Source organism: Littorina saxatilis, linkage group LG4 (assembly GCF_037325665.1).
Source record: "Littorina saxatilis isolate snail1 linkage group LG4, US_GU_Lsax_2.0, whole genome shotgun sequence".
Lineage (NCBI taxonomy): Eukaryota > Metazoa > Mollusca > Gastropoda > Littorinimorpha > Littorinidae > Littorina > Littorina saxatilis.
In genome coordinates, this window is record NC_090248.1 from 45,427,903 (window position 1) to 45,499,991 (window position 72,089).

At 43.7% G+C, this 72,089-nt stretch overlaps 2 protein-coding genes and 1 long non-coding RNA gene across 3 annotated transcripts; 1 reads left to right on the forward strand and 2 right to left on the reverse strand.

Moving 5' to 3' along the window:
- Positions 1–6,362: 6,362 nt before the first annotated feature.
- Positions 6,363–26,420, reverse strand: LOC138964871 (uncharacterized). Its single transcript, XM_070336936.1, has 5 exons — positions 26,262–26,420; positions 9,239–13,593; positions 8,773–8,953; positions 8,180–8,399; positions 6,363–7,667 (listed from the first exon to the last, which is right to left on the reverse strand). Exons 2-5 carry the CDS (start codon positions 13,179–13,181, stop codon positions 7,092–7,094), a joined length of 4,920 nt encoding a protein of 1,639 aa, XP_070193037.1. The 5' UTR covers positions 13,182–13,593; positions 26,262–26,420; the 3' UTR covers positions 6,363–7,091.
- A 7,772-nt stretch (positions 26,421–34,192) lies between these two features.
- On the reverse strand, positions 34,193–45,646 carry LOC138964872 (uncharacterized). The gene is made up of 4 exons (XM_070336937.1): positions 41,273–45,646; positions 40,807–40,987; positions 40,215–40,434; positions 34,193–39,693 (listed from the first exon to the last, which is right to left on the reverse strand). Exons 1-4 carry the CDS (start codon positions 45,477–45,479, stop codon positions 39,118–39,120), a joined length of 5,184 nt encoding a protein of 1,727 aa, XP_070193038.1. The 5' UTR covers positions 45,480–45,646; the 3' UTR covers positions 34,193–39,117.
- Positions 45,647–58,884: 13,238 nt separating this feature from the next.
- On the forward strand, positions 58,885–69,486 carry LOC138964873 (uncharacterized). The gene is made up of 3 exons (XR_011455233.1): positions 58,885–59,153; positions 67,290–67,383; positions 67,932–69,486. It is a non-coding gene; the product is annotated as an uncharacterized lncRNA (long non-coding RNA).
- Positions 69,487–72,089: the final 2,603 nt, after the last annotated feature.

The following is a 72,089-nucleotide window of genomic DNA, read 5'->3' on the forward strand; positions in this document are numbered from 1 at the left end:
CATGTGTGTGAGTGAGGGTGTGGGAGTTGAATGTGCATGAGTGGAGAGAGAGAGAGAGAGAGAGAGAGAGAGAGAGAGAGAGAGAGAGAGAGAGAGAGAGAGAGAGAGAGAGAGAGAGAGAGAGAGAGAGAGAGAGAGAGAGAGAGAGAGAGAGAGAGAGAGAAACCCAATGAAAACAACATTCTTGTTTCTGATTACTAATCATGATATGTATTTCTATGTGTGTATGAAAGAGAATTAAAAAAATAATAAAAAAGTGCAACAGTTCTCACTTTGTTGAATAAACAATAGATCCAGAGGAGCGAATTACTGTGTGGTTGGGTTTACTTTGACACGTGCTTTCTGTACATGCAACTTTTACCGTGACCGTTATTTTGCCACTGGTGTTCGTGATCGTGAAAACAAAAATCAAGGTAACTGTGATCGTGAAAGCTAAAATTTCCCTTCCCGTGATCGTGATGATACCCCCCCTTTGGGGCCCTCTGTCATCACATCCACCACATAATTGTCAGCTCAAAATTAATGTATGTTGCTTTGGTGTTATTTTTGCCGGCCTAACAGATCAACATATCTATGATCAGCAAAAGGACAGCCGTAATCGTGAGTGCTCGTAAAAAAAAAATTAATAACAGTTTGCTCTGAAACCTTAAACATTATTTTGCTTGATGATACCAGATTGCTACAAGCATTTTAAACACATAAACAAACAATAATAAATATGAATCCCAGTACAAATGTCAAAGTATGTAATGAAAACCCCAGCAAAAAGTAAAAGACTGCAAGACGGTTTCGTTTCAAAACGTAGGCTACATCATAAGACAAGTAGAGGTTACATGCCGAGTCTCAGTGATTATTAAAAATAATGGTCGAAGTTAGCGGATCATGAAAAATGCGAGCTTCAGCGAGCTTTTTCATGACCGCGAACTGAGACCATTATTTTTAATAATCACTGAGACGAGGTGTGTAACCTCTTTATTCCTCCTTTCTTCAGTTATTCAAAGAAAACAGGAGTTTTTGTGCGAAAGTTTGATCGAATCCGAATCACTCAACCAGTCAACCTGCGCAGGCGATCGACTAATGCGCGGTTGTATAGTTCCGTGCAAATCATTCCATTCTGTTTACACTTCTTGTCAGTTTCCCTGTTTTGGACTAAAATCAAGTACACAGATATGCTGTTATTCTGCTGTGGCGGTAAAGGCAGATGTTGTGTGTTCTTTTTATGTTTTAGTATCGCTTAAGATTACCCGCTATTACGAGCTAGTCGTGTGACAGAGAGTTTTCTTGCACACGAGACTGTAGATGTTTCACGACGGCTTTAGCCGGAGTGAAACAGCAGCAGTCGAGTGTGCAAGAAAACTCTCTGTCACACGACTAGCTCGTAATGGCGATTATGTCTCACAGCTTCAACAGAGGAGAGAACAAACACGTTTTGCGTACTCACGCTTGATAAACCTAAACACAGGAGCAGCCATTGTGGAGAGATCTACTTTTTGACGAAAGTGACCGAACAACTATAAATGACGTCTCGGAATATGTGAATGACGTCACAGTCATCGTCACAGTCTGTATCTTTTGAAGCATCGCAATCTTCATGACGTCTTTCTGTGTCTGCATCCGCGAAATGTTTGTTCTTTCCGGGATCTTTGTCATCTATGTTCACAACTCTGTCCTTATAGTGTCAGACTAACAGGCCTCCTGAGCGAGCCACTTTCCAAGGGCAGCTAAATTCGCGTATGGAAACAGTACTGTCGTCTGGGATGCCGTTTTCAGTATTCTGAGCGTTGAAGAATTTGTAAAGAGAAGAAACGATAACAGCAGGAGAAATAAAAGTCGTGTGTGCATTTTGGGGTTTTTGGGGGGACGATTTCGAGTTTGAATCCGTTCTTGCACATGCTCCAAAGCGCGTAACATACAATCTTGCACACGTTTGCTTTAGTAGTGGCAAAGAAGGAAAGCGTGTGACATAATGTTCTTTCGTCAAATGGGACTAGCAGACGAACATTTGCACCCGTGTTCCAACGTTAATTACTGTATGAAGTTAAGTTTTCTGGGGAAAATAGTGTATGAAACCGCTTTATGTTGTTTAAATTGATGAGATGTGTGCATTTGGTTGCGTGTGATCTGTTTATAAAATGAAATATTGTTAAAAACTGACCGTCGGATTGCAGTCAGTGTTGTCGAAGAAACTGCGTTAAAAGAAGGGGAACTACTCTTGTCGCTAGAGTATGAGTTACTTGCCTTGGGAATTTGCTTGTGATGAACGGTTTGTACACGGCAGATCTAGATTCAGAAAACAACCGAACTCATGGATTTTATATGGAGATTCATGTGTTCAGGCCTGTAGTTGTTAATTTAAATGCGGTATGTTTGTATCGTTTGCTCCAGAAATGTATACTTCGTACATTAGAGCGTTCGGAACTTTTCAGTCCCAAAAGTAGTACCGAAACAGAACAGCTTCTCAACCCATTGCACTATCGAGGATTCAGGCTGTTGCTGGCTCGTTATTTGTTTGGTTGCTGGGTCATTATCGAAAAATAACTAGCTCTACAAGTTTACAGAGGTAAAGAAGCAGAGGGGGGAATAAGTAGAGGTTACATGCCGAGTCTCAGTGATTATTAAAAATAATGGTCGAAGTTAGCGGATCATGAAAAATGCGAGCTTCAGCGAGCTTTTTCATGACCGCGAACTGAGACCATTATTTTTAATAATCACTGAGACGAGGTGTGTAACCTCTTTATTCCTCCTTTCTTCAGTTATTCAAAGAAAACAGGAGTTTTTGTGCGAAAGTTTGATCGAATCCGAATCACTCAACCAGTCAACCTGCGCAGGCGATCGATTAATGCGCGGTTGTATAGTTCCGTGCAAATCATTCCATTCTGTTAACACTTCTTGTCAGTTTCCCTGTTTTAGACTAAAATCAAGTACACAGATATGCTGTTATTCTGCTGTGGCGGTAAAGGCAGATATTGTGTGTTCTGTTTATGTTTTAGTATCGCTTAGGATAATGTTTTTTCGTCAAATGGGACTAGCAGACGAACTTTTGCACCCGTGTTCCAACGTTAATTACTGTATGAAGTTCAGTTTTCTGGGGAAAATAGTGTATGAAACCGCTTTATGTTGTTTAAATTGATGAGATGTGTGCATTTGGTTGCGTGTGATCTGTTTATAAAATGAAATATTGTTGAAAACTGACCGTCGGATTGCAGTCAGTGTTGTCGAAGAAACTGCGTTAAAAGAAGGGGAACTACTCTTGTCGGCTAGAGTATGAGTTACTTGCCTTGGGAATTTGCTTGTGATGAACGGTTTGTGCACAGCAGATCTAGATTCAGAAAACAACAACACTCATGGATTTTATATGGAGATTCATGTGTTCAGGCTTGTAGTTGTTAATTTAAATGCGGTATGTTTGTATTGTTTGCTCCAGAGATGTATACTTCGTACGTATAGAGCGTTCGGAACTTTTCAGTCGCAAAAGTAGTACCAAAACAGAACAGCTTCTCAACCCATTGCACTATCGAGGATTCAGGCTGTTGCTGGCTCGTTATTTGTTTGGTTGCTGGGTCATTATCGAAAAATAACTAGCTCTACAAGTTTACAGAGGTAAAGAAGCAGAGGGGGGAATAAGTAGAGGTTACATGCCGAGTCTCAGTGATTATTAAAAATAATGGTCGAAGTTAGCGGATCATGAAAAATGCGAGCTTCAGCGAGCTTTTTCATGACCGCGAACTGAGACCATTATTTTTAATAATCACTGAGACGAGGTGTGTAACCTCTTTATTCCCCCTTTCTTCAGTTATTCAAAGAAAACAGGAGTTTTTGTGCGAAAGTTTGATCGAATCCGAATCACTCAACCAGTCAACCTGCGCAGGCGATCGATTAATGCGCGGTTGTATAGTTCCGTGCAAATCATTCCATTCTGTTAACACTTCTTGTCAGTTTCCCTGTTTTAGACTAAAATCAAGTACACAGATAAGCTGTTATTCTGCTGTGGCGGTAAAGGCAGATATTGTGTGTTCTGTTTATGTTTTAGTATCGCTAAAGATAATGTTCTTTCGTCAAATGGGACTAGCAGACGAACTTTTGCACCCGTGTTCCAACGTTAATTACTGTATGAAGTTCAGTTTTTTGGGGAAAATAGTGTATGAAACCGCTTTATGTTGTTTAAATTGATGAGATGTGTGCATTTGGTTGCGTGTGATCTGTTTATAAAATGAAATATTGTTGAAAACTGACCGTCGGATTGCAATCAGTGTTGTCGAAGAAACTGCGTTAAAAGAAGGGGAACTACTCTTGTCGGCAAGAGTATGAGTTACTTGCCTTGGGAATTTGCTTGTGATGAACGGTGTGTGCACAGCAGATCTATATTCAGAAAACAACCGAACTCATGGATTTTATATGGAGATTCATGTGTTCAGGCCTGTAGTTGTTAATTTAAATGCGGTATGTTTGTATTGCTTGCTCCAGAGATGTATATTTCGTACGTATAGAGCGTTTTGAACTTTTCAGTCGCAAAAGTAGTACCAAAACAGAACAGCTTCTCAACCCATTGCACTATCGAGGATTCAGGCTGTTGCTGGCTCGTTATTTGTTTGGTTGCTGGGTCATTATCGAAAAATAACTAGCTCTACAAGTTTACAGAGGTAAAGAAGCAGAGGGGGGAATAAAAGAGAATAAATGTATGTACAGACCACAAAGCGTTTATCTCAAAAAGTCACACACAAAAATCGAACAATAACAAAACATTGGAAGTATAAAAAACGCTCGCGCTGGACCCGAGTACTCTTCAGACATTCACACACACACACACACACACACACACACACTCTCTCTCCCTCACTCCTTCTCTCTCTCCCTCTCTCTCTCTCTCACACACACATACCCACCCACCCACCCACATCTCCATTCTAAAACACGTCACGTTCCAAATCAAAAGACGACATTCTATTTTCTTACGTCACTATTCTTGGTTTACGGTAACATTCGGCGGCTTTGCTACGAGTATGGCATAGTCTTAGTTTGCCGAGACCTTGCACCGTTTTATCAGACTGCCTGGCTGGCTGTTGCACCGCGAATTCCTCCCACCGCCAAGTCGGTTTTTTGTGGTTTATTTCGCATTTAGGTCCCAGGTAACATTATGAAGTTTTAATACGATCAATCGGACCTATTATCAAGTTAGTGTATCAACTTTTGAACGAACTGCGCCCAGTAGTTTCCCAGCAATAAGCTGTTAAGTCGAGACACACACACAGACAGACAGACAGACAGACAATTAAAGTCTGCTGGACCCTTGTACTCGGGGATAATTATTAAGTATACACGTGGCCAATCAAATTTGACCTATGATCCATCCATAATTTTCAATGCACTTTTCTTCGGACAAAGGTATTAAAAAACATAAATCGTTTGTTGTAAGAAAAGTATCTTCGGTAAAAGGAGGCACAGATAACAGCTTTTCCTCTAACAGGGAAATTTGAATTATCATGCAAACATTCTCCAATGACTTTTTTTGTCTGTGACCACTGCACCTTTTTCTGCTTCTTTGTCTTGGTCTTGTTTAGCTCTTAAGTTTGGTGGACTTGGGATAGAACTTAAATCCAATTCTCAGATCTTTGAACACAAGTAATAGGCCTATATAATGAAGAATCCACATTTGCAATGTAAGATAATACGACGTGAAATGAGCGATCAAAACTTAAAAAACAAACACATGCGTAGAAAATGTCTGCATAAAAATCAAAAACAAAACAGCAAGCGTTTCAAATTCACTAAGTGCAAAATTCATTAAAGTTTATGGAAAGCTAAACACACACACACACACACACACACACACACACACACACACACACACACACACACACACACACACACACACACACACATTCCCTAGAAATTTGGTATATCGGTCTTTGAAGTGGACACAAAAGATACTTATTCCCCCCTCTGCTTCTTTACCTCTGTAAACTTGTAGGGGTAGTTATTTTTCGATAATGACCCAGCAACCAAACAAATAACGACCCAGCAACAGCCTGAATCCTCGATAGTGCAATGGGTTGAGAAGTTGTTCTGTTTCGGTACTACTTTTTGCGACTGAAAAGTTCCGAACGCTCTAATGTACGAAGTATACATCTCTGGAGCAAACAATACAAACATACCGCATTTAAATTAACAACTACAGGCCTGAACACATGAATCTCCATGTAAAATCCATGAGTTCGGTTGTTTTCTGAATCTAGATCTGCCGTGCTCAAACGTTCATCACAAGCAATTTCCCGCAAGGCAAGTAACTCATACTTTGTCTAGCGACAAGAGTAGTTCCCCTTCTTTTCACTCAGTTTCTTCGACAACAGACTGCAATCCGACGGTCAGTTTTCAACAATATTTCATTTAATAAACAGATCACACGCAACCAAATGCACACATCTCATCAATTTAAACAACATAAAGCGGTTTCATACACTATTTTCCCCAGAAAACTGAACTTCATACAGTTTTTAACGTTGGAACACGGGTGCAAAAGTTCGTCTGCTAGTCCCATTTGACGAAAGAACATTATCCTAAGCGATACCAAAACATATACAGAACACACAATATCTGCCTTTGCCGCCACAGCAGAATAACAGCATATCTGTGTACTTGATTTTAGTCCAAAATAGGAAAACTGACAAGAAGTGTTAACAGAATGGAATGATTTGCACGGAACTATACAACCGCGCATTAATCGATCGCCTGCGCAGGTTGACTGGTTGAGTGAATAGGATTCGATCAAACTTTCGCAAAAAAACCTCCTCTTTTCTTTGAATAACTGAAGAAAGGAGGAATAAAGAGGTTACACACCTCGTCTCAGTGATTATAAAAAATAATGGTCTCAGTTCGCGGTCATGAAAAAGCTCGCTAAAGCTCGCATTTTTCATGATCCGCTAACTTCGACCATTATTTTTAATAATCACTGAGACTCGGCATGTAACCTCTACATATATGTAGCAGACAGGTAATACCAGAGGATAATTTGCCTATTAATTTTGGAACGTTCGCAGCATATATCTGGTTCGATTTTCTCACAGTAAGACACGTTTTATGACTGTCCAAGTTGATCATTGATATTGCAACACGAACTCCTGACCAAAAATACCATTGTGATCTCTGGCCAGATGATCGTAACATTGTTTCTCCGTCGGAAACTTTTTAGTGCACACCCAACAAAAAACTGCACCGCACGCTGTGCAGTGCATCTTGTTACAGCCCGATATCTTTTCAATGGGGCTCTTACAGCCTGGGCAGCCTCTTCGGTTTTTCGGGTCCTTCTTCACCCAGTCTTCGATCCCTTCGCCGGGTTCTTTGCAACTGCGCAGCATACTGCACGACATTCCATCGTGAGCTTGCTGGTGACATGCTGTGCACGTTCGCGATTTGCATTCTGGGCACAGGAAGACATCTGCGCTGCTCTCGCTTGTAACGCGGTACACCATTGGACAGTCGGGCGTGGTGCAGAATCGAGCCTTGTCGCGATTGGCCAGAACAAAATGGGAGAGGGCGGAAGTGGCGAGGGCGGGGATTTTGATGTGACCGAGACGCGACAGAGTGTAGAAGTCCCGCCAGGCAAGGGGAAGGTCACAACCATCCTGGCAGCAAGTGACAGGGAAGATGTGGTCCTTGATGGCAATGCTCACCTGAAAATTGAAAACCACGAATGTTGTTACTGTTGTAGAACTTGTTCGTGTGTTTCTGGAGAAGATTAGTAAGCTAAACCATGCAGGGACCTATATTTAGATCTATGGCTAACCCGTCGCGATATAATCTTCGTGGTTGAAAACAACGTTAAACACCAAATAAAGAAAGAAAGAAAGAAAGATCTATGGCTAAACACATTCAAAAGTGAATAAAAACGGTTATACGCATAAAACCCACTCGTGCGAAAACGCGAGTGTTCATGGGAGTTTGAGCCCAAGAACGCAGAAGAAGAAGAACGACAACAAAAAGAAGGAGAAGAAGAAAAAGAAGGAGAAGAAGAAGAAAAAGTAATGCACAGTAAAGGGCAAGAATAAATATAAGTAAAAGTTGGAGTATGGTGTCCTTATCAACAACAAAGGAGTATGCCAACAATCCTACTTTTTGCTTTACTTTCTGAACCTTTACATCTGCAGTAACCAGATGCGGACCGACAAAATAGTATCTTGCTGACCTGACGCACAATACAGCCTTTGCAGAGAGCATGAGCGCAGACTTCAAGGCGATACAAATCTCCTTTGTCGATGGGACAGAAGCAGGCGGCACAGTCAATGCTGTCGTCTTCTTGATCAGCACTTCGGGTACTGGATGCCTTCAGAGCCTGGTCCGACTCTTCCACCACTTGCTTGGCTTTTTCGATACTCCCTGGTGGGCCCCTCAGCTTCAGTTTGTGTCTGAAACAGGGTGGAGTTATCAAATGACGTTTGGATCTATACGCAACGTACGTGCACCCGTTGGTATGCTGCGGACGAGGGTTGAATCGCAAGGAAACACTCGATCCACGAAGTCTGTGCTCTTGCAAAAGACCCTCCCAATATGAACAGAAATGTCATGGTCAGGACAACAACAACAAGACGGATTTAAGGGATTTTTTGTTAAAGAATCCCAGCTAGTGGCAACAAAACGTTGACGAGGATGAAGTTACAAAATAAATGTAAATGTACTTACACATACATGTAATCTTAATTTTGCAAATGCAGATCGGCTCGGCAACGTTTCGTAAGTGAGTATAGAAGATGATACTAAACTAATAAACTAGTGTCTCACCTACGATAGTCGACGTCAATACTGAGAAGGCCTGTCGCCTGACGCAGCCCATCGAGATCTTCCCCGTGTTTCACGTGCAGCGTCTTCAGCAGTCCTGGAGATCTCCCGTCTCCTCGGAGCATGATCTCCTCCCCCGTTCCTAAAATCGTGTCGTTCAGGTAGCTGTTGATCTTCAGTCTCACTAGAAAACATGCAATGCCATCACTTGTAATGGATGTGAAGTAGAGTTGATCTTCGTTCTCACGGCAGAAAATGCCATTTATTGCGACTTGTGTGGAAAGGTGTTTGAAGACTTAGAAAACGAAACAAAAATGCGTGTCACTGTCAGCAGCAATAAGGATACGATAAGAAATACACAATTTAAGAACGACAGGAAATAGAATACAAGAAGCAAGCACAAGAGTTTGTCCTGAGGTTTCTGTCATTCTCTTTTAAAACGCAACAAACACAAGCTGACTGTACCCACCTTTTGTGCAAGCTTGCGGGGAGCCGTGAATGGAGACGGTCCTCAGACGATTGTCAACGCTGACATAAGCTGACGTCTCCTTCTCGGCCTCTTTCAGCATCTGACGTCCGGCTGACGTCAGCAGATTACCCAAAGCCGGAATGTCTTTGCACTCCAGGACGTCGCCTCTAATGACATCGCTGAGAAAGGATCTGGCCTGGACCAGATCAGAAATATCATCGGCTTTGAGACAGATGAGTCGGTTGTTGCCTGCCAGTTCCTTCACGGTTACCTCTACGTCCATGTCAGCCAGTTGTCGAGCAATGAGATCATCAAGCTCAGTTTTGCAGACGTCATACACAGGCTGAGGAACTCGCAGGGTGGCGGAGATGATGGGCTCTACCTCAACCTTTGCGCCTCCCAGTGTGAAATCAACTCGAAGAGCTCTGCAAGCTTCCAGGCCTTCAATGGGGTCGCTGAAGCGAGCCTCGCCCAGAAACATAGCCGTCTTCTCCGTCTTTGGCGAGAAGACCGTGACGGTCACTCTCGAAGCAGTCAAATGTCGTTCGATCTTGGCCTTGATTTGATCTTCAAACCGTTTGAGTTCCTGCTTGTCAGTCCCGCCGCAGGGATCTCTAGAGACTGAAACACTCTCCACGATGTCGGGCGCATCCTCGCTCTCGCCGATCGTGTGCAGGACGGTGCGTTTGATGAGGTCCTCGGTCACCTCAGCAGGCAGTTGAGTCAGGTACAAACTGTTTTCGTCCTTCTTATTGATCTTGACACGAACGAGGTTCCCTCCGATGTACACGTTGCTTATGGCGAGACACTTGGAGATGTAGGCTGGAGAGACAGCAACAAACCCAAAGCCCTTAGCTCGGCGGCGGTTCCAAGACAGACGAGCCTTGAACTCAGCGTTGTACTTGGTCAGACGGCGGTGTTCTAGTTCAGCCACGTCGTGATCGTCATCTTTGGAACCTTTTACCGCAGCGGCAGCCTCAGCCGTTGTCCTGAACACCACGCAGCCCCAGTTCTTCCCGCCCTGAAACTTGCGGCAGTAACTGATCTCTCCATACGCCTGAAACTTCTGCTTGATGGCTTCTTCTGTGAGATCATTGGAGGGACTTGAGATGAAGACCTTCCTGGTCTCATGCGGCATGAGGATGTCTGTGATCTGTGCTCCCTGGCCCAGTAGAACACGGACGCCTGACTGTTCAGATCCTACAGATGCCTCTTGGACCTCTCGCTGCAGATCCTTCACAGCGGTGTCAATCGTCTGCCTCAGCTTGTTCTCAAGGGTTTTCACGCTGTCAGTCATATCAGTGCTGAATACTTTCACCTCGCCTGTTTCCCGACTGGCCTCCAGGACAATGACTGAAGATGATTCTGCGGAAGCAATGGTTTCTTGAAGCTCCTTGATGTTCGTGAAGCGGGGACCGACTACAGCAAAGAAGGCATGCGAACCAGCAGCTTGCGTGAAGACGTTTTGCAGTGTCTTCTTCCGGACTTCCTCTGCGTCAAACCCAAAGTGCTCTTTCTTAAGCTGCCTGACCAGGGAGTCATCTACAGGCGTGATGCCAGTGATGAAGTCACGTGAGGTCTGCAGTAGCTGGTCGAAGACCACCCATTCCGGGTAGCTACCCAGGGAGCAGAGCGCTGAGGACGGGTGGAAGAAAACCCGTTTGGAAGCCTGGGCAGCAAAGTAGCCAGCTTTTTCTCGCCCAAGGAAATGACAGAGGTTTTGTGCATTGCAAATGAACAGCATCTTTTTCAACGCATCCAGTGTGCCTGTGTCCTCGGAGAGTTTGTGGGTCACCTGCAACTCCAGGTCGTTCTTCAGCAGCTTGCATACGTCATTGACCGTGTCCCTGACACCTCGGATGACCTTGACGTTGATCGAGTTTTCAACGCACCACTTGTTTTTCTGCTTCTCCTCTACCCCCTGCCATGCCTTGAAGACCTCCAGTGACGTCAGACTGTCGCCACCATTGTGGCTGAACGTCAGCTTGGCTTTATCTAGATTGGCGTGCTCTGCCTCCGTCACGCCTCTGTAAAACAGACCGCTACCGGCACTTACAAGGGCGGCAAGAACAATAGCATCAAAGAGCAGACCACAGTCGCGACCGTGCAATGTCATTAGTCCAAGCTTTGGATCGAAGGGCAGCCTAGCAATCCATCTTCCTTTGTCAGTGATGACGTTCTCCTGCATGGCCCCCAGCTGATGCAGGGTCTTCAAAGCAGCATCTATGGCTTCCTGGCTCGGCGACTGCACAAAATCGTACATGTCAGGCGTGACACCGAGCTCCGCAAGCTTCAGCAGAGCATGTCCGAGGTGAGTCTTGAGGATTTCAGGCAGGCTGATGACATCCATGGCCTGGAAGCTGTGCTGGGAGTACAGCCTGTAGCACTTTCCCGGAGCGGTTCTTCCCGCCCTGCCCTTCCTCTGTTCCGCAGAGCTCTGACTTATCACGGTGACGTTGAGAGATCGCAGGTTCCTCTTGGGGTCGTAACGCATCTCCTTGGCAACGCCGGTGTCCACTACGTACTTGATGCCGTCGATGGTGATGGAGGTCTCCGCGCAGTTGGTGGCGAACACGATCTTTCTCTTGTTCCTCTCCAAGGGTTCAAAAACCTTCTGTTGCTCGTCAGCCTGTAGCTGCCCGTGCAGTTGAAGGCACTTGAAGTCTGTACGGTCTGCCATCCTCTGCTGAAATGTGTCGCAGCATCTCTGGATCTCCACGGCTGATGTGAGGAAGACCAGGATATCTCCTGGTGGCTCTTTCTCGTGTATTTCTACAGCTTTGTTGACGGCAGCCTCCGTGTAATTCCCAAAGTCGTTCTCTTCCTCGCTGACAGAGTCTTGCCACACCACATCCACCGGAAAGGCCCTGCCACTCACGCGCAGGACAGGACAGTTGTTACCAAAGAAACGAACGAAGACTTGTGGATCAATAGTGGCAGAGGTGATGATGACTCTGAGGTCGGGCCTTCTCGCCATGCATCTCTTGACCATGGTCAGCAGGATGTCGGTAAAGAGACTCCGCTCATGAGCCTCGTCCACCACGACACACGAAAACGCCTTGAGGTCTGGGTCCGTCAGGCACTCGTTCAGCAGTGCGTGGTCCGTCATGTACATCACTTTGGTGGAGGGGGAGGTCTTCGCTCTGCTGCCTACCTTGTAGCCCACGTCCTTCCCCACGTTGGTGGCAAGCTCCTGTGCCACGTGTGTCGCCAGGGAAGAGGCGGCCACTTTACGGGGCTGGGTGCACACGATGGCGCCTCGGTCAGCAAGGCCAGCTTCGAGCAAATACTGCACCACTTGAGTGGACTTGCCGGACCCTGTCTCTGCCAGCAGGACGGACACAGGATTTTGCCGCACCAGTTCTACGACTTCCTGACGACGAGCGTACATGGGCAGGGCCTTTTCCAGCCTGCAGCACTCCACCCCGAGCTGCTTTCGTAATGCCTGGCCTTCCTTCTCGTAGTTGTCTCCTTGCAGAAGAGTGCCGAGTTTTTGTCGAAAACCGTCCAAGGCTGCGTTGAACTCTCTCTTCTGTCTCTGGAGTTCTTCCAGTTTGTGTTCCAGGGCAGCGATCTCTTCGAGCGTGTTCTTTGCTGTGTACAAGTCAGACAACTTCTCTTTGGCTTTGTCGATCTTCTCCTGCGTTTCGATTAGCTTCTGATTGTGGGCGCGCACTACCTGTTCTGACCTGGCGTCGAACTCGCGCTCTATTACTCTCCTCAGTTCTCTCTTCGCCTTCTCTGTGTTCTGGCGATGTAGCTCAGCAGGTAGGAAGTCGTCGAAGCTGCAATCTATGAGGGGCGTGAAGCGCGTTCTGTCCTTGAGGATGAGGTTCCTGAGTTTCTTGGCCATGATCTTGCTATTGCAGGTGAGTGTGCAGAAAGTGAACACGTCGCTGTGTCTGATGCACGTCTCTGTCGGGGTCAGCTCCACGCCTGGCATGTTCACTTTTGCAGTCAGCACGTCACTCAGGACCCGTATGTCACGGATGACGTCATGAATTCTGACGTAAACGTTCGTTTGCTGAGGGGCAAGCTTCTTGCGTGCGGGAACAGTGTGTGGAGGTTTTCTTGTCCTTTGTCTTGCCTGTGTTTCAGGATCATTTTTATTTTTCCTGTGTGGCTGGTTTGGGTTTTCTTGCAGGTCTTGTCGTAATTCGTCTCCGTCCGACAAAGTTCTTGCTGTGTTACGGCGATGAAAAGACATTTCTATTATCTTTCCGTTCCTTTCTTTTCTTTCTTTCTTCCGTTATCTTTTTCTTTCTTTCTCAATTTTCTTTTCTATTCCCTTATCTCTTCTCCTTTGTTGAATGTGGTCGAATGTACTGAACTGTCATCAAACTTCAAGTACAGTGCTGAAACAGGAAATGATCGAAACAGCTAGGTCCAAAATGCGGCATGAGCGTAAACTAGTATAGCCTACTACAAACTATAATTTCACTCACCAAATCAGTGGCAAATAAGCAAAAACAACACGCAAGGTAGCTTAAAATATGCTTCATGTTCAGCGTTATTGCCCGTTTGCCTTACGCCTGAGACCAGGTTTTTCGAAAATATCTCGCGATCTACACATATTTTGCAATATGGATAAGAACATAATAAGTACGTCAAAAGTATACCTAATTTTATTTACATTTACTTCAATCATTACTTTCCTCTGGTTAATTATTTCTTCATAAAGACTACTTAAAATGACTCAAATGTTTCCCCCTTACCAGGCCTCTACAAACATGCAGGTCATTTTTGTTTTTCCCTGTGCCGTATTAGCATACTCGTGTATCTCGTGCTGACATGATACATGTCACACTAACACCAAAGCTTTCTAAGGGGTTCAGAGCACTGGCCGTTGACAAGAAAAGTACTGAATTGCCGTCGAACAGGGAGCATCGAGGGGCCAGTAAAAGATCCATGCGGGTTGACGTTGTGTGTGTGTTGTGTGTGTGTGTGTGTGAGTGTTCTCCATCTGTCAGTTTTGATAACGGTCAGCCAGTATATGTATTTGACTTTCTGTGTCTATTTGCATGTACTTGTCAGTGAACGCATTTATGTAGATGTATGCACACACACACACACACACACACACACACACACACACATACAAACACACATACAAACACACATGCACGCACGCACACACACGCACACACACACATACACCACTAGTGCTAGTGTGTGATAGGGTTCGTGTCCGTCTGAAGATGTTAGTTTCTTTGTTAGTCCTATGCTGACAACTCTTTGACAAGCGCTTAGAACTGTACCCACGGAATACGCGCTATATAGCTTCATTTTGATTGATTGATTGACCACCACCACCACAAGAACCACACACATACACAAACAATCTCTCTCTCTCTCTCTCTCTCTCTCTCTCTCTCTCTCTCTCTCTCTCTCAGTCTCTTCAGCTCTTTCTCGCACACGCTGGAGCAACATAGATAGAACACTATATCTATGAGGCAGGAAAGCTTTCAGCATTTGAGACAACCCCAAGTGTTCGATGCGAGCAAAACCCGACACAGTCCTACCTGGATGACTCAAACATTACGCCATGAAATGCACGAGTTTGACCTCTATTTTGCAAAACTGGTCCAGGGGCCCTGGCAAGGGCCCACATTTTATCATCTGGTACAGGATATTATGAAGACCTAATTATACCAATGTGCCTATAGTCTACACACGTAAACTCCTGTTAGGTATACTTTATGGGAACATATTTTCTTCTGTTTGTAGCTGGCGAGATATTTGTGAAAAACCTGGTCTCAGGCGTTGTCACGATCGGGTGACAGAGACCAAGAAAGTGTCACTCAGTGGAGTGCCTGTTCTTGGTCGATTATGATAGAAAGCGCCTGTACGTGATATTGGGCTACAGCAGAGGTTGCTGACAGTGCTCAATGAACACGGATGGTTTGCTGCGCACGAGTTTTACAGTGGAGGTTTCTGCTGTCATAGGGCTGACGGTTTTTCGCTGACAGCGCGCACGGGATTTTCACGGATTGAGTTTCTCGTGTCTTTTTTCTGCTTGGGAGGCAGAATTGTGTATAGCTGGACTGGTTTTGTGACAAGGTCAGTCACGTGTTATTGGCTAGGTTGTCTGAGAGAGACACAAGGGCGGCGCACTTGACACCCAGCGGCAGAAGGGGAAGGATCTAATACACAGTTTCTAGAGTATGATGGTTTTTCACCGAATATTGTATTCGGCACTCTAGGGGAGCTTCCACTAGTTTTTCCTGTCTCACTGCCAGTACTTTGCTGAGGACAAGTCAACATTCCTTCGTCGGCGATGGCTTTCGCATAAGGATTCGACAAGGGGTTCTGGAGGTTTTTGGTCACTGTTGACGAACAGAGGCTGTTCCAGGGAGGAGGCGGACTTTGCTTCCATTGAGAGTACAATCATAGGCTTTTGAGCCTTCGTTCGTTTCTTTCGGTTTCCTGTAACCGCTGCACGGCTGCCTTTGACGGGACACTGCTAGCTGCAGACGTTGGAGCTGGGACCTGAGGAAACTACGCTAACCGGCTAACCAGCAGACCGGCTAACCAGCAGACCGGCTAACCAGCAAACCGGCTAACCAGCAACACGGCTAACCAGCAACCCGGCTAACCAGCATACCGGCTAACCAGCATACAGAAAGAAAGCTAAGTGCACCGTGTCTTACGCACCCCGTTGACCACCGTTGTCTTTTCCTTATCTGTGATTTCATTGGAGTAGTGACAACGTGGGGTGTGTGACCCCTGCATGAACTAGAGCTTTTTGAACAGAACATTCTCATTTTGACTGTATTTACACGGGTTCAGCGTGTTACTATAATTTTCTATATACTACTGGCATTTTGTCAGTGACCACGGGTTTTTTACGTGTTGAGAACGTAAAAGGAACATATTTTGAGTGAAGGCTCGAGGGAGGTGGCGAGTTTATACATAAACAGGCGTCTGAAACTTATACTTTTGTTGACTCTATTTAATTGTATGACTGCGAGAGTGGATCGTGGTGTGGTTAGTTAATTAGTAGTAATTAACCGGTTCATAATCACCTTAAGTGATATATTGAAACGTGACACATGGGGGCCAAGCCGGGATTTACTCAGTTAATTTCCAACTGATAAAGACCCACCAATTAAGGATAACTAAGAGCAGATAATCTCGTCAGTGCTCGACCTATTTTCTGCTTGGTGCTACCCTTTTTTGTATAGTTTTGATCATATACCACACCTTAAGCGATTCACATCTTGCAGGAAATGTAAATTGTAATTTGTGAGTTATTGTATGCGCTAACTGTGATTACTACCCTTTCCTTTGTTTGTGAATCTTTGTTGTTGTACGTTCAGAGTTTTCCGTTGCAGAGAGCTGAGCGGGGTTAGCGGATTTGTTATTCGTTTTACTCAGTTTTCTCTACATTGTTGTTTCGCATTCTGTAACAGGTTACATTTCTACCGTCTTGTTTTACTTGGATTTTTCTCCATATTTTGACTTTGTTGGAATTTTGGGGGGGAAGGGTCCGAGGACTTCTGTCCTAACCAAGGCTGTGGGAAACACTCTGTTTCACCGCAAAAAGCAGCCGATAAAGTAGGCCACGGCTGTGGGAAACACTTTGTTTCACCGCAGAAAGCAGCCATAAAGTAGGCTACGCGATTTGTTCTACACCGTTTGGATTTTTCTTCTGCATTTTCCGGTTGCTGGATTTTTGTATCCACCGCTTTCGTCACCGCGTATTCTAGCTATAGCTGCGTTATACTGACTTTGTTGATAAAGCTTTGCTAAACTAACCATGGCTACAGGGGGATCTCCTACGAGGAGAATAACTTTCGAGACTCCTGGCAGCGAGCAACCGACTGAGCGAGACGCACGCGTTAGAGCCCGAAGCGTTCTAAAACGCTTAGAAGTAGAACGGAAGGAAGAATTTGAGCGACTGACAAGAAAAGAAGAACGTGACCGACAGGACAAGAAGGACGAACTTGACAGACAAGAAAGGGAACGACAGGCTGAACGAGACAGACAGGAAAGGAAAGAAGAACGTGACAGACAGGAAAGGAAAGACGAACGAGACAGACAGGAAAAGAAAGACGAACTTGACAGACAAGAAAGAGAACGAGACAGACAAGAAAAGAAAGACGAGCTTGAGAGACAAGAACGACAGGCCGAACTTGACAGACAGGAAAAGAAAGACGAACGTGACAGACTAGACCGGAAGGATCAGGCGGATCGCGATCACCAGCTAGAGCTAGCTAGGCTACAGGCCGAGAAGGGTACGCTTACTCAGGCTAGCGCGCCGACGTTTGTTGCCGACCGTACGAGACTGCCGACGTTCGACGATGACAAGGACGAGCTCGACGACTTTTTACGCCGGTTTGAGCGCATTGCATCTGACCAGAAGTGGGAAGAGGCCACGTGGGCTAGCCGCCTTAGCACCTGCTTGAAAGGACGCGCATTGCAGCTCTACAATGCTTTGGATGACGACGAGGCGAGAGACTATCAGGCACTTAAGAAGGCGTTACTCCAGCGCTTCAACCTGACTGCTGAAGCCTACCGACGACGTCTGCGTAACAGCAAGAGACTGAGCGGCGAGCTGAGTCATCAGTTTGTGGCACGCCTTAATCTCTACCTGCGGCGCTGGGTGGAGATGGCCGAAAAGGACTGGACCGTCAACGACCTTGCCGACCTCATTGTCATGGAGCAACTGATGTCCAGCCTGCGACCTGAGGTGGTGACCTTCGTGCAGGAACACCAGCCAAAGACTACTCAGGAGGCAGCCGACTGGATCAGAGTACACGAGGACGCCCAGGCGATCTCCGGCAAATCTTCAGGCTCACGGCCGGGAAAATCGGGAAATTCGGGTTCTTCAGGACCCAAGGACGGGAAGGACGATCAGGGACACAAAGGATCAGGTTCCAGAACTGACATCCAGTGTTACTACTGCAACAAGCGGGGCCACGTGAAGAAGGACTGCCACAAGAGACAGGCTGACCAGAAGGGCGTACACTTTGTTGGCAGTGAGGAGTTAAGGGATGTCACGAGCTCATGCACAATTCCACAACTCTGCGTTCCGTGCTCCAGGAAACATTTCCAGCCCCACTGCAACGTCTATGTTAACGGAGTGAAGGGCGAAGGTCTGCGGGACACAGGGGCAGACATGATAGTGGTTCGGGCGAGTCTAGTTCCAGCTATGGCCTACACAGGAGACAGCATCAGGGTGAGAATGGCCGAGGCATCTCACGCTTACGACTTGAACACGGCAGTGATCAAGGTCGTAACACCGTTGTTCACGGGGACCATTGTGGCCGTCGTCATGGACGATCCTCCATGCGACCTGCTCATCGGAAACCGGGTTCAGTTTGTGGACGGCGTCACCAGGGAGGTTCCCGTTTATCGGTCTCCCGACGTCATTTCAGTGCTCACGCGGGCACAGGCGGAGCGAGAGGACAAACCTCTCAAACCCCTACCTGCTGCACGAGCTGCCCTGGGGAACGTGACCCCCGCGCTTCTCGCGAAGGCTCAGGCATCTGATCCGACATTAGCAACTCCTCGGGAGCACGCGAAGTCGGGGAAGGTGAAGCTGAGCGGGAAGCATGGGAGGTCAAAGTTCCTCAGGGACAAGAAGTTGCTCTACCGGGAGTTCAGCAACCAAGAAGGTACATTCAAACAGGTTGTCGTGCCTCGCGAGTTTCGCGAGGGTGTCATGGCAACGGCACACGACTCGATTCTGGGAGGTCATCTTGGTACCAAGAAGACCACGGATCGTGTCTGGCGCCACTTTTACTGGCCAGGCATCTGCACGGATGTCCGACGTTTCTGTGCGTCCTGCGATAAGTGCCAGAAGGTGGTTGCCAAAGGAAGGGTGAGGAAGGTCCCCTTGGAGAAGATGCCGCTCATCGACGAACCCTTTCGTCGGGTGGCAGTGGACATCATCGGGCCCATCTTGCCTGCGTCTGAGGACGGAAACAGATACATTTTGACCATGGTGGACTACGCTACTCGATACCCAGAGGCGATCCCTCTGAAATCGATTGAAGCCACGCGAGTAGCTGAGGCTCTGGTTACTATGTGGTCCCGGCTGGGGATTCCATCAGAGGTACTCACCGACAGAGGCACGCAGTTCACGGGAGGAGTGATGGCGGAGGCAGCACGACTGCTATCACTGGAGCAGCACTTCACCACTCCTTACCATGCTCAGTGCAACGGACTGGTGGAAAGGTTCAATGGCACCTTGAAGACCATGCTGAGGAAACTAGCTCAGGAGAAACCACGCACGTGGGACAGGTACATCCCAGCATTGCTTTTTGCATACCGCGAGGTTCCTCAGGAGAGCTTGGGCTTTTCCCCATTTGAGTTGTTGTACGGCAGACAGGTACGCGGTCCCATGGCTATCCTGCGTCAAGCCTGGACGGACGAAGAAGCTGACGAGGAGGTGCAGACGACAGCGACCTACATAGTAGAACTCAGGAACAGGATTGAAGAGACCTGCAAACTGGCTCAAGAGAACCTGGGAAGAGCAGCACAGCGTTATGCGCGAGGATTCGACCGCAAGGCACGGCCGCGCAGCTTCAAGATTGGAGAACGGGTGTTGCTACTTCTACCTGTCAAACACAACAAGCTACAACTGCAGTGGCAAGGACCTTTTGAGGTGACAGCGAAAGTGGGCCAGAACGACTACAGGATCGTCATGAACGGGAAAGCACGCCTGTACCACGCCAACCTGCTGCGCGCCTACATAGAGAGGACTGCCTACGGGGAAAAGGACAAAGTGACAGAAGCAGTTGCTGTCGTGATGGACGAGACAACGGAAGAACAGGGAGGAGGACGTGTACCAGTTTGTCCGTTGGAGGCTAGTGAGGATCACACGGACGTGCACATCTCACCTGATCTTGGGGACGACCAGCAGGCGGACCTGCAAGAGATCCTGAAGGATGCAGCACGGGTCCTTACAGACATACCACTTCAGACGCATCTAGAGGAGTTTACCTTCGACTTGCTGGAGAAGCAGCCAGTGAGGACGAAGCAGTATCCCATGCCTCATGCCCAGAAGGAGGTGGTCAGGAAGGAAATCGCCGACATGACAAAGTTGGGCGTCATCGAGCCAGCGAACTCTCCCTACAGTTCTCCAATTGTGCTTGTGAAGAAGAAGGATGGACGCGTCAGGTTCTGTGTCGACTACCGGAAGCTGAACAAGATTACGGCGTTTGACGCGGAACCCATGCCTGATGTGGACTACCTCTTCAGTCACTTGGCCAAGGCCAAGTATTTTTCAAAATTAGACCTCACCAAGGGATACTGGCAAATTCCAGTTGCCGAGGAAGATCGCCCAAAGACTGCATTTACCACTCCATTCGGCCAGTTCCAGTGGACAGTCATGCCTTTTGGTCTACAGAATGCAGGTGCCGTCTTCACTCGCATGATGAGGAAACTTTTGGAACCATTGAAGCGCGAGGACATCAGCAGTTTCATCGACGATGTGCTGATCGCGACTGAGACATGGACTGAACATCTCGACGCCCTGCGCGACGTGTTCGGAAGGTTGAAGGACGGAAATCTGGGAGCTAAACCGTCCAAGTGCTTCTTGGGATTTCGGGAATTGTCTTTCCTGGGTCATGTTGTCGGCGAGGGATTGCTCGTTCCAGAGGACGACAAGATCCAGAAGATTCGGGAGGCGGAGCCACCGCGCACGAAGAAAGAAGTCAGGTCTTTCCTGGGCCTAGCCAGCTTCTACAGACGCTTCATCCCGCACTTTGCCGAAATCGCACTACCACTGACCAACCTTACCAAGAAACTACAACCGACCGTTGTAGTGTGGACTGAGGAATGCAGCTCCGCATTCAACACCCTGAAGAGGCGACTCACCAGTCAGCCTATTCTCCGACTACCAGACCTGAACAAGGACTTCGTGCTGAGGACAGACGCTTCAGGGAAGGGACTTGGGGCAGTGTTGCTTCAGGAGACAGAGGGGTTTTTGCACCCTGTTTGCTTCGCCAGCCGTAAGCTGACCTCGGCCGAGGCAGCGTATGCAACGGTTGAACGCGAGTGTCTCGCCATTGTCTGGGGCATCCAGAAGTTCGAAGCGTACCTGTACGGACGACCTTTCTGTCTGGAGACGGACCATCAACCTCTGCAATATCTTCAGGTTGCAAGGTTGGCAAACGCCAGACTTATGCGCTGGGCGTTGATTCTCCAACCGTACCAATTCACGGTACGCGTCATTCCGGGCGCCAACAATGTTGGAGCTGACTTTCTCTCTCGGGCTGTAGAGGAGAACATGACTGTGAGCGAAACCGAGGTTTCGTCTTGAAGAGGGGAGGTGTGTCACGATCGGGTGACAGAGACCAAGAAAGTGTCACTCAGTGGAGTGCCTGTTCTTGGTCGATTATGATAGAAAGCGCCTGTACGTGATATTGGGCTACAGCAGAGGTTGCTGACAGTGCTCAATGAACACGGATGGTTTGCTGCGCACGAGTTTTACAGTGGAGGTTTCTGCTGTCATAGGGCTGACGGTTTTTCGCTGACAGCGCGCACGGGATTTTCACGGATTGAGTTTCTCGTGTCTTTTTTCTGCTTGGGAGGCAGAATTGTGTATAGCTGGACTGGTTTTGTGACAAGGTCAGTCACGTGTTATTGGCTAGGTTGTCTGAGAGAGACACAAGGGCGGCGCACTTGACACCCAGCGGCAGAAGGGGAAGGATCTAATACACAGTTTCTAGAGTATGATGGTTTTTCACCGAATATTGTATTCGGCACTCTAGGGGAGCTTCCACTAGTTTTTCCTGTCTCACTGCCAGTACTTTGCTGAGGACAAGTCGTCAACATTCCTTCGTCGGCGATGGCTTTCGCATAAGGATTCGACAAGGGGTTCTGGAGGTTTTTGGTCACTGTTGACGAACAGAGGCTGTTCCAGGGAGGAGGCGGACTTTGCTTCCATTGAGAGTACAATCATAGGCTTTTGAGCCTTCGTTCGTTTCTGTCGGTTTCCTGTAACCGCTGCACGGCTGCCTTTGACGGGACACTGCTAGCTGCAGACGTTGGAGCTGGGACCTGAGGAAGCTACGCTAACCGGCTAACCAGCAGACCGGCTAACCAGCAGACCGGCTAACCAGCGAACCGGCTAACCAGCAACCCGGCTAACCAGCAACCCGGCTAACCAGCATACCGGCTAACCAGCATACAGAAAGAAAGCTAAGTGCACCGTGTCTTACGCACCCCGTTGACCACCGTTGTCTTTTCCTTATCTGTGATTTCATTGGAGTAGTGACAACGTGGGGTGTGTGACCCCTGCATGAACTAGAGCTTTTTGAACAGAACATTCTCATTTTGACTGTATTTACACGGGTTCAGCGTGTTACTATAATTTTCTATATACTACTGGCATTTTGTCAGTGACCACGGGTTTTTTACGTGTTGAGAACGTAAAAGGAACATATTTTGAGTGAAGGCTCGAGGGAGGTGGCGAGTTTATACATAAACAGGCGTCTGAAACTTATACTTTTGTTGACTCTATTTAATTGTATGACTGCGAGAGTGGATCGTGGTGTGGTTAGTTAATTAGTAGTAATTAACCGGTTCATAATCACCTTAAGTGATATATTGAAACGTGACAGGCGTAAGGCAAACGGGCAATAGGCAGTTCCAATTAAAATGTAGGCCTATATGCACAAAGAAAGTTGATCTTTCAGAGTGGTGATTTGTCCAAAAGCCTGTATCATATGGTTAACACCACAGGAGCTTGTATCAAAGCGCCGGTCGATTTACTCCTTTATCTTTCCTTGTCTATATTACTACTAAATGTAGTATATTTACTAGACCGGCGCTTTGATACAAGCTCCTGTGATCAACACCATATGTCTGCATTTGACTCTTATGATGCCTGTATGGTTGCCTAAGTGTAGTACTTGATTAGTAATGATCTGAAACCAACAAGACGAAATTACTTGATTCAGACGCTTTTCTGTGCAATACTTTAAACTCCTGGCTAAAGCAGCTCGATTGTGTGATCCGCACGCCTGTGGGTAGGCAAAAAATGTCTTGACTTGAATGCTTTCGGAACGACACAGCGAGTATCTGATTTGTCATGTGTTTGCTAAAGAAATGTAACTCTGTTTCCAGCAGACGCCTTTCTTTTGGCAGAGCCTGTCGGATTTTCCTTGAAACGTCGACGAATATATATGAGCCTGTGCCAAAACGTGGTCAGCAAGAAGATAGGCCTACCTACCTTTCAAGAATAATTTCTCTTTATGAAACCAGCAAGTTACTAATAGCACCACTCCTTCTGAAAGTAAACCCTTCAGAGAGATAGTACAGATAATTTCATCAGTTTTTATCAATCAGTGAATTGGAATGTCTCGAAAAGGTTATTAGAATGCCCCAAAATGACAAAATCCGACACTTTCAAAGTGGGACATTTGACACATAGCTATTTCATTGTTTTGTAAGACCATGTATGCTCATTGGAAATTAAATTTCTTGATTGTATTTCTATGAGTGTATAATGAGGATTTGCTCAAATCAAATGAGCTTGCTTGCACCCAAAACATGTTTGAATATTTATGAGAAATTTGAGTTTTAAAAGTGGCGTGTCAACTGTAACGGTTCATGTCCTACATTTCTCAAATTTAAGACTGCAATTTTCTTATTTAATTATATATTTGATAGCTTTCAGTACATTAACATCAAGAAAACAGCCTTTACATTGAAGCCTCATGACAAAAGAAAAACTCAGATGTCATTTCTACACTCTTATTTTTGAAATTTCAAATATTTTATAATTACTGTGTCTTTTCGTTACGATTGACCATTTCCTTATAAAATTCACAATTTGTTTCCTCTCTTTTGAATTACAGTTTAAAATGATAGCTTTTATTCACACCTGCCTGAACAAAACTTAGTTGAAAGGCATGTAGTTATTTTAGGCTACAAAATAAAATATTTGTACTGTGTCCTCTTTACAGAACCGTTACGATTGACATACTGTGTCTTCAGCAGGCCGTTACGATTGACACACAAAAGTCTAAAAATCACCCAAAGCAGCATGTGTCTTGCTTCCCCTTTTGCACAGTTCCTGTGGTTGGTATTCTTAATGATAATTGAGAAAGATTTCAATGTGGTGTCTCAATTGATGTCTTGTCACAGCAGTTATTCATTGTTCGGGACATTTTTAATGTCTTCCGGGACATGTTACAGTTGACACACAAAATTTGAAAACTCATCCTGTGTATGTTTCTCCTGGCTCATTTTGTATTCAAACAATAAGTATGACTTACTTATTACTAATTTTGTCCAAAATTACATCTTTTTTTTAAATAAGTGAACAATATGCTTTGAAACAAAATTTCATGTCTCGTTACAAGTGACACACAAATATGAGTATCTTAGTAATCAGAATAGAAATCCCACCAAGTTTGGATACCAAAACATTTACAATGCCATAAATACAACTCTGAAACTATTTTTGCGTTTGTGAGGAGACAATTTTGACTTGTTATGTCTCAATCGTAACGGAAGACACCGTGGTTACGTCATTTTTTTAGTCCAGCAGTCTCAGCTATGTGAGCAATAGCAATATATCCTTAGCTTACAATGCATGTATGTATAAAAATGTGATTTTGAGCCATTTAACACTTTTTATGAACAAAATATTAAGCATGGTACTGTATCCTGAGTTACAGTTGACACTATGAGTTATTTCTAATATGCTGACTGTTAGCAAATGATAACAGGCATGTCGAGAAAAAAGATATCAAGCATGAGCCTTTTAGGCGAATGCTGATATCGTTTGTGAGACATGCCTGTTATCATTTGATAACAGTCAACATATTAGAAATAACGGTTTTATTACTGTTTGTTTCGACCAAAAGAAATTTCGAAACGACCGCGCGAGTTAGACAGAACAGCCGCAATGGGAACTTGAGCGCTCCTACCTGATTATGCCTGTCAGTCAAAGAATTCTCGTGACCTGGGTCAGCCAATCAGAGTCACACACCTGACGTGATGAATATTCACAGGTCAAATGCGTTTGACACACAACAATCTCACAAGATAAGCCATGTTGAACATGCGTGTCGGTTGCTTTGGATTTTCTTGTTGAACAGAGAGGGACAGATTTAGAACCGACTCCAGACCGATGGGAAATGACGTAAAGATACATTTGACGTAAAGCGAGTGACGCAGTTTCATTTGATTTTTCCGAACTTTGATCGTTTAGATTTCAAGTGAGCAGGTCGCCACTGCACACTTAGAGGATGGGCGGTGCCTTGCTGTTCCGTACAGCACCCACCGGCAAAACTCGCTTTTCGGTATTTTTTACATAAAGAGAGTAGTATCTGACAGTATTTGAAATGTCATTCTTTAGAATAAATCACGCTGATATTGTTGATTTAAAATTTTACTTTGTTTTGTCAATTTTTAGCTTGATAAACAAAAAGGGTCCCTGCCTGAACGTTATAACATTTAACAGGTCACCTAGAATCCTTCCTGATTGGTCAAAAAGCCATATGGGGCACTGAATTGGTAATAAACATAAATATCAAGCTTTGTCCTGGCATTATCAAAAAGGTATGCTACCAGTTATCTTTTAACTGTCAAAAACAGAATCCTAAAACAGTCAAAATGACTATATTAAATTTGCAAAGCTCTGTTTGCATTCTGAATTTTGCATGTGAATGTCCCATTTCAAGGATCACCTTTTGGCACAGGCTCATATACAATGTAGAACATAACAGCTTCTGTGTGAAACAGCGACAACAACATTCAACAACTTATTTATTTATGTTCTTACGTTTTATGTTGTTTTTTGCAAGGCTGTATACACACAACCTGAGTTTCTCTTCGTTGAGATAATAAAGTGTTCTGTGTCTATGTCTATGTCTAACTCGGGACAACAGAAGAGATAACATGATCGACTGAAACACAGACTGACTAGGTTTTATTGTCAACTCATGCTTCATTCAAGGGTGTAAGGTCTAGTTTTTAGTTGAAGGTTAACCGGCCGTGAAACCGGTCACGTATACATATCAAAAATCAAGGAATAAAGAAGCCTCGCTGTGGAACTTACCTGTTCTGTTATTTCCTCAATATTAGCCAGGTGTTAAGCGTGCTGTGCATGTAGCCTAAACTCGCTGAACTAATGCTGACATAAGCCGCATATTCATGAGGTGTATACGCTTATCTAGTTTCTCTTTGGCGCATTCTGGGTACTGTGACTAGCTGAAACCTATATACACGTACACGTCATTATTACATGTATCGGCTCTACTTTTGTTTTCGGTTTGTGGGGGAACAGAAACCACAGGCACATGTATATAATATGCTTCGAAAGTTTATTTGAACAAAAGAACGAATCAATAAAACACAAATGAACAAACAAACAAAAACTAACAAACAAAATCAGTGCTGTGAAAACAATTCTTGAAAAAGTCCTTAGAGCTGACACGTACTTCTCCACGAAAAAAAATGTAAGGGACGTGACATCCATCACGCGCATCGCATGTGTGACCTGCTCGACTCTTTCGGCTGTCGGCTGTCTGACCTGCGCGACTCTTTCGGCTGTCTGTATGTCTGTCTGTCTCTGTCTCACACACACACACACGCATACACACACACACACACACACACACACAGATATAGTACAATTACACGCATGTAACACAGTATCTGCGCTCTGTCTCTGAGTGAGTTTTACATGCACACACGAATGCACTTTTGTGTGTGTGTGTGTGTGTGTGTGTCTGCTGTCTCCTCACCTCTGTCACATGTGCTATTCACTTTACTATTAGCATTGTTGTTGGTGGTTTTTTCGTTAACGGCCTGCCATAAACACACAAATAATATCTGCTTCTTCTCAGTTGCAAGTCCCCTCAATGCCAGCAGTTTCAGTGATTGCATTAGTCGTTCAGTCATTGTTCGGATAATTGGGGGTAGGAAGAAGGGTCGTTTGTTAACAACTAATACTTTATTTTCAATTATGATACACAGTATGAAGAAGAATACAGGATTATGTCTTTTTGCTTTCAGATGAAGGTGCCGCATGCGGAGGAAGCATGATCGAGAGTCTCTGCAAGACTGGACTCACGTGCGATACTGTCACCAACACTTGTCAGCGTCATCAGTGAAAGCAATGACGTCAGCGCCGCAACAAATAACCTCACCTTCTATTACAGTGGTACCTGTCAAGCCCCTCTGATGAGAGGGCACCCTCCCAATAAAGGACGCCTTCTTTGGCTAATACAAGTGTACCTGTTGTAGGCTACCTGCAATGCAGGGACACTGGCTGTTGGCAAGGGTGCTCTTTCATCGCAAGGTACCACGGTACGCATACCGTCAAATTATCAAGAAAATATGTCATTGTCTCTGGCAAATTTAAATTCTGATTCTGGAGTTGCAAGCTCCTAAAACAACTTTCTTTGATTTGAAGCGTTTGGATCATAAAAAACACATCTTTTCTTCACTAAGCTGTGTGTGCTTTTATTTTTTCGTGTGCTAGAGCTACTATTCTATCGTGTGCTATTATTCTATGGGATGCTATTATTTTATCCCCGAGTACGCAGTAGGAGGGTCCAGCAGACTTTAATTGTGTGTGTGTGTGTGTCTGTCTGTGTGTGTGTCTGTCTCGACTTAACAGCTTATTGCTGGGAAACTACTGGGCGCAGTTCGTTCAAAAGTTGATACACTAACTTGATAATAGGTCCGATTGATCGTATTAAAACTTCATAATGCTACCTGGGACCTAAATGCAAAATAATCTACAAAAACGACTCTTAACGGTGGGCGCGATTCGCGGTGGGACAGAACAGCCGTTCGGCTGATAAACCGCCCAGCCAGCCAGCGACACCAGGCTTTGCGTGCGTGCGTGCTTTGCGTGCGTGTACCTCTGCGCGAGGACTATAGGCATTTGAGTTCACTGACGAATGTCAGAGTTAGTGGCTTGGTGGAAAGCGTTTCCGACTATGGCCAAAGTGATCCGGGTTCGATTCCCGGCATGGGCGGTCTATTTTTTTTTAATTCTTGTTTACTATTGTTTATTATGAACGTTTTAATGTTTTATTTTACTCTAATAATTTGTTTAATTGTGTAAAATAAAAATAAATATTTTTTTTTTAAATCCACGTGCACAAGACAAAAACTTTCATACTGGGGGAGCAAGCCAGTCTGAAGAGTACTCGGGTCCAGCGCCAGCGTTTTTTATCATTTTTTGCCTGCGCAAAATATCGTCAACATCATCATCTGGGTCTGTTTGTACATTTTCACTGAACTTATCAATTTAGATTCACTTCTAAAAATAAATGCATGGTCACCGCTGAGAATAATTAGATTTTTCTCCCCTTCCTTGGTGCGTTAAAAGAAATATGATTGCATGAAAATGTGCATTTTATCCTTGTGATGTAAATGTGTGCATGTAACTTCAAAGGCCTTTGCATGTACAGTATTTCTGTGTATGTGTAACATCAGTACATCTCTGGTTATGCATACGCAACGCTGGGCAAAACCTGATACTTTAGAGTACACAGTCTCTGGCTAAACTAACAGAAAGATCAGCACACACACACCAGGGGCGGATCAGTTCATTTTAGGGGGGGGGGGGTCCAAAGGTATATTGTGAAGATATAGGTGTGAAGGCGCGAAGCGCCCAGCTTGCTAGGGGGGTCCGGGGGCATGCTCCCCCGGAAAATTTTGAAAAAAAGGATGCAAAATGGTGCAATTTGATGCATTCTGAGGATGATCATTACCAGTTTTAGGCAGCAGATTTTGTCACTGATTAACAACACAAAAAAACACAAAAAAATATGTATTTTTTTTGGCTGGGGTGGGGGTTTCCGGAAACCCCAGAAACCCCCCCCCCCTAGTCCGCCCCAGAACACACACACACACACACACACACACTCTCTCTCTCCCTCTCTCTCTCAAAGAAACACTGAAACACAAACTGTGTCTTCAAGTAAATTTACTATAAATGTATTTGATTGCATGATTCTTTTTTCCAATAAATCACTGGTCCACAATACTTACGGATGGACTTTAAATTTTCTTAACATGTCCACCCATTCCCTCACTCACTCAGTCCAACACACACACACTTTCTCACTTGTTCTTTCTCTCTTTCTCTGGGATGTCAAGCCACTGCAAAACCACCACAGACCCTCACAGTAACAGTGACACATCTTTCTTTCTTTCTTTATTTCGTGTTTAACGTCGTTTTCAACCACGAAGGTTATATCGCGACGGGAAAAGGGGTGAGATGTGATAGAGCCACTTGTCAATTGTTTCTTGTTCACAAAAGCACTAATAAAAAATTTGCTCCAGGGGCTTGCAACGTAGTACAATATATTACCCTACATACTGCTTGACTAAAATTGACTATATTCTATACAAGAAACACTTAACAAGGGTAAAAGGAGAAACAGAATCCGTTAGTCGCCTCTTACGACATGCTGGGGAGCATCGGGTAAATTCTTCCCCCTAACCCGCGGGGGGTACAGTGAAACAGATGACAATCAAAAAACAATAATTGTATTACACACATTAACAAGTCGCGTAAGGCGAAAATACAACATTTAGTCAAGTAGCTGTCGAACTCACAGAATGAAACTGAACGCAATGCCATTTTTCATCAAGACCGTATACTCGTAGCATCGTCAGTCCACCGCTCATGGCAAAGGCAGTGAAATTGACAAGAAGAGCGGGGTAGTAGTTGCGCTGAGAAGGATAGCACGCTTTTCTGTACCTCTCTTCGTTTGAACTTTCTGAGCGTGTTTTTAATCCAAACATATCATATCTATATGTTTTTGGAATCAGGAACCGACAAGGAATAAGATGAACGTGTTTTTAAATTGATTTCGACAATTTAATTTGGATAATAATTTTTATATTTTTAATTTTCAGAGCTTGTTTTTAATCCAAATATAACATATTTATATGTTTTTGGAATCATAAAATGATGGAGAATAAGATGAACGTAAATTTGGATCGTTTTATAAAAATGTTTTTTTTTTATACAATTTTCAGATCTTTAATGACCAAAGTCATAAATTAATTTTTAAGCCACCAAGCTGAAATGCAATACCGAAGTCCGGGCTTCGTCGAAGATTACTTGACCAAAATTTCAACCAATTTGGTTGAAAAATGAGAGCATGACAGTGCCGCCTCAACTTTCACGAAAAGCTGGATATGACGTCATCAAAGACATTTATCAAAAAAATGAAAAAAACGTCTGGGGATATCATACCCAGGAACTCCCATGTAAAATTTCATAAAGATCGGTCCAGTAGTTTAGTCTGAATCGCTCTACACACGCACACGCACACACACACATACACCACACCCTCGTCTACGTTAAAACATTTAGTCAAAACATTTAGTCAAAACTTGTCTAAATGTAACAAGTCGCGTAAGGCGAAATTACTACATTTAGTCAAGCTGTGGAACTCACAGAATGAAAATGAACGTAGTCCGCCGCTAGTGCAAAAGGCAGTGAAAGTGACGAGCCTTTTTGGCGCGGGAGCGGTTGCGCTGTGCTTCATAGCACGCTTTACTGTACCTCTCTTCGTTTTAACTTTCTGAGCGTGTTTTTAATCCAAACATATCATATCTATATGTTTTTGGAATCAGGAACCGACAAGGAATAAGATGAAATAGTTTTTAAAACGATTTCGGAAATTTAATTTTGATAATAATTTTTATATATTTAATTTTCAGAGCTTGTTTTTAATCCGAATATAACATATTTATATGTTTTTGGAATCAGCAAATGATGGAGAATAAGATAAACGTAAATTTGGATCGTTTTATAAATTTTTATTTTTTTTTACAATTTTCAGATTTTTAATGACCAAAGTCATTAATTAATTTTTAAGCCACCTAGCTGAAATGCAATACCGAAGTCCGGGCTTCGTCGAAGATTACTTGACCAAAATTTCAACCAATTTGGTTGAAAAATGAGGGCGTGACAGTGCCGCCTCAACTTTCACGAAAAGCCGGATATGACGTCATCAAAGACATTAATCAAAAAAATGAAAAAAACGTTCGGGGATTTCATACCCAGGAACTCTCATGTCAAATTTCATAAAGATCGGTCCAGTAGTTTAGTCTGAATCGCTCTACACACACACACAGACACTGACACACACACACACAAACACACACACACACACACACACACACACACACACACACACACACACACACACGCACATACACCACGACCCTCGTCTCGATTCCCCGTCTATGTTAAAACATTTAGTCAAAACATGACAAAATGTAAAACAAAACAAGTCGCGTAAGGCGAAAATACAATATTTAGTCAAGTAGCTGTCGAACTCACAGAATGAAACTGAACGCAATGCCATTTTTCAGCAAGACCGTATACTCGTAGCATCGTCAGTCCACCGCTCATGGCAAAGGCAGTGAAATTGACAAGAAGAGCGGGGTAGTAGTTGCGCTAAGAAGGATAGCACGCTTTTCTGTACCTCTCTTTGTTTTAACTTTCTGAGCGTGTTTTTAATCCAAACATATCATATCTATATGTTTTTGGAATCAGGAACCGACAAGGAATAAGATGAAAGTGTTTTTAAATTGATTTGGACAATTTAATTTTGATAATAATTTTTATATATTTAATTTTCAGAGCTTGTTTTTAATCCGAATATAACATATTTATATGTTTTTGGAATCAGCAAATAATGGAGAATAAGATAAACGTAAATTTGGATCGTTTTATAAATTTTTATTTTTTTTTTACAATTTTCAGATTTTTAATGACCAAAGTCATTAATTAATTTTTAAGCCACCTAGCTGAAATGCAATACCGCAGTCCAGGCTTTGTCGGAGATTATTTGACCAAAATTTCAACCAATTTGGTTGAAAAATGAGGGCGTGACAGTGCCGCCTCAACTTTCACGAAAAGCCGGATATGACGTCATCAAAGACATTAATCAAAAAAATGAAAAAAACGTTCGGGGATTTCATACCCAGGAACTCTCATGTCAAATTTCATAAAGATCGGTCCAGTAGTTTATTCTGAATCGCTCTACACACACACACACAGACACACACACACACACACACACACGCACACACACACACACGCACACACACACGCACATACACCACGACCCTCGTTTCGATTTCCCCTCGATGTTAAAATATTTAGTCAAAACTTGACTAAATATAATGAACCGAGTATGGACAGATTCTTTTAGCAATGGAAACTGATGTTCAGTAAGCAGTGAATACTATTTCTTTCTCATTAACGGAGGAGTATAACTCCACCACAATACAAGGGTGATAAAAAAAAAAATTCAAATACTTAACACAATGAGGCCTGCTAGGATGCACAGGCTATCCAAGGCTGGGGGTTTAGGGGCCCATTGCTAAAAATGTGCTTTCTAGACATAGATGGATTTTAGCGTAACAAGGAAAGTGATGTTCTACAGTCTAGAAATGGGGTGTTCTAGAGATAGATGGATTTTCTAAGTAAAGTTGTATTCTAGGTGAGTTACACTGCTAGCCGGTGTCACGAACTGAAACCTCTGCTGAACAATCCTTCTCATTGCGGTCAATGCGCATGCGCCAATCTTGGACTAAAAAAATGCGACCCTTTGACCGAACGAACCATGGGTTAAGGTTAGGGTTAGGATTAGGGTTAGGGTAAGGGTTAGGGTTAGGGTTGGGTTGTTGACTTGTTCACGATCTGATTAATCTCCCCATGTTAGCACATGCGCATTGACCGCAGATGAGAAGGATTGTTCAGGCAGAGTTTTCAGTTCGTGACACCGGCAATATTTTACCGACAGGAGAATGGTGTTCTATGCGAATTACAGTGCTACAAAGGTGGTGGTTTAGAGATAGATGGACATTACCACGTGGTACCCTCCCTCTCCCGGAATAAAACAAAACAAACACCTGGTCATCAGAGAGAGACACACACACACACACACACACACACACACACACACACACACACACACACACACACACACACACACACACACACACACACACACACACACACACGCACGCACAGAGAATTTGAACATGACTACATTTTAAGTTTATTTCGTTTTGCAATGGTTACAGAATAAGCGTGCACAATTCGCACATGTAGGCATCCGGTCCTTGAAAAACAAGAACAATTAAACAACATATGGTTACATATATGTCTTTCTTTCTTTATTTGGTGTTTAACGTCGTTTTCAACCGTTCAAGGTTATATCGCGACGGGAAAAGGGGGAGATGTGATAGAGCCACTTGTTAATTGTTCCTTGTTCACAAAAGCACTAATCAAAACATTGCTCCAGGGGCTTGCAACGTAGTACAATATATGACCTTACTGGGAGAATGCAAGTTTCCAGTACAAAGGACTTAACATTTCTTACATACTGCTTGACTAAAATCTTTACAAACATTGACTATATTCTATACAAGAAACACTTAACAAGGGTAAAAGGAGAAACAGAATCCGTTAGTCGCCTCTTACGACATGCTGGGGAGCATCGGGTAAATTCTTTCTCGTGCGAACCAATATGGGACTCCCCCTAACCCGCGGGGGGTACATATGTATATGAGTTCCTTTATAAATAATAATAGATAAAATAAACAACGTTTCGCCTTTGAAATATGCCAATCAACAATGCACACAAGAAAATGTATCTCAACGGCCGCAATTGTCAAAACGAATTCCCAACCTTGGGTAACAATTAATATATCTGTAAACCGTTTAAAAAAGTAAAGTCAGTTAGAATCAAAGAAAGAAAGAAAGAGAGAGAGAGACAGAGACAGAGAGAGAGACAGAGACAGAGAGAGAGAGAGACGGAGAGAGAGAGAGAGACAGAGAGAGAGACAGAGAGAGACAGAGAGAGAGAGAGAGAGAGAGAGAAAGAGAGAGAAAGAGACAGACAGTGACAGAGAGAGAGAGAGAGAAAGAGACAGACAGTGACAGAGAGAGAGAGAGAGACTAAGAAAGAGAGAGAGACTAAGAAAGAGAGAGAGAGATTAACGATTAACGAGTTTATTGCATTTAGGCAACATGCCCCTTGCAATGGGGGGAAAAAACGTGGCAAAAACAACGTCAAGGACAAACATAAATGTAATACTGGTGGACTATCTAGTCCATCAGAAAAAGTAATTGTGATATTATATAATATGTACATTACAATGACGGCCATAGCCGGTTAAATAGTGTAGTTAAGTTGTCGCCTTTTCTGCTATTGTTCAGGATTTGCAATCAGCTCTTGTCTAAGTTTTAAACAATCAAAAATAAATGATGCCAGCATTTCCTGATTTTCAATATTCATTAAGTTGACAAAATTTCTAGCTCTCAAACAATTATTGAATAGAATGTTTAAAGAAAACTGTTGTCTTATATTTGAATAGGCTTGGCAGGCGAAGATGAAATGAATTTCATCCTCCTCCGCCAGACCACACAAGGGACATAATTCCAATCGTCTATTTACATTGTATCTGTGCCTGTTGCAATACAAGTCGTTTATGCCAACTCTAAATCGGACCAGAACGTCTCTATAACGTCTAATATGCAAACTTGATAAGTAATGTTCATACTGTAAAATAGTTTTGAAGCTTCGATAGGTCACAAATCGTTCACTATCAAATAACTTTGCATGCCAGTCTTGTTGATAGCAATCGAGCAAACGCTGCTTAAGCATCTTCAAAAAGCCAGTTTTATTACCGACCTGCTGCTCAATCCAAGAATAGCCAAAACCCAGGCGAAACACATGGTTTTTAATGTCACTAGCCCAAGTCTTAATCCCTCTTTCCTCTAAACGTTTAAGATGATCGTAAATTGCTCTTGGAATTCTATGGGAAGGCATTTCTAATAGTTTTAGCCAGTATTTAATTGCTTTCATAAGGGAATTAATAAAAAGTGGGTGTCTGCCCAATTCACCATATATCATGGTATTAGGCGTTTTCTGACTCACTGATAAGAGTTTCTTGCATGCATACATTTGGACCCGTTCAATTTCCGCAATTTCTTTTACACCCCATATTTCGGACGCATACAAAAGAGCAGGCTGAACTTTGAGGTCGAACAAACGCAAAAATACTTTTATATCATTACATTCTATTCTCCATAATGCCCGTAAAATATCCATCACTTTTTTCTTTGCTCGTGCAGCGATTTGCTCCATTGCTGTACATATTGAAAGTTTAGTTGTCAGTGTAAAGCCTAAGTAAGTGTAAGAGTTAACCACTTCTAGAAGATCACCGTTTAAATACCATTTCTCACGCGCTGCTAGGTAGCCTCCCTTGCGGAATACCATCACTTTAGTCTTACTAAGGTTGACTGACAGTCCCAGTCTACCGGAGGCCCTAGCAAGCACATTTAACTGGTTCTGCAGGCCAACAACCGTGTGTGAAACAAGGGCTAAATCATCTGCAAATAGTAAAGCGAAAATTTCTTCTATTAGGTTAGATAAAGTGATGCCATGTCTTCCGTCTCTTTATATTTAGTCAAGTTTTGACTAAATATTTTAACATCGAGGGGGAATCGAAACGAGGGTCGTGGTGTATGTGCGTGTGTCTGTGTGTCTGTGTGTCTGTGTGTGTGTGTGTGTGTGTGTGTAGAGCGATTCAGACTAAACTACTGGACCGATCTTTATGAAATTTGACATGAGAGTTCCTGGGTATGAAATCCCCGAACGTTTTTTTCATTTTTTTGATAAATGTCTTTGATGACGTCATATCCGGCTTTTCGTGAAAGTTGAGGCGGCACTGTCACGCCCTCATTTTTCAACCAGATTGGTTGAAATTTTGGTCAAGTAATCTTCGACGAAGCCCGGACTTCGGTATTGCATTTCAGCGTGGTGGCTTAAAAATTAATTAATGACTTTGGTCATTAAAAATCTGAAAATTGTAAAAAAAAATAGAAATTCATGAAACGATCTAAATTTACGTTTATTTTATTCTCCATCATTTGCTGATTCCAAAAACATATAAATATGTTATATTCGGATTAAAAACAAGCTCTGAAAATTAAATATATAAAAATTATTATCAAAATTAAATTGTCCAAATCAATTTAAAAACACTTTCATCTTATTCCTTGTCGGTTCCTGATTCCAAAAACATATAGATATGATATGTTTGGATTAAAAACACGCTCACAAAGCTAAAACGAAGAGAGGTACAGAAAAGCGTGCTATGCAGCATAGCGTAACCACTACCGCGCTAAATGGCATTGCGTTCAGTTTCATTCTGTGAGTTCGACAGCTACTTGACTAAATATTGTATTTTCGCCTTTCGCGACTTGTTTTAATTCTTCAGCAACCTCGTTAACAAATAGGGCAAAAATTTTCGGTGACAATAAACAGCCTTGTTTCAGACCGATTGGTGATCCAAAGAACTCTGAAAAGTCCTGACCAGCTCTGACGCAGCAGAGAACATTTTCATACATGCTCTTTAAAATTTTAAGCATTTTTCTAGACAATCCTTTCCGGCATAAGCATGCCCATAGCTTGTTTCTATTAATAGAGTCGAATGCCCGACGGTAATCTATGAAAGCAACAAAAACCTTTTCATTTTGCGCTAAACTTTTCTGGATTATAGTGTAAAGTGAGAAAATGTGATCAACAGTCGAGTATCCGGCTCTAAAGCCTGCTTGTTCTTCTACAATTTGTTCAGTTTCTTCCATCCACTGCGTCAGCGAGAGAGAGAGAGAGAGAGAGAGAGAGAGAGAGAGAGAGAGAGAGAGAGAGAGAGAGAGAGAGAGAGAGAGAGAGAGAGAGAGAGAGAGAGAGAGATCATGGGATGATAGTGCAGCATCAACATAAATGTGTAAGCTATGCACGGTATGAGGGACAGATAGTAAACACTTCTGCAAATAAAGGCCAATGCGTACGAGCTGGTGTCGCCACCGATCCGATACAATCATAATTGTCATCACATCCACCACATAATTGTCAGCTCAAAATTAATGTATGTTGCTTTGGTGTTATTTTTGCCGGCCTAACAGATCAACATATCTATGATCAGCAAAAGGACAGCCGTAATCGTGAGTGCTCGTAAAAAAAAAATTAATAACAGTTTGCTCTGAAACCTTAAACATTATTTTGCTTGATGATACCAGATTGCTACAAGCATTTTAAACACATAAACAAACAATAATAAATATGAATCCCAGTACAAATGTCAAAGTATGTAATGAAAACCCCAGCAAAAAGTAAAAGACTGCAAGACGGTTTCGTTTCAAAACGTACATCATAAAAGAGAATACATGTAGGTACAGACCACAAAGCGTTTATCTAAAAAAAAGTCACACACAAAAATCGAACAATAACAAAACATTGGAAGTATAATTATTAAGTATACACGTGGCCAATCAAATTTGACCTATGATCCATCCATAATTTTCAATGCACTTTTCTTCGGACAAAGGTATTAAAAAACATAAATCGTTTGTTGTAAGAAAAGTATCTTCGGTAAAAGGAGGCACAGATAACAGCTTTTCCTCTAACAGGGAAATTTGAATTATCATGCAAACATTCTCCAATGACTTTTTTTGTCTGTGACCACTGCACCTTTTTCTGCTTCTTTGTCTTGGTCTTGTTTAGCTCTTAAGTTTGGTGGACTTGGGATAGAACTTAAATCCAATTCTCAGATCTTTGAACACAAGTAATAGGCCTATATAATGAAGAATCCACATTTGCAATGTAAGATAATACGACGTGAAATGAGCGATCAAAACTTAAAGAACAAGTCGGGTAAGGCGAAAATACAACATTTAGTCAAGTAGCTGTCGAACTCACAGAATGAAACTGAACGCAATGCAACGCAGCAAGACCGTATACTCGTAGCATCGTCAGTCCACCGCTCACGGCAAAGACAGTGAAATTGACAAGAAGAGCGGGGTAGTAGTTGCGCTAAGAAGGATTGCAGGCTTTTCTGTACCTCTCTTTGTTTTAACTTTCTGAGCGTGTTTTTAATCCAAACATATCATATCTATATGTTTTTGGAATCAGGAACCGACAAGGAATAAGATGAAAGGGTTTTTAAATTGATTTCGAAAATTTAATTTTGATAATAATTTTTATATATTTAATTTTCAGAGCTTGATTTTAATCCAAATATAACATATTTATATGTTTTTGGAATCAGAAAATGATGGAGAATAAGATGAACGTAAATTTGGATCGTTTTATAAATTTTTTTTTTTTTTACAATTTTCTGATTTTTAATGACCAAAGTCATTAATTAATTTTTGAGCCACCAAGCTGAAATGCAATACCGAAGTCCGGGCTTCGTCGAAGACTACTTGACCAAAATTTCAACCAATTTGGTTGAAAAATGAGGGTGTGACAGTGCTGCCTCAACTTTCACAAAAAAACCGGATATGACGTCATCAAAGACATTTATCAAAAAAATGAAAAAACCGTTCGGGGATATCATACCCAGGAACTCTCATGTCAAATTTCATAAAGATCGGTCCAGTAGTTTGGTCTGAATCGCTCTACACACACACACGCACAGACAGACAGACACACATACACCACGACCCTCGTTTCGATTCCCCCTCTATGTTAAAACATTTAGTCAAAACTTGACTAAATGTAACAAACACATGCGTAGAAAATGTCTGCATAAAAATCAAAAACAAAACAGCAAGCGTTTCAAATTCACTAAGTGCAAAATTCATTAAAGTTTATGGAAAGCTAAACACACACACACACACACACACACACACACACACACACACACACACACACACACACACACACACACACACGCACACACATTCCCTAGAAATTTGGTATATCGGTCTTTGAAGTGGACACAAAAGATACATATATGTAGCAGACAGGTAATACCAGAGGATAATTTGCCTATTAATTTTGGAACGTTCGCAGCATATATCTGGTTCGATTTTCTCACAGTAAGACACGTTTTATGACTGTCCAAGTTGATCATTGATAGTGCAACACGAACTCCTGACCAAAAATACCATTGTGATCTCTGGCCAGATGATCGTAACATTGTTTCTCCGTCGGAAACTTTTTAGTGCACACCCAACAAAAAACTGCACCGCACGCTGTGCAGTGCATCTTGTTACAGCCCGATATCTTTTCAATGGGGCTCTTACAGCCTGGGCAGCCTCTTCGGTTTTTCGGGTCCTTCTTCACCCAGTCTTCGATCCCTTCGCCGGGTTCTTTGCAACTGCGCAGCATACTGCACGACATTCCATCGTGAGCTTGCTGGTGACATGCTGTGCACGTTCGCGATTTGCATTCTGGGCACAGGAAGACATCTGCGCTGCTCTCGCTTGTAACGCGGTACACCATTGGACAGTCGGGCGTGGTGCAGAATCGAGCCTTGTCGCGATTGGCCAGAACAAAATGGGAGAGGGCGGAAGTGGCGAGGGCGGGGATTTTGATGTGACCGAGACGCGACAGAGTGTAGAAGTCCCGCCAGGCAAGGGGAAGGTCACAACCATCCTGGCAGCAAGTGACAGGGAAGATGTGGTCCTTGATGGCAATGCTCACCTGAAAATTGAAAACCACGAATGTTGTTACTGTTGTAGAACTTGTTCGTGTGTTTCTGGAGAAGATTAGTAAGCTAAACCATGCAGGGACCTATATTTAGATCTATGGCTAACCCGTCGCGATATAATCTTCGTGGTTGAAAACAACGTTAAACACCAAATAAAGAAAGAAAGAAAGAAAGATCTATGGCTAAACACATTCAAAAGTGAATAAAAACGGTTATACGCATAAAACCCACTCGTGCGAAAACGCGAGTGTTCGGCATGGGAGTTTGAGCCCATGAACGCAGAAGAAGAAGAACGACAACAAAAAGAAGGAGAAGAAGAAAAAGAAGGAGAAGGAGAAGAAGAAGAAAAAGTAATGCACAGTAAAGGGCAAGAATAAATATAAGTAAAAGTTGGAGTATGGTGTCCTTATCAACAACAAAGGAGTATGCCAACAATCCTACTTTTTGCTTTACTTTCTGAACCTTTACATCTGCAGTAACCAGATGCGGACCGACAAAATAGTATCTTGCTGACCTGACGCACAATACAGCCTTTGCAGAGAGCATGAGCGCAGACTTCAAGGCGATACAAATCTCCTTTGTCGATGGGACAGAAGCAGGCGGCACAGTCAATGCTGTCGTCTTCTTGATCAGCACTTCGGGTACTGGATGCCTTCAGAGCCTGGTCCGACTCTTCCACCACTTGCTTGGCTTTTTCGATACTCCCTGGTGGGCCCCTCAGCTTCAGTTTGTGTCTGAAACAGGGTGGAGTTATCAAATGACGTTTGGATCTATACGCAACGTACGTGCACCCGTTGGTATGCTGCGGACGAGGGTTGAATCGCAAGGAAACACTCGATCCACGAAGTCTGTGCTCTTGCAAAAGACCCTCCCAATATGAACAGAAATGTCATGGTCAGGAAACAACAACAAGACGGATTTAAGGGATTTTTTATTAAAGAATCCCAGCTAGTGGCAACAAAACGTTGCCGAGGATGAAGTTACAAAATAAATGTAAATGTACTTACACACACATGTAATCTTAATTTTGCAAATGCAGATCGGCTCAGCAACGTTTCGTAAGTGAGTATAGTAAATGATATTAAACTAATAAACTAGTGTCTCACCTACGATAGTCGACGTCAATACTGAGAAGGCCTGTCGCCTGACGCAGCCCATCGAGATCTTCCCCGTGTTTCACGTGCAGCGTCTTCAGCAGTCCTGGGGATCTCCCGTCTCCTCGGAGCATGATCTCCTCCCCCGTTCCTAAAATCGTGTCGTTCAGGTAGCTGTTGATCTTCAGACTCACTAGAAAACATGCAATGCCATCACTTGTAATGGATGTGAAGTAGAGTTGATCTTCGTTCTCACGGCAGAAAATGCCATTTATTGCGACTTGTGTGGAAAGGTGTTTGAAGACTTAGAAAACGAAACAAAAATGCGTGTCACTGTCAGCAGCAATAAGGATACGATAAGAAATACACAATTTAAGAACGACAGGAAATAGAATACAAGAAGCAAGCACAAGAGTTTGTCCTGAGGTTTCTGTCATTCTCTTTTAAAACGCAATAAACACAAGTTGACTGTACCCACCTTTTGTGCAAGCTTGCGGGGAGCCGTGAATGGAGACGGTCCTCAGACGATTGTCAACGCTGACATAAGCTGACGTCTCCTTCTCGGCCTCTTTCAGCATCTGACGTCCGGCTGACGTCAGCAGATTACCCAAAGCCGGAATGTCTTTGCACTCCAGGACGTCGCCTCTGATGACATCGCTGAGAAAGGATCTGGCCTGGACCAGATCAGACATATCATCGGCTTTGAGACAGATGAGTCGGTTGTTGCCTGCCAGTTCCTTCACGGTTACCTCTACGTCCATGTCAGCCAGTTGTCGAGCAATGAGATCATCAAGCTCAGTTTTGCAGACGTCATACACAGGCTGAGGAACTCGCAGGGTGGCGGAGATGATGGGCTCTACCTCAACCTTTGCGCCTCCCAGCGTGAAATCAACTCGAAGAGCTCTGCAAGCTTCCAGGCCTTCAATGGGGTCGCTGAAGCGAGCCTCGCCCAGAAACATAGCCGTCTTCTCCGTCTTTGGCGAGAAGACCGTGACGGTCACTCTCGAAGCAGTCAAATGTCGTTCAATCTTGGCCTTGATTTGATCTTCAAACCGTTTGAGTTCCTGCTTGTCAGTTCTACCGAGGGTTTGTCTGGGGACTGAAACACTCTCCACGATGTCGGGCGCATCCTCGCTCTCGCCGATCGTGTGCAGGACGGTGCGTTTGATGAGGTCCTCGGTCACCTCAGCAGGCAGTTGAGTCAGGTACAAACTGTTTTCGTCCTTCTTATTGATCTTGACACGAACGAGGTTCCCTCCGATGTACACGTTGCTTATGGCGAGACACTTGGAGATGTAGGCTGGAGAGACAGCAACAAACCCAAAGCCCTTAGCTCGGCGGCGGTTCCAAGACAGACGAGCCTTGAACTCAGCGTTGTACTTGGTCAGACGGCGGTGTTCTAGTTCAGCCACGTCGTGATCGTCATCTTTGGAACCTTTTACCGCAGCGGCAGCCTCAGCCGTTGTCCTGAACACCACGCAGCCCCAGTTCTTCCCGCCCTGAAACTTGCGGCAGTAACTGATCTCTCCATACGCCTGAAACTTTTGCTTGATGGCTTCTTCTGTGAGATCATTGGAGGGACTTGAGATGAAGACCTTCCTGGTCTCATGCGGCATGAGGATGTCTGTGATCTGTGCTCCCTGGCCCAGTAGAACACGGACGCCTGACTGTTCAGATCCTACAGATACCTCTTGGACCTCTCGCTGCAGATCCTTCACAGCGGTGTCAATCGTCTGCCTCAGCTTGTTCTCAAGGGTTTTCACGCTGTCAGTCATATCAGTGCTGAATACTTTCACCTCGCCTGTTTCCCGACTGGCCTCCAGGACAATGACTGAAGATGATTCTGCGGAAGCAATGGTTTCTTGAAGCTCCTTGATGTTCGTGAAGCGGGGACCGACTACAGCAAAGAAGGCATGCGAACCAGCAGCTTGCGTGAAGACGTTTTGCAGTGTCTTCTTCCGGACTTCCTCTGCGTCAAACCCAAAGTGCTCTTTCTTAAGCTGCCTGACCAGGGAGTCATCTACAGGCGTGATGCCAGTGATGAAGTCACGTGAGGTCTGCAGTAGCTGGTCGAAGACCACCCATTCCGGGTAGCTACCCAGGGAGCAGAGCGCTGAGGACGGGTGGAAGAAAACCCGTTTGGAAGCCTGGGCAGCAAAGTAGCCAGCTTTTTCTCGCCCAAGGAAATGACAGAGGTTTTGTGCATTGCAAATGAACAGCATCTTTTTCAACGCATCCAGTGTGCCTGTGTCCTCGGAGAGTTTGTGGGTCACCTGCAACTCCAGGTCGTTCTTCAGCAGCTTGCATACGTCATTGACCGTGTCCCTGACACCTCGGATGACCTTGACGTTGATCGAGTTTTCAACGCACCACTTGTTTTTCTGCTTCTCCTCTACCCCCTGCCATGCCTTGAAGACCTCCAGTGACGTCAGACTGTCGCCACCATTGTGGCTGAACGTCAGCTTGGCTTTATCTAGATTGGCGTGCTCTGCCTCCGTCACGCCTCTGTAAAACAGACCGCTACCGGCACTTACAAGGGCGGCAAGAACAATAGCATCAAAGAGCAGACCACAGTCGCGACCGTGCAATGTCATTAGTCCAAGCTTTGGATCGAAGGGCAGCCTAGCAATCCATCTTCCTTTGTCAGTGATGACGTTCTCCTGCATGGCCCCCAGCTGATGCAGGGTCTTCAAAGCAGCATCTATGGCTTCCTGGCTCGGCGACTGCACAAAATCGTACATGTCAGGCGTGACACCGAGCTCCGCAAGCTTTAGCAGAGCATGACCAAGGTGAGTCTTGAGGATTTCAGGCAGGCTGATGACATCCATGGCCTGGAAGCTGTGCTGGGAGTACAGCCTGTAGCACTTTCCCGGAGCGGTTCTTCCCGCCCTGCCCTTCCTCTGTTCCGCAGAGCTCTGACTTATCACGGTGACGTTGAGAGATCGCAGGTTCCTCTTGGGGTCGTAACGCATCTCCTTGGCAACGCCGGTGTCCACTACGTACTTGATGCCGTCGATGGTGATGGAGGTCTCCGCGCAGTTGGTGGCGAACACGATCTTTCTCTTGTTCCTCTCCAAGGGTTCAAAAACCTTCTGTTGCTCGTCAGCCTGTAGCTGCCCGTGCAGTTGAAGGCACTTGAAGTCTGTACGGTCTGCCATCCTCTGCTGAAATGTGTCGCAGCATCTCTGGATCTCCACGGCTGATGTGAGGAAGACCAAGATATCTCCTGGTGGCTCTTTCTCGTGTATTTCTACAGCTTTGTTGACGGCAGCCTCCGTGTAATTCCCAAAGTCGTTCTCTTCCTCGCTGACAGAGTCTTGCCACACCACATCCACCGGAAAGGCCCTGCCACTCACGCGCAGGACAGGACAGTTGTTACCAAAGAAACGAACGAAGACTTGTGGATCAATAGTGGCAGAGGTGATGATGACTCTGAGGTCGGGCCTTCTCGCCATGCATCTCTTGACCATGGTCAGCAGGATGTCGGTAAAGAGACTCCGCTCATGAGCCTCGTCCACCACGACACACGAAAACGCCTTGAGGTCTGGGTCCGTCAGGCACTCGTTCAGCAGTGCGTGGTCCGTCATGTACATCACTTTGGTGGAGGGGGAGGTCTTCGCTCTGCTGCCTACCTTGTAGCCCACGTCCTTCCCCACGTTGGTGGCAAGCTCCTGTGCCACGTGTGTCGCCAGGGAAGAGGCGGCCACTTTACGGGGCTGGGTGCACACGATGGCGCCTCGGTCAGCAAGGCCAGCTTCGAGCAAATACTGCACCACTTGAGTGGACTTGCCGGACCCTGTCTCTGCCAGCAGGACGGACACAGGATTTTGCCGCACCAGTTCTACGACTTCCTGACGACGAGCGTACATGGGCAGGGCCTTTTCCAGCCTGCAGCACTCCACCCCGAGCTGCTTTCGTAATGCCTGGCCTTCCTTCTCGTAGTTGTCTCCTTGCAGAAGAGTGTCGAGTTTTTGTCGAAAACCGTCCAAGGCTGCGTTGAACTCTCTCTTCTGTCTCTGGAGTTCTTCCAGTTTGTGTTCCAGGGCAGCGATCTCTTCGAGCGTGTTCTTTGCTGTGTACAAGTCAGACAACTTCTCTTTGGCTTTGTCGATCTTCTCCTGCGTTTCGATTAGCTTCTGATTGTGGGCGCGCACTACCTGTTCTGACCTGGCGTCGAACTCGCGCTCTATTACTCTCCTCAGTTCTCTCTTCGCCTTTTCCGTGTTCTGGCGATGTAGCTCAGCAGGTAGGAAGTCGTCGAAGCTGCAATCTATGAGGGGCGTGAAGCGCGTTCTGTCCTTGAGGATGAGGTTCCTGAGTTTCTTGGCCATGATCTTGCTATTGCAGGTGAGTGTGCAGAAAGTGAACACGTCGCTGTGTCTGATGCACGTCTCTGTCGGGGTCAGTTCCACGCCTGGCATGTTCACTTTTGCAGTCAGCACGTCACTCAGGACCCGTATGTCACGGATGACGTCATGAATTCTGACGTAAACGTTCGTTTGCTGAGGGGCAAGCTTCTTGCGTGCGGGAACAGTGTGTGGAGGTTTTCTTGTCCTTTGTCTTGCCTGTGTTTCAGGATCATTTTTATTTTCCCTGTGTGGCTGGTTTGGGTTTTCTTGCAGGTCTTGTCGTAATTCGTCTCCGTCCGACAAAGTTCTTGCTGTGTTACGGCGAGGAAAAGACATTTCTATTATCTTTCCGTTCCTTTCTTTTCTTTCTTTCTTCCGTTATTTTTTTCTTTCTTTCCCGATTTTCTTTTCTATTCCCTCATCTCTTCTCCTTTGTTGAATCTGGTCGAATGTACTGAACTGTCATCACATTTCAAGTACGGCGCTGAAACAGGAAATGCGGCATGAGCGTAAATACGAGTATAGCCTACTACAAACTATAATTTCACTCACCAAATCACTGGCAAATAAGCAAAAACAACACGCAAGGTAGCTTAAAATATGCTTCATGTTCAGCGTTATTGCCCGTTTGCCTTACGCCTCAGACCAGGTTTTTCGAAAAGATCTCGCGATCTACACATATTTTGCAATATGGATAAGAACATAATAAGTACGTCAAAAGTATACCTAATTTTATTTACATTTACTTCAATCATTACTTTCCTCTGGTTAATTATTTCTTCATAAAGACTACTTAAAATGACTCAAATGTTTCCCCCTTGCCAGGCCTCTACAAACATGCAGGTTGTTTTTACATTTAGTCAAGTTTTGACTAAATGTTTTAACATAGAGGGGGAATCGAGACGAGGGTCGTGGTGCGGTGTGTGTGTGTGTGTCTGTCTGTGTGTGTAGAGCGATTCAGAGTAAACTACTGGACCGATCTTTATGAAATTTGACATGAGAGTTCCTGGGTATGATATCCCTAGAAATTTTTTCATTTTTTGGATAAATGTCTTTGATGACGTCATATCCGGCTTTTTGTAAAAGTTGAGGCGGCAGTGTCACACCCTCATTTTTCAATCAAATTGATTGAAATGTTGGCCAAGCAATCTTCGATGAAAGCCGGACTTTGGTATTGCATTTCAGCTTGGAGACTTAATAATTAATTAATTCTTCTTCTTCTTCTTCTTCTGCGTTCGATGTTAATAATTAATTAATTAAATAATGACTTTGGTCATTAAAAATCGGAAAATTGTAATTAAAATTATTTTTTTATAAAACGATCCAAAATTACGTTCATCTTATTCTTCATCATTTTTTTATTCAAAAAACATATAAATATGTTATATTCGGATTAAAAACAAGCTCTGAAAATTAAAAATATAAAAATTATTTAAAAACAATTTCATCTTATTCCTTGTCGGTTCCTGATTCCAAAAACATATAGATACAAGGAACTTAGTCGATAAATATCGACAGGGGACCGACAAATGGTTTAAATGTGAAATGTGTGTATATGGGTGTGGGTCTGACACAAACAAACAAACAAACCATGTGAACCCCCCCCCCCCCCCCCCCCCCCCCGGGCCGCGCAGGCCTTCGATGTAGCGATTGAAAATAAAAGGATGTTCTCAAATGGTTCAATTCTCATTTGGTCTGATTCTCAAATGGTACCGGTATACTCCCCCCCCCTGGCCGCAGGCCTAGGATTTAAAAAAAAATTAATTAATTATTTATTTGTTTTAAACATTAAACAAATTAATTAGAGTAAAACGAAACATTAAAACGTTAATATTAAATAATGATAATAAACAAGAATTTAACACACAAAAAACAAAAAAGTAGATAATACGTCCACGCTGGGAATCGAACCCGAACAACTTTCGCCTTACCACCCCGCCACAAACTCTTCATTAATCTGACAGTGAGTTCAGTGCTATTATACCTAACCGCTACTGGCAGACATGGGCCGATCGATCGACCGGTAACTTCCACATTCTTCCACACAAAGCTTTGTCAGTTGTTGAGGCCTTGCAAGGTTTTGACGGCAACAATAATTATTGTAGTTCTCTAAGACTTTATTTCTGTTTGATTTGTAATATGTTGGGAAGACATATTTATCAATTGATCAACAAAATAAAACATAATAAAAAACGACACAATATTGTTAAAATCATTATTGGCCAACGTTGAACGTTTACGAAGGCCTCAATCTTCACACGCAAAAACCGTAGACCAGATGAATAGGTGCTTGATTTTGGTATTTTGAATTACATAACATTAAACCTTTGTTGGGCTTCATGGTCATGGCAACAGCCATAATAATATTATATGATGTATACTATTATATTTCAGCATATGTGAATTACATGTCATCATACCAAACTGTCATACATTTTTATTCCTACATTATTCTGATTGATCACAACCAAACCTACTATCATTGGACACATCCAAATGCAAGCGCCTGTTCTTTAAAATTTGCTGGGTCGGGCTTTGCCACAGACACTGTTTGGCCTGTAGCTAAAATGTACAATGTATTTTCTGATTTGTGCACAAAAGCTTTTTTTTCTTTTTTTTCTTTTTTTTAACATAACAATGTTTAATGTCACTGTAAGTTTGAAAGACCATGGTCACATTTGTAAAACAAATGTTAAATTAGAAAATAAATAACATTTTGGTTCATGATTTTTTCATACACATGTGCTGAAAATAAGACATAAAAATGTTGGTATATAAGTCACTCAAATGCAGCGTAGAATGAATGGTTTGAGTTTGTTGCGGTTGACCCTGCACAGTTCGACCTATGATGTTTTTGTTGAAATATGTTGCCGTCACCCCTCCCATAGGGTGACGTATTTCACAACTTCCTGTGTTACACAAACTCAGTGATGACCAATTTTTCCTTCACCCCTCCCATAGGGTGACGGATTTCACAACTTTCTACTGATGAACAATGTTTGTTTTTTTTTTTGTTGTTTTTTTTACATTTTATTTCCTTTATATACACATAAACACAGCATAGCATACATCATACACCGAGTTTATCAACAAAGCGCATACACACGTACATACCTAGACAAGACGCAGACATAGACAGTAGGGTGGGATGTTGAAAAGACAGGGGATATGGAAGGGGGGGGGGAACTGAGGTTGTGGGGGGGGGGGGGGGGTTGTAACTGAGGTTGGGGGAGGGGAGGGGGGTAGGTGGGGGCGGTGGTCACAATTTAGCCTCCAAGTATACATGGGGTTTAATTATCGGCATAAAAGTATTGTATAACCTGTTATGAGTAAATGGGTCAGGGGGTATCACATTCAAAAATGTTCATACGAAATCAATCAATACAATTATCCTATAGCATCAATGAAAAAAGTGTCTATATAAACACCACTCTTTTTCAAATTTACCATAATAATTATTTACACTAGCATTATACTTTTCGATCAAAAACCTTTGTTTAGCAATTTTCACAAAAACATTTAGTGTTGGGACTGTCTTATTTAATTTGGCTCCAAATATACTTTGTTTGGCAAGGAGAAAACAGCATCCGTATGAAAGTTGTCTAAATACCCTAAAATGACTAGCTCTTTTGACAAATTCAAATTACTGCAATGTGTGAAATTTTGACATAACCATTCTGTGAAATCAGACCAGAAAAGCTTAACTCTTGTGCACTCCCAAAACAAATGTTCTAAGGTTTCCTCTTCCTGTGTACAAAAGCTACATAGTGATGTGTCAGAAATTTTCATCAAAAATAACAGGCGTTGAGTGGGAAAAATTCTATGCAGTATTCTATATTGGAACCACCTTAGGTATGTGTCTTGTGTAGTTCGCCTTATTGTCAGAAATACCTTTCCAACATTTACATCAAAATTCAATAAATTAGCCCATTTTTCCATGCACAGTAGATTGCCATCATTTTTCACAAGATGGGTATATATATGTTTTACTCCACCTTTAGCTATTTGTTTCCATACCACATCATCACCAATATGAAAAACATTGTTTAAAACTGCATCTAACTTTAGTCTTTTATGAAAATTCTTAACTGAGCGCATAACGCCCTCGAAAAAGACAAAATTCAGTTGTAAATTTGGATGTTTCAATTTAAAATCGTTATATGACAAAAACCCATCGGCTCTCATCAAGTGACCGACTGTAACAATGCCGTTTTCCATCCAATTCCTGTTAAAAATAACCTTTTTATCTATGCAAATATGTACATTATAATACAGACGCTCTGAAGCAAAATCACTCAAGGAGATGGGGACACATTTGCATGCAAAATGTTTATAATGTTTGAAAACATCTCTCCAGAAAGGATTCTGAACTCTTTGCATCAATATGTTTCCAAACTCACCTCCTCTTTTGTGAATGTTATGTACAAGTGGACACAGAGCTTTCAGAAGTTAAGTTACTTTTCCTTCACTGCAAAGGACTCGCTGTAACCATGATATCTTCAGAGCTGACAAAAAGCATTTCAAATCGACCATTTTAAGCCCCCCCTCTTCAAACGACTGATATGCTGTTGTTCTCTTTATTCTATCTTTCTTACCATTCCATAGAAATGAAAAAAATAACCTATTCAAATCAAACAAAAACTTATCATCAGGGTCTGGTAAACTCATAAACAGATGAGTTAACTTAGACAGCGCCAAACTCTTAATAACTGTTATTTTTCCAAAGGGTGTTAAATTTCTTCTGGACCAGGACCTGAACAAATTCTCAATTTCTACCAATTTATGTTCATAATTAAGGGGTATAATGTCATCTAAGTTGACTGAAAAAACAATGCCAAGAACTTTAAATGTTACAGGGTTCCAACTGAGCATAAGTTCCGACATAAATTTAATATTACAATTTGTATGTGAGCCTATCCAGACTGCCGTAGTTTTCTCATAGTTCATTTTCAGACCGGATATAGAGGCAAATTGCTTCAAAACGTTCATACATGCACAAAATGATTGTTTTGAACCATCCAGAAACAAGGCGGTGTCATCTGCAAACTGGGATATTAATATTTCATCATCTGCCACCTTTATACCTTTTATCTCTGTACTCTGGCGGATCATAATGGACAGAAATTCAGCACATATTAGATATAAATAAGGTGACAATGGATCTCCTTGTCTGGTACCTCTTTGTACATCAAACCAACTGGAATATTTACCATTCACAGAAACACATGATCTAATATTATTATAAAAAGTGAAAATCCATCTTTTAATGTCATCACCGAAGTTGAATTTGCACAAACATGATGACCAATTTTGCCTTCACCCCTCCCATAGGGTGACGGATGTCACAACTTCCTGTGTACACAAACTGATGACGTATTTCACAACAAAATGGCGCTGCCCATGGTCAACCTCGAAACTATCCGTATAGAATGGGGGCCTCCTGGCCCCCATAATGATATGTTTGGATTAAAAACACGCTCAGAAAGTTAAAACGAAGAGAGGTACAGAAAAGCGTGCTATGCAGCACAGCGCAACCACTACCGCGCTAAACAGGCTCGTCAATTTCACTGCCTTTTGCACGAGCGGCGGACTACGGTCATTGTGAAAAAAAATGCAGTGCGTTCAGTTTTATTCTGTGAGTTCCACAGCTTGACTAAATGTAGTAATTTCGCCTTACGCGACTTGTTTTGTTTTTACCTGTGCCCAAGGACTACTACCAGAGACTATATACTCTATAGTCTCTGCTACTACTAAGTCCTTGCCTGTGCCGTATTCGCATACCCGTGTATCTCGTGCTGACATGATACATGTCACACTAACACCAAAGCTTTCTAAGGGGTTCAGAGCACTGGCCGTTGACAAGAAAAGTACTGAATTGCCGTCGAACAGGGAGCATCGAGGGGCCAGTAAAAGATCCATGCATTGTGTGTGTGTGTGTGTGTGTGTGTGTGTGTGTGTGTGTGTGTGAGTGTTCTCCATCTGTCAGTTTTGATAAGTCAGCCAGTATATGTATGTGACTTTCTGTGTCTATTTGCATGTACTTGTGAACGCATGTAGATGTACGCACACACACGCACACACACACACGCACACACGCATACACGCACACACACATATACACACACACACATACAAACACACACACGCACACACATACACCACCACCACAAACACCACCACCACAAGAACCACACACACACACCACACACATGCACAAACAATCTCTCTCTCTCTCTCTCTCTCTCTCTTTCTCGCACACGCTGGAGCAACATAAAGTTGACCAAAAAATTATTGCAACAATTTTCGCACGCTAAGAAAAGCATTAAAACGCAATTTATTTTATTTGAACTTTATATGCCCAAAAAGGTAATTATGTCAGCTGTACATATCATTTGTCCGATTGATGGTACTTTGTATAGGCATTCCGTGACAGCCTGTCAAACAAGGTCACCCCTAAAATCGACCTGACAAAAACCATTGCCCCGTATTTTAAAATCTGCAAAAAATCAGAATATGCACAAACCAAACACTTCTAACATCCATTGGAAAGGCCGTTCAAATTCCTGTTCAGAACATTTTGTTTTATGCACTATGTAGCCTTTTGTCAAAGGTTTCAGAGAAGTTATGAGCAATAGGCTGACCAAAATCTGTGTTGCTTTTTGCGAATGTGTATAGTTAGCGTGTCGTATTACGTAACTTTTCCAAAAGAACTAAACAAATATTCATATTAATTCAGGGACTTTGCATGCTAAGCAAATATTGGATGAGGCAATAGATGCCAAAGTTTGAGGCAGATCCAAGTGCTGGTTTACATTTGCTGGAGATGGGAACACACATGCAAAATTATCGATCACCGTCAGTGGTACTGAGTACACTACCCGCTGTGCTCGCTGTGTTGCGCTTTTGTGACCCGCAGCGAAGGAAGCACAGGCCAAGGCCAGTTTATCTCCACAGCTACTGTACGCATTACCAAGGACGGTGATCGATACATTTTCTTGCGCGTTCCCATCTCCAGCAAATGTAAACCAGCAATTGGATCTGCCTCAAACTTTTGTACCTATTGCTCAAACCATGTTTTGCTTGGGAACGTCCCACTAGTCCGAGGGTTCACTAGTCCGAGGGTTCACTAGTCCGAGGGTTCACTGTCCGAGGGTTCACTAGTCCGAGGGTTCACTAGTCCGAGGGTTTACTATAGACGCTTGATTTTCCAGTTCGTCCCACTAGTACGAGGGTTCACTAGTCCGAGGGTTCACTAGTCCGAGGGTTCACTAGTCCGAGGGTTCACTATAGACGCTTGATTTTTCAGTTATTATACCGTCCCTTAAAAGGCGGTATATAGGTTTCACTGTGTCTGTCTGTCTCTGTGTGTGTGTGTCTGTCTGTGTGTGTGTGGGGGGGGTGTGTGTGTGTCTGTCTGTCCGCAAATAGAATGATATCCGATGTTTGAGAACCGATTTCAATGAAATTATGTGTGAGGCTGTAGTACAACCCAGGCTCGATCCTCTCCATAATTCAGGTCGGTGGGATAACTAATTGACCCTCACGGGCAAAAGGAAACCCGAGGTGCTATATAATATGACTAAAAACTGTAGGCAGTTCGATCACGTAATTGTCCAGTCGGGGCGGTATCCTGATAAATTTAATATCCTTTCTTCAGTCAAAATATAAATAACTAAGTTTCTTGGGGGAAATAGTCTGAGATTTCTTCAGTCAAATATAAAACACCACATTATCTTTTCGAATGAAAACAACTCAGTGTTTTTATGAGAATATTCTTCGATTTGGTTCCCACAGTAGTGAAAAACACACGCACGCACGCACACGCACATCCACGCACACATACACACACAAAATAAAAACAAATCAAATTGAATATCCTTTGTTCAAGCGTCTATAGTGAACCCTCGGACTAGTGAACCCCTCTCGTTTTGCTTAGCAAGTCAAGTCAAGTCAAGTCAAACAGTTTATTTACCAAATGCAAAGCACAGGATTTTGTCATGGTGTATGCATAAAACTTCACACTCCTTCCACACGCATATATGACAACAACTATGTACAGACAAAGTGTTCAATCTCACTGGGCCCACTACGTGTGCACACCAACCAGACAGTTCAAAACGGACTGGTTGTTCCTTTAGCACCAATCTGACAGGAGCAATCACAGGTTGCATGGATAAAGATAAATGAATTCCCTAAAAATCATATCTAAAAATATAGTCATCAATATAATAAATCCGAGTACATGCTAACACAGTTATTCAAAGGACACAACCCTTACATCTATTAAGATATTTCATTTAAGGATACTCGATCCATTTCAAAACTTTAATTGACACATATCACAGATATAGATCTAACAAATCTAAGAACGATCAACCATTGAGGCCGCAAGGACTGCCTCAGGAAAGAAACTGTTTCTGAAACGAGAAGTCCTGCTCTTCAGAGCGCGGAAGCGCTTGCCTGACGGGAGGAGCTCGAACAGATGGCTAGCTGGGTGAGATGAGTCTGCCACTATACCCCTAACTCTCTTTGCTAAACGTGAGCTGTACAGTGAGGCGACTGACGGAAGTTCGCAACCCACAATACGAGACGCTTGTCTGACAATGCGCTCCAGCTCTTCCTTGTTCCTAGCACTGGCACTGGCATGCAAAGTCACGATTTTTTAACCTAAAACCCTGAATTAATAGGAATATTTGTTTAGTTCTCTCGGAAAATGTACGTAATACAACACGCTTATTATACACATTCGCAAAAAGCAAGACAGATTTAGGTCAGCCTATTGGTAATAACTTCTAAAATTTCCAAAGCGAATCATTGAGAACTTAAGCAGATATGGCTCTTTGGGTGGAGGACCCCCTCAAAAATGGCCGCAAAACGTGCCTTGTTTGGCCTCTGAAACGGGACAAAGGGCTACATAAAGACTAAAGCAGTTAGGTGCATAAAACAAAATGTTCTGAACTGGAAATTAAATGGCCTTGCCAATGGATGTTAGAAGTGTTTGGTTTGTGCATATTCTAATTTTTTGCAGATTTTAAAATACGGGGCTATGGTTTTTGTCAGGTCGATTTTAGGGGTGACCTTGTTTCACGGGATGCCTATATAAAGTACCATCAATCGGATAAATGATATGTACAGCTGACATAATTACCTTTTCGAGCATATAAAACTAACTGAAATGAATCGCGTTTTAAAGCTTTTCTTACCGTGAAAAAATTGTTGCAATAATATTTTGGCTAAGTTTAGATAGAACACTGTATCTATCGGCCTGCGCCGCCAAATCGCGCGATAACTCTGCGTTAACTTGCGTGGCCTTGCGAGATCTGCCGCAAAATGCGGGCATGTCCGGATAGCTCTGTGAGAGGTTGCGTTTCAAATTGTGAATTTTCAATGTGAACAGTGTGCTGCAGCAATGATAACCGCGAGAATAATCCTAAAGTTCGTTCAAAGTACCCAAGCATGGCCCGTGCCATTCTGATCATCATCGCTCCACGGCTATCGCCTGTTATCTCTCTGACCGGACGCTGAAGTCCTACGCGAATCTATCAAAACAAGAATACAGAGTTATCTCCCATATGTTGTTCGCGAGTAGTGTTCGCGAGACGAAAATGATTGCAGATTGGCCGACTTCGACAGTGATCTCCGTTCTGTTCTTCACAGTTATGATAAAGACATCGTTCTAAGGTCAAAACAAGTCGAAATTTTGGGACTGCTGCCGGAAGGAGACCGTAATATATGGTTGCATCACTGTCAGAAAAAATCGTCTGCTCCAGCGAGGGCCGAAACCAAATGGTTGATCATCACGTCAGTGACACTTTTGCCATATTTAGAGTTGTTTGCACAGTAAAATAGCTCGCTTGCAACTGTCTTACATATCAATTCCTTTGTAATTTAAAAATTACACAACACCATGAAAAATCATTATCGACGATCGCGAATCTGCTTATATCCATAACACATTACGAAAAGATCTAAATATGTAAAAAATCGATTTCCTCGCCAGACACGGAAAACCAAGACATCCTGTCAGGGATAGAATGAGCCCAACTCATTTTGACATGAGGTCAGGATGGGCCCGTGCCAGAGACTGTAGAGTATACAGAGACGCTTCATTTGGCGCTGAAAATTGAAACAGGAAGCCCTGTGGCGCCACCACGCGGAAACATGTAAAACCCTACTTTCGCTTTCCACAGCAGTAGCGATATCGTGCAGCACAACCACGGCCGCACCAAAAAGAAAACACAGCGGGGCATGGTCTTTGGCCATCAATTGCTCAAACTCACATGCCAAAGGCTTCAGGATGTTCACATTTCCTAAGGAAGAGAGCATGTGAGGATGGTTTTTTTGTTTTTTTCTCTCGTTAAATGTCGGAAAATTAGTAAAAAAGTGTAGCGTCGAACTGCGTGTATTCTACCAGAACAGCGAAAACACACACTGTACACAAGCTCAACAATCTCATTGTGCAGTTGTTTAATTAACTTCAGGCTTAATTTTGTTTTGAAGGACAACTGAACAATTGATTCTCTTCTTCGTCCAAGCGCAAAAGTCGAAAACTTCTCAAACTAGAATACTTGTGACGATGCTGTTCAAAGTGTCATCCAGTCGGTCCGTACCTCGTTAATTCATCTCAATTCGTGTGTGTGTGTGTGTGTGTGTGTGTGTGTGTGTGTGTGTGTGTGTGTGTGTGTGTGTGTGTGTGTGTGTCAGTGTGAGAGTGTGTGTTTGTGTGTGTGTGTGTGTGTGTGTGTGTAACTGACTCAGAGAGAGAGAGAGAGAGAGCCAGAGGGAGGGAGAGAGAGAGAGAGGGAGGGAGAGAGAGAGAGAGAGAGAGAGAGAGAGAAAGAGAGAGAGAGGGAGGGAGAGAGAGAGGGAGGGAGGGAGGGAGGGAGGGAGAGAGAGAGAGAGAGAGAGACTGAGAGAGAGAGAGAGAGAGCTTTCTGAACAAGAAAGAAGCAACCGATAAGAAATAAGACAATCGGCATCGATCGATCAAGATTCTTTAATTAAAGTCAGCTTGGTCACAATAATGTTGTTTAAGTTGCTGTATTTTACAGTTTTCCTTACATGATAATTTCTTAGCTACGTGCAATTGACTACCCATTTCAGTTTAGAGGTGCTGGGACGACGCCAAGTTGACTAAATGCCTTAGTTACCGATTTGACCGGGAACTATTTCGTTAACGATTTATTCCTGACATATTTTCTCAGGCTTAACTGACCATGGATACAGTATGTATTTGTATCAGTTTGACTAAAACACACAAAAATAACGACGGTTAGTTCGTGAAAAGAGACTGACTTTTAATCATGTTTGCATAACTACAGCGATGCAGCGGGTATTGCCTAAGTAAATTTGATTTAATTTTAATCTACACCATTTTCTGCGGTGTTTTTATGGTCATTTAAAAAGGATGTTCACAAACAAACATATTTTTTCGTTCAGTTACTTTTTGCAGCACTGTCAGCCGGACAGAACAGACAGTATGGACAGTATGATAATACAAACGTGATATAAACACAGCCGACAGCAGCCGCTATACGCGAACTTCCTTGTGCGGCAGGGAGTGGCTCTTTTCCCGCGCGCTGGCGGCCGGTCTCACTTTCGCACCGCAGCGCAAAGAAGGATGAAGCGTCTCTGTATACTCTACAGTCTCTGCCCGTGCACAAAGGAAAGGCGATCGAGGTTTACATTTTTTTAACACAAGCCAGAGAACACCAGCGTTTGTGAGAGCAAAACGTTTGCCCGCAGGGAAGTGAACCTTCCTTTAATATCTTTCGCACTGGAGAGCTATTTAAGCGGGATATTCACGCCGTAGGCTATAAATAGTTACATCTCATGAAATCTGACCCAAGTAGAAAGATGACCAAGTGACTTCATACGCTCTGCAACAACAGGTGCAAGCTCTTCAATACGTCTCAGTTCTGAAGAAGAAGATAAGTCATTTCCGCAACCCGAGAAAATACATTGTACATTTTACCTACAGGCCAAACAGTGTCTGTTGGCGGCAAAGGACCCAGCAAGTTGCTATTTTTAGATCAGTGGCTGTCAAGAACAGGCGCTTACATTTGCAGGGCCGGACTACCGGGGGGGTTATGGGGGTTGCGCAACCCTCCCCCCTAGCCTAAACATGTACCTTACTTATTTAATTTTTTTTTTTATTATTGCTTATTTTATGCCGTTTCATGCAAGGAGCGACCATTTTCCTATCTCAGAATATGACCTACCCGTCAGCTTCAGGGGGCGAAGCCCCCTGACCCCCACAACGAGGGGGGGGGGGGGTGGGTTTCCGGACCCCCCCCCCCCAGCCAAAAAATAAAAATATTGAATGAGGTATGCATTTCTTTATTTTACATGAGTTTCAATTTTTGGGGTATTAATCAGTGACAAAATCTGCTGCCTGAAACTGGTAATGATCATCCTCAGAATGCACCAGATTGCACCATTTTGCATCCTTTTTTTCAAAATGTTCCGGGGGGGCATGCCCCCGGACCCCCCTAGCAAGCTAGGCGCTTCGCGCCGTCGGCTCGGCGCTTCGCGCCTTCACACCCATATCTTCACAATATACTTTTGAAAAAAACCAGTCATAAAATGAACTGATCCGCCCCTGCCGCCAGGGGGGACATCCCCCTGGGCCACCACTGGCAACCCCCCCCCCCCTCCTCTTCGCCTTGTCCGGCCCTGATTTGGATGTGTCCACTGATAGTAGGTTTGGTTGTGATCAATCAGAATGATGTGGGAATAAAAATGTATGACAGTTTGGTATGATGACATGTAATTCACATATATGCTGAAATGTAATATTATACATGATATAATAACTATTATGGCTGTTGCCATGACCATGAACCCCAAGAAAGGTTTAATGTTATGTAAAATCAAAATACCAAAATCAAGCACCTACTAATCTGGTTTACGGTGCGGGAAGATTGAGGCCTTCGTGAAATGTTCAACGTTGGCCAATAATAATTTTAACAATGTACGTACGTTGTGTCGTTTTTTATTATGTTTTATTTTGTTGATCAATTGATAAATATGTCTTCCCAACATATTACAAATCAAACAGAAATAAAGTCTTAGAGAACTACAATAATTATTGTTGCCGTCAAAACCTTGCAAGGCCTCAACAGAGGCTCGCCAACTTCGCCGCGCTGCGCTCATTGGCTCAGTATTGAACTTGCGTCAAGGCCCATGCGCGTAGATTCTGAGAATGTTTACTTTCGGCATTCGCAGAGGTGACTGCCGTTACAGAGGTGAGTAAAACTGACCATCGAAAGGAAAATAAGATTCATATTGGTAATACTAATAACATACTTGAACAAGCATGTATCTACCAAAACTGTATGGGAGCATATAGTTGGAAAGGCGTGGTGAAGCGATCAAATCGAATTGTCCGTCTCAGTCAGTGCACTGATCAGTGAGTCACCACGATTGAACGTCACTGTCTGTATTTTGTATGTAAGCAGAGCTTCCAAACTAGTTAAATCCTGATGTAGTTTACAAAAACAAAACAAAATCTCATTCCTGTTCCATTGTTCTTGTAGTTGTGATATATTCTAGTGAAACTGAAAGTAAGTGTTAAAAGCAGAAAAGCCGGACTGAATCAGGTAATTGGGTTGGGAAAGTTTTGCTAAGAAATCCTGTTATTTCCCTGGGTTAATAAGCATCTCTTTGTCCAACTATTTACACAATTTATTTGACTAGTTTGTGTATTTATTTCTAGACTACAAGCTTGCAGTTGCTGATACATTCATTCATCATTGATTGCATTTCATTGTCACAGCACAAAACACTGAATGACACATACTGATTGACGAGCATGGCAATAGCCTTCTCGTTTTACAGTATAGGTACTGATAGTTACATGCAAGTTTGAATATCACTTTGAACACTGCCACATTCAGTTCTTCTCATCATTGAATAATTTTGTTTCAGGAAGCAAGCACCACTTTTGTTGTTGATGAAAACCCAATACAGTCAGAAGTGTGTCAAGCTCAAAGTACTATTTCACAAAAGGTGAGAAGTTATTCGTTACATTTGCAACATTTATTGTAAAAAATTATTAAACATAAAGGCAGAATTTGTTTGTCTTGTGATTGTTGTAATATGATTGCCTACACTACGATCGAGTATACGAAACCATAACATAAGTAAACCTAATTGTCATCATTTTCACGAGTTTTCATTCACAAGCACCTGGGAAATAAATGTCATGTTCCCCGGGGAATAAATCCCCGGTTACCATAGTTGCAGGAAGCCCTATTACATGGATAATCAAAAGCAAACCCAATAGAAACGCTCGAGGATTCTTCGGCTCTTTTCATTGGCGTTTCCCCAGACCTAAACAGACGACACTGCTTCGCCAAGTTCCAAATACGAACTGGCAAACTGGCAAATCGCCAAATGTAAACAAAAAACAAAACTACCTCATCAAAGGTCATACATTTATGCTTTATCGCAAACAAATGAAACCTATCGATATGTTTTATCTTCTCACAAAGTCATGGAGTGCGTGTATCTCTGTTTGGAGAAACACGAACGTCAAGTTTAAGTCAAACCAATTGACCCCTGACACACATTTTGACCCGTGCACAAGACGTTGTATCGATAAACTAAGCGCAAATAAAAAAATAATAATAAAAAAGCAAAGAACATAGCAACAAGAAATGAAGACATCTGACAAAGCCGAGCAAGCAGAATGACAAGTCTAATGAAAAACAGAGAGGCAATGAGAAACAAGATCGCGATTATCTTTCCTTCGCGGCACGACGCAAATCGTTTGTGTCCTTTGACCCAATTCGTGCAGTGCTGCACGATGCAAATCTTCTGTGACCTTTGACTCAACGTAGCTTCAATATTCGATTACTAATATTTACCACTGAAAACCGAGGGGTGGAATACCGAGAGGGGCAGGGTGGTAGGGCGATGGTGAAATGTAATGAAGAGACACGTGTAGCAATAAGAGAAAACCGATTCTGCAATAACACAAACAAGAACAACAAGTCGCGTAAGGCGAAATACAACATTTAGTCAAGTAGCTGTCGAACTCACAGAATGAAACTGAACGCAATGCAACGCAGCAAGACCGTATACTCGTAACATCGTCAGTCCACCGCTCACGGCAAAGGCAGTGAAATTGACAAGAAGAGCGGGGTAGTAGTTGCGCTGAGAACGATAGCACGCTTTTCTGTACCTCTCTTCGTTTTAACTTTCTGAGCGTGTTTTTAATCCAAACATATCATATCTATATGTTTTTGGAATCAGGAACCGACAAGGAATAAGATGAAAGTGTTTTTAAATTGATTTGGAAAATTTAATTTTGATAATAATTTTTATATATTTAATTTTCAGAGCTTGTTTTTAATCCAAATATAACATATTTATATGTTTTTGGAATCAGCAAATGATGGAGAATAAGATGAACGTAAATTTGGATCGTTTTATAAAAGAAATATTTATTTTACAATTTTCCGATTTTTAATGACCAAAGTCATTAATTAATTTTTAAGCCACCAAGCTGAAATGCAATACCAAAGTCCGGGCTTCGTCGAAAATTATTTGACCAAAATTTCAACCAATTTGGTTGAAAAATGAGGGCGTGACAATGCCGCCTCAACTTTCACGAAAAGCCGGATATGACGTCATCAAAGACATTTATCAAAAAAATGAAAAAAACGTATGGGGATATCATACCCAGGAACTTTCATGTCAAATTTCACAAAGATCGGTCCAGTAGTTTGGTCTGAATCGCTCTACACGCACGAACACACACACACACACACACACACATACACACACACATACACCACGACCCTCGTCTCGATTCCCCCCTCGATGTTAAAACATTTAGTCATAACTTGAATAAATGTAAAAACCCAACACTGACCTATATTTAATCAATAATATGATCGTCTGCGTTGCAGGTGTGCAAGTGAAGGGTTGGGGGGGGGGGGGTAACTTGATCATTAATTTGTGTGTGTCAGTGTTTGTGTTCATGGACTGATTGTGAGGGAGGGTGAGGGTGGGGTGGGGTGTGTTTCAGGTTTTTGTGTGGGTATGAAACGAGCAAAACAATACCCACACCACAAAATCCTGGAGGCAAAAAACACTCGCCGTCGCATAATTTTGTCCGCACAATATTATATGCACCAACAACCGGAAAGAAAAGTGACAATGGAAAAAGACTCATCTTTGCTTCCTGCGATTCCTTGCCCCCGACTCGAACGTCGCACGATAATCCACATAACAGATCTGTTGTGAGATGGTCAACGCTGACTGTGCAAGCAAATCACCTCGTTTGAAATACGACAATCCCATCGCTCGAATGCAACATGTGGGCACTATCGTCTCAAAGGCGCTTACTGTTGGTTTCACACACCACTCTGTAGTCGGAACCTACAGAACTTCGCATCCTCAAACCTGACATACTTGTCTCAACATTATAAACTCAAATCACACACAGTAAGTTGCTTTCGCACGCCAGCTTTGAACAACGTGCTGGGGCCCCGAACATGCATTATAATAACAGAACTCGCGTTTCAAACCATGGCTCCCTGTGTTGATTTTTCACTTAATGTTGAACCACCAAAATGATGACAAAAACGATGTTTGATGGTGTGTTGCCAGACCAGCTTTTTTGTCGGTCCTCGGGGGGCATATCGACTTTTGTTTCATATTTATTGACCGCGGCCTTCGGCCTTGGTCAATAAATATGAAACAAAAGACGATATGCTCCCCCTCGGACCGACAAAAAAGCTGGTCTGTCAACAACCCATCAAACATCTTATAATGTCGCATAGCTCTGTATCGTATAATGCACGCGCATGCGCTATGCCTTCCTACGCTTGCAGCTTCCTGAATAAACCACTGAAAACATGAACAACATGTTTTGCCTTTGTGTCAACAAATAACATTATATGGTGGCAGCGGAAAAGGTAACAAGCAGCAGATCCAGTCCCCGTGAGTGTGCCTCTAGTTAGAAGCCTACAATCGGACTTTTTTGGGCTGAATACACTGTTGTGTTGTTAGTAATAGCCTCTTCGCTCGAGCACGTGTTCGCGACCGTTACACAGATTACGGTTAGGAAAAGTCGTTTCCAATCATGTCTTCAAAACAAGTTCCCGAGATGGTATGGGACAGTGAAAACGTCGCAGAGTCTTTCAAAATGTTCAAGCAAAGACTAGAACTGTATTTTATCACAAAGAAGGTGCCGAAAGAGAATGAGGTTGCCCACATACTCCTCCAAATTGGTGAAAAAGGCCTTCGCATGTACAATGCTATGACCCTCACAGATGAAGAAAAGAAGAGCTCCAAGATTGTTTTCCAAAAATTGAGTGAACAAATCGAGCCAGCTGAACACTTTCGTGTGAGCAGGCTCAAACTCATGAGCATGAGGCAGGCCAAATCAGAGTCACTCGATGATTTTGTGACAAGGGCGCAGCTCCAGGCACAGAAGTGTGTTTTTGACGCTGCAGCAGAATTGGAGGAGAGACTGATAGAATTGATCATCTCGAGCACACCCATTGAAGAATTCCAAAGGAAACTCCTGGAACAAGAGAAGGGTGTCAAGTTGGCTGATGTGGTAAAGATGGGTCGCACGTTCGAGGCTACTGCATCACATGTGGAGCAGCTACAAACAATGGCCAGCTCTGCCAGTATCAGTACCATTAAGTCTAACAACCGTCCCTCTCAAACCCATCCTACCTGCAGAAACTGTGGCGGACGACACAAACCACGAGAATGCCCAGCCCATGGTGTTACCTGCCATGCCTGCGGCAAAAATAATCACTTTGCTAAAGTGTGCCGTTCCGAGCAACACCAGTCTCCACGCATCCCTTCACATGGACGCGGGCAACGACGTGGCGGATCAAGCAGCCGCGGTGGAGGACATCACCGGAGGTCAGAAGCAAAAATCAAGGCGATGCAGGCGGAAATCGACGAAGAGAACTTCGACGAACTAACTTTTAGTCCGGTCGTCATCTCTTCAGTCTCTTCAACGCCCCAACAACGTGACGAAGCATTCGTCAGACTCAAAACACAACTTCCACGTAGAGCCGGACAACACAACGTCATCGTCAAGGTCGACACAGGTGCACAGGGGAACACACTGCCCCTGCGCATGTTTAGAGACATGTTCCCTGATCTACTGACAAAGGAGGGGACACCTATCAACAAGATCTTGAAAGAGAAAGGCGGCACGAAGCTGACTGCCTATAACGGCACAGACATTTCCTGCCTTGGCAAGATTACGTTTCCCTGTCGCTACAGAGGCGAGTGGCAGGAAACGGGGTTCTACATTGTAGATGTAGAGGGACCAGCCATCATTGGGTTGCCGTCGTGCGAAAAGTTGAGAATCGTGACACTGCACTGCAGCATTTCAGCGTCACCCCCAGCAGCTAAGGACAAGATCACCTGTGTCCAAGACCTGCTGAAAGACAATCCGGAGCAGTTTGACAAAATTGGCAAGATGCCTGGCCCTGTCAAACTTGTGGTGGATCCAGACGTCCCGCCACACATCGATGCACCAAGAAAAACTCCAATCGCTCTCAGAGACGCGATCAAAGAAGAGCTCGACAGCATGGTGGAAAGCGGTGTGATCAGAAAGGTGACAGAGCCGACGGACTGGGTGTCCAGTCTCGCCTACTCCAAGAAGCGGTCGGGAAAGCTTAGAATCTGCCTTGACCCCCGTCATCTCAACCTCGCACTGAAACGCCCACACCACAAGATTCCGACCATTGAAGAGCTGACGCATCAGTTCTGTGGAAGTCGCTACTTTTCCAAGCTAGACGCCAAGAGTGGCTACTGGTCAGTTCAGCTCGACGAAGAAAGCCAGCTCTTGACGACGTTCCAGACTCCCTATGGCAGATATTGCTTCTCCAGACTTCCATTTGGTCTCAAGGTCAGCCAAGATATTTTCCAGCTTAAAATGGATCAGATCCTTGAAAACGTGAAAGGAGCCACCGGCATCTCAGACGATGTTGTAGTCTACGGCAAGACAGAAGAAGAGCACGACGAAAGCCTGTGCAACCTAATGAAAGCCGCAGCAGAGAATGGATTGGTTTTCAACTCGGAGAAGTGTACCATCAAGGCGCAGTCCATCACATTTTTCGGCGCAACATACACTCCGGAAGGCGTGCATCCTGATCCTGACAAGGTCAACGACCTGAAAGCCATGCCAGCGCCGACGTCCAAAAAGGAACTGCAAGAGTTCCTTGGATTTGTGACATACATGTCGCCATTCATCAACAACCTGGCCGAAAAAGCAGCTGCACTCAGAGAACTCATCAAGAAAGACTCAGTATTCATCTGGGGTGAACACCATCAAAAGTGCTTCCAGGCCCTAAAGGATGCAGTCTCAGAGGATGCCACGCTGGTCTACTTTGACACAAGTGCTACACCAACACTGGAGACAGACGCCAGCATCAAGGGTCTTGGCGTAACACTGCTCCAGCAGGGAAAGCCGATAGCATATGCATCAAAGACGCTGACGGACGCTGAAACGCGATACGCCTGTATTGAGCGAGAACTTTTGGCCATCGTCTACGGGGTTGAACGATTTCACACCTACCTATACGGTCAGAAATTCCTCGTCAAAACGGATCACAAACCACTGGTTATGATCCTCAACAAACCTCTCGTCAGAGCACCCCCAAGACTGCAGCGAATGCTCCTCAGACTACAACAGTATGATTTTACAATCGAATATAAACCCGGCAAGGACATGACAGTAGCAGACACACTGTCCAGACTGCCGAGCCCTGGCAACGTCAAGACCATTGATCTCGACCTCACTGTTGGCCAGGTCAGATTCAGCACGGAGAGAACCAAGTCACTCCAAGAGGAAACCAAACATGACCCGACTCTGAGCAAGCTTATCCCAACAATCATCAACGGATGGCCAGACACCATACAAGAAGTCCCCGAACCGATTCGCAGTTTTTGGTCATTCCGAGACGAACTTTCTGTGGAGGACGGAATCGTACTCAAAGGTGATCGTGTGGTCATTCCGCTAAACCTCCAGCAAGAGATGCTGATACAACTGCACGCAGCCCACCAAGGGATAGAGAAGACCAGACTAAGGGCACGAGCCTCGGTGTACTGGCAAGGTATCTCGAAGGACATCGAAAAACTGACATCTCAATGCCCCATCTGCCAGGAGCACCAAAAGAACCAAGTGCCGGAAACACTCAATCCTCATGAGATTCCGACACAGCCCTGGGAAGTCTTGGGTGTAGACTTCTTTGCAGTGGACAACACCCAACACATCCTCGTCGCTGATTATTACAGCAAGTTCTTCGTCTGCAGGAAACTCCCAAACGACTACACCTGCAAGACCACCATCGCAGTGATGAAGCAGATATTTGCCGAGCACGGAATTCCCAAAACGCTCAAATCGGACAACGGGCCCCAATTTTCGGCAAAAGCATTTCAAGAGTTCGCCAAGGAGTGGTGTTTTGACCATGTCACTTCTTCCCCCATCTACCCCAAGTCAAATGGCTTCATTGAGAGACAGGTGCAGACAGTAAAGCAAGCTCTCATCAATGCAAAACAGGACGGCAGTGACCCTGACCTTATCCTATTGTGCCTTCGCACAACTCCAGTTTCCCCCAAAATTCCTAGTCCCTCAGAGCTGATCATCGGAAGAAAACCTCGTGGAAATCTTCCTACTCGACACACCGGAAATCCAACCGACGACCTCATTCGCGAAAGACTACAGCACCGCCAAGACAACCAGAAGTCATACCACGACACCAAGGCTAAGGACTTGCCACAACTGACCCCAGGCCAGCACGTCAGATTCCAAGACCAACCTTCAAGCAAATGGAAGGAAGCGGTGGTCAAAGAGAAATGTCAGGAACCAAGGTCGTACCTGATAGAAACACCAACCGGAAGAATAATGAGAAGAAACAGAGTCAACATCAGAAACTCGCCACAGCAACAATTAACTGAAAACACAGACTCGCCGGTTGCTGATAAAACTCCGACTCCAGTCAACACTTCAGTCAACACTCCAGCCAACACCCCAGTCAGAGCCCCAGTAAATAACACAGCATCTCCAACTGTCAACAACCCAGCTGCACCCTCACCAGCAGCAGCACCAGAGCCATCTGCTGTGTTCACTCGTAGTGGTAGAAAGATCAACCAACCTGTTAGATATAAAGAATAAACCCATGGCCTGTGCACAAGTAGACAGCATGTGTAGCTAGGCTGTTCTATTTGTCTAGTATCTGCCAAAGTATGAGCAGTTGTGTTTAAAGTTGGTAGAAGCATTAGTATGCTTTTAGTTGTGAAATTCATGGCCTGTTATAGGTGAACAGCATGTGTATGTAGGCTGTCACACCTGTATGTAAGTAACCGTGTAGCAGGTTACACATTATAGTGCATAGCAGCTGGATATTCCATATCTTTTTGTTATCTGACCACAGCCAGCTGAACAATCCAAAGACAGTTCCAGAAGATGTCATCATATGTGCCAAAGACAATTTTAGTCAAATCGTGTTTCCAGCATGTTTACCTGAAGCAACTATGTAATGTTAATAATACAAACTTGTAACATGAACACTCCAAAGCTGAAAACAGACTCAGAAATGTTCAACAATATTGTGTGCTCTTGATGTATGAACATTGAAATAGGAAAGACATTTGTTTGAAACAATCCAGCATAACTCCCTGTATGGAATTTTTATCTTGGAAAGGGAGATGTAATATGATTGCCTACACTACGATCGAGTATACGAAACCATAACATAAGTAAACCTAAATGTCGCATAGCTCTGTATCGTATAATGCACGCGCATGCGCTATGCCTTCCTACGCTTGCAGCTTCCTGAATAAACCACTGAAAACATGAACAACATGTTTTGCCTTTGTGTCAACAAATAACATTATAATTGTGATGCCTACAACTACACCCGCTTGTGATTTCTCAGTCAAGTTACTGCAGATTTGTGTATATTTCAGTCTCATGTGGTATTTGCCATATTTTTGTGTGAACATGTGTATTTTTCAAGACTTAGATTCTGTGATAACATAAAATACCATAACACATTTGACACCAGTGCATCATATAATATTTTTGGATAATTCTCATTACGCATGATTTTTTATTGTGTCACTGTGTGTACATTTACATGTGTTTTTAAATGTCAACAGGTGACAGTTCCACTTCTGGAAGAGGTGTGCAGTGAGATTGCAGAAAATGAATGCCTGTCAGCTGATCTGTGAAGCCATGTTAAAACCTTGGACTGTAAGTGTTTAGGGAAACACTGTATGAATGAATACAATTTTGTTGGAGTAGTGTTTTCACTTTTGCTTATAATGTAAAACAATTTCAATTTTAAATTTCAAGTTATTCAGTTACGCTGAGAATAAGCTGTCATATATACATGACAAGTAAGCAGTGCTCCCTGTATGGCATACGTGTAATTATTGTTGATCATTCGCGTACACATTCCAGACTTGTCAATGTGCAAGTGTTCTTTTTGGATACAATTGTGTGTGTGTTTGCCTTTCTTTTAAAGTTATACGAGGCAGGGAATTATCCCAAGATATGGACTAATAAAAATCTATTATTGTATATATATATATACAGTGGACCACCCCCCCCCCCAATTTGATAATCCCTCCCTTTTAAGACCTTATTTTGTCAGTTTGTCTGTGCATAACTTCTGTAAATTTTCCTTCATTTTAAGACTGCCTCCTTTTAAAGACCCGCTTTCTCAGATTGTTTGAGGTAATACAAAGGTGGTTCTATTGTATGTGTTCAAGTGTAAGACTTTGTGGTCTGTTTGACAGGTGCTGTTCTTCGGGACAAACTTTAGGTGTTTGAGTCATGCCTTGGTCTACGAGGGAAGTTCCATAACGCAGCCAAGGAAAAGGCTCACTCAAAGTATTTTGCATTGTACTACGCAAGCCATGCAAGCATTACAGAGGTCACCAAGTCGACTCATGCTTCAGCTTCCATTTGCCTCAGGATGTTTGAAAGGCTGGTCGAAGCAACCTATGGGTGCAAACAGGAAGACAACGCGAATGACTGACCGGTGCCAGTGTGTGAGGAGGAGAAGGATGTGATCAGGTATGTTGCTGGGAGTGTGGTGAAGAAACTAAAAAAGAAAGTTTGGGGCCTCAAGAAAGGTGCATACAGATACAAGAAACTGCGCTGTTTAGAAGCACTGAGGTTCAGTGAGCTGTCAGAAAGTGATTGTGGTTCTTCAACTGACATGACAACGGTGCTTAACCGAGGAGGACTGACATTTGTCAAAGGCAACATTGTGCAAATGTTCCTTGACATGGAGGACATTTTTCGTCGGACTGCACGGGTGTCGCTTGCTCTGCCAAAATGAACGCTGATGACAAGGACTTTCTGCAACAGTGCCAAACCAATGATACAGTGCCTGTGCTTTTTTATGACACAGTTTATGCATTTGACATTTCTTTGAAAGTGCAAGAAAATGTTTTCGAAAATGCTGTCCTGCTTTTTTTTTTTAAATCCGAGTCCACCACAAGCTGAGGACAATGTCAATGATGGACAAAGTGCAGCGCGGGTGGAAAGAGTAGAGCATGAAGAACCGGTTGCGTACCACTGACACTAAAATTAACAAGGTGTGAGACGGGCAAAGTTAGCTACATATGCAGTTGATCATATCATTAGTGCCAGTCCACGGATGCTCCCCCCTTGTTTGTGTGTATGTATGTGTGCAGGTTTGCATTTCAGTCTGCATGAGGTGAGCGATAGTGATTTTTAACTGTTGGTGCTCAGTGATTTACAAGCATGTTTTCTGTTGCTATGTAAATTCTCCTGTCTTATGTAGAACACAGACACTTTGTATTACATTTTTTTTACAATAATCTCTCTTGGTGCTGGGTACAAATATTTTAAAAGTTTTCAGGTTCATGTTATTCTCTAGTTTCACTTTTTGTTTTACGCTCGACTCGTGTTTGAATCTGTATCTGTCTGCAACTGTAAGTACACCTGAATCCAACATACTAAAGAGAAATAGAGAGCTTCAGTATTTAGTCTGTACTTTAAAAAAAATTGTTATTGCTTGCATTTTTCTTCCGTTGTATTTTTTATGTCTTGAAAATAATAAAAATTGCTTTGAAAATGTATTGTGTACCGCAGTCAGAAGTAATTTATTACTTTTGGGAGTTTAGTAACGTGATATCAGTTTTCAATTGTTCGTTCACTTATATTGCTTTCAGATTTAACACACAAGAAACAGTAGCACGGTTTTCGTTGCGAAAATGTGCATTGGCAGTGCTACGCGATCGAATTGTGTATTATGTACACGCGGTGTTCTTCTGGAAAAGACCGAAGCGACATGTGACGTCAGTCGTTCAGCCCGCGAGCGGTGGGAGGGGGGGGGGGGGGGGTTCACATGGTGTGTTTGTTTGTTTGTTTGAGACCCACACCCATATACACACATTTCACATGTAAACCATTTGTCCGCCCCCTGTCGATATTTATCGACTAAGTTCCTTGTTTTGACAATACCTTCACATTTGAGTGGGAAGTGTGAATAGTGGTATCATCAGCGAAGAGTTCACAGTTACTGCTTATGTGTAGGGGAAGGTCATTAATGTAAATGGTGAAGAGAAGAGGGCCGAGTACAGATCCATGAGGAATGCCGTAACCTATCGAGAGAGAGAGAGAGAGAGAGAGAGAGAGAGAGAGAGAGAGAGAGAGAGAGAGAGAACAACAAAACCCAAGGACATTTTATCTTTAACAGCTTTTATTTCCAAAAGGAGTAAAACAAATAATGATGGTAATCCAGCTAACGGACGAATAACAGGCATTGATTCAAATAAAGAGAGAATGTCATATGTTTGACAATTTGCTACATCTCAGTCAGACGAAATAACGTGCAAATGGAATGAAAATTACTTCAGAGGGTTCGAAGTATAATCACCATTTGTGATGTACCTCGTCAGACTTTTGAAATTGTTAAAAGCTCAGATGGTTTTTCTCCCTATATGAGCCAGCGGAAATATTTTGATTGTCTTTCATAATTTGTGGTTTGGGTAGTCTCCTATAAGTAAGAATATCTATGTCTATCTATCTATCTGTCTGTCTGTCTGTCTGTCTCTCTCATCCCCGCCCCACTCACCCCTCCTCCTTCGACTCAAATTGAGCTAGGAAATGAATAGTCATCTGTTTGGAGTGAAAAGAAATCAGAACATTCTGTTCTAAGTACATGTATACTGGAAAAAATATGAAAAATATATACTGTTCAAAAAAAGAAACGCATAGTTGCTACTTGCCAAATTTGTTTTATTTTTCGAAAAAATTAACAGAAAATCCAATATTTAGATTATTTGTTTGAAATTTGGTATGGACACAGTTGAATGCACACACAGTTCATTTGCATCTTCAAATCAATCAGTCAATCAATACGATTGGGTGCCGAGGCTGTCAAGTCAGTAGGGGGTGTGACTGCCTTGAGCAGCAACAACTGCCAGGCACCTTCTGGGCATGGACTGGATCAGATGCCGGATATCTTGCTGTGGGATGGTGTCCCACTCCTCCTGAAGTGCCTGCAATAGATCGCGGTGATTTGCCGGCGCTTCTTCTCGCCTGCGCACACGTCTGTCCAATTCATCCCAGAGGTGTTCTATCGGGTTCATGTCTGGCGACATGGATGGCCAGGGAAGCACCTGGACATGGTGGTCGGTGAGGAACTGGGTGGTGAGTCGTGCTGTGTGCGGGCGAGCGTTGTCCTGCTGGAATATGGCATCCTGGTCAGCCAGAAGAGGAAGGGCGCAGAATTTCCTCCACGTATCGCTGGGCAGTTATGCGCCCTTGGACGTGCACCAGGGTGCTCCTTCCAGCGGTATTGATCGCCCCCCACACCATGACGCCTCCACCACCATGAACGGGTGCCTCATCCACACAGTTGGGCGCGTAACGTTCGTTTACTCTCCGGTAGACCCTCCTCCGACCATCATGTCGCTGGAGCAGGAAGTAGGACTCGTCGCTGAACCACACGTGTCTCCAGTGATTCCGGACGGTCCAGCGAAGGTGCTGGTTGCCCCACTGCACTCGGTTCTGGCGATGGCGGCGGGTGAGGACAGCTCCTCTGTGAGGTCTGCGAGCTCTCAAACCAGCTTCATGCAGGCGGTTCCGCACGGTCTGGTCCGATAATCGGTGTGGCCCGGGGAGAGCCTGGACAGAAGATGAGGCCGACAGGAAACGATTCCGGAGGTGGCGGAGCCGTATGAAGCGGTCGTGAGCAGCAGTTGTCGCCCTTGGTCTTCCCGCTCGTGGCAAGTCAGCAACGGAGCCAGTGGTTTGAAACCTGACCCACAGTCTACTGATGGTGCTCTGGGACACGTGGAAGTGCCTGGCGATTGCACTTTGACTTTGGCCTGCTTGTAAACGACCCAATGCAATTTGGCGGTCTTCTCTGCTCAATCGGGCCATCTTTCGTCGCTGAATTGTCGTCTGATTTCTTTGTGGCGAACAATCCGCTTTTATGGGTTTTGGAAGACATGGTGAGAGCTCAATATTCCCCGAGTTTCACGAGATTACACTGAAGCATGACGAGTGGTCATGCCAAATGAGCAATTTTGACATTGTAGCCACTGATAACGCATGCGTCACGTGCAGAGCTCACTTGTGGCAATGGACGAAAGGTCGACGACCAGATAAACATTTTCTGCAGTTTGGTGCATATCCTTGCAGCCATATAACTAAATTAACCAAATATTACAAGCTATGCGTTTCTTTTTTTGAACAGTATATTCACCCATCTCGATATTCAATGGAGATTCAAGCAGAGTTGTCTTTTGGCCCACTAGGCCTGTGCTCGCCTTCATAGGCGAGAATTTTTATGTGCGTTTTCAAAATGCAATCTTTGGGTATTTGTTGAATCGTCACTCTCCTCCTTTTCTTCTTCACTCTCATTCCCCTTCTTTTCCTCTTTCTCTTTCCTTTTATCCACCTCTGTTCCTTCT

Excerpts from the sequence above, each read along its gene's own strand:
- LOC138964871 (XM_070336936.1), bottom strand. The coding sequence starts at position 13,181 with ATGCCAGGCGTGGAGCTGACCCCGACAGAGACGTGCATCAGACACAGC. Across the intron at positions 8,954-9,238 it reads CCCGCAAGCTTGCACAAAAG|TGAGACTGAAGATCAACAGC; the intron begins GTGGGTACAGTC and ends CATGTTTTCTAG. Across the intron at positions 8,400-8,772 it reads ATTGACGTCGACTATCGTAG|ACACAAACTGAAGCTGAGGG; the intron begins GTGAGACACTAG and ends ACCCTGTTTCAG.
- LOC138964872 (XM_070336937.1), bottom strand. The coding sequence starts at position 45,479 with ATGTCTTTTCCTCGCCGTAACACAGCAAGAACTTTGTCGGACGGAGAC. Across the intron at positions 40,435-40,806 it reads ATTGACGTCGACTATCGTAG|ACACAAACTGAAGCTGAGGG; the intron begins GTGAGACACTAG and ends ACCCTGTTTCAG. Across the intron at positions 39,694-40,214 it reads AAGGCTGTATTGTGCGTCAG|GTGAGCATTGCCATCAAGGA; the intron begins GTCAGCAAGATA and ends TTCAATTTTCAG.